Genomic DNA, 72,089 nt, shown 5'->3' on the forward strand with positions numbered 1-72,089 from the left:
AAAACGTGTTTCTTTGTCTGAAGTGTATCTTCTCAGCCTGACTCTACGTTATACTAGTGTTTCAGATTAGCTTCAGCTTAACCTAAGTAATGCTCTTTCCTTAGATGGTGTAGTATTACACATATCTATTACTCATTTTATTTACTCCTTTGGAATGAAATTGCTGTCTGCCCTCCTGGAATAGTAGATAATTAACTCTCTAGAATAAGGTTAGTGTTTCGCTAGACGAAAAGCTTTTCCTGAAAGTGAAGTGAATAAATATGTACAAAGATTATTAGAAAATGTATGCAACCATTTTGACCCTTGAGACAAAGCTGGCAAGCCAGTCCAGAAATAAATTATAACGTATGAACTCTGGCTCAAAAAGGAACTTCTTTGATAGTTCACTAATACATCTCATGCTCAAGGAAAAATAAAAATAAGGAGGAAGAACATGTTCCATCATTACCAAACAAGCACCACCTTTTCAATCTAAAATTTAACACAGATAGCATCACTGTCTAAGTAAGCTTTTATCCACCCCCTCCAACATACATACCAAATGCCAGGTAGTCTTGAATCAAAAAGCAGCTTTATAGCTTCATAAAGACTTTTCTCTGGGTATGCTCATCCAAGACAAGTATTAGACATCTCACATGATCCCATGAGGCTTACAGTGTGGGTCATACACAGTTCATTCAGATAAGCAGCTGATCTCCAAGAGCTTTTCCAGTCCAAACCTAAACATTGAGTATTTTCAGTTTTGCTTCACCAAGGCTTAAAATGTAGTACAGTAGTGTGCTCAACTGAAAAGTAGTAGATATGTTCAGAGTAATACTCAAATCACTGTGCTAACTAAGTACGATGAGAAACTACTGGGGGGAGGGAGGAAGGGAGGGAACATGGTAATGCTAGGTCAGTATCAGATACATGAAGTCTCTAATCTAATTATTAACCTGTGCTTGTAATATAAAACCTGGGAGAATAATTGAATGTTTCCTTCGCTAGGGAGGGCCTCTGGCTGTCAGGATACAGAAGAACTCCCTGTATAAGACGTATGAATGAATGCATATATGCGATCTTTCTTTCTACCTATGAACCAGAGATGAGCTGATTAAGAGAAACAGATATGAAGAGTAGGCAAAGTAGATCTTTGCCTCCTCTACAGAAACACTACAGTAACTGCTGTGGCACTAAGACATTGACAGTAAATATAGACAAAAAAAACCAGGAAGGAAAAGCAAAAGCAGTAAATACATTTAAATAATAACAGATTTGTAACACAACTGTTCGTCATCAAACAGCACTGTGGGTTCAGATGTGTTGTTGTATGTTAACAGAGCATACAAACGGTTGTGGCAAACTTAGGACCAATATAAATTACACCAGCAAAAATACTTCTCAAGCTCTTTGTGCCTAACAGAACAGTGCTACAGCATCAAGGACAACTCTGTGAAGAAGACAGATTCTCTGTCCCTTTTCAGACTGCTACTTCCCTGGCTACAACTTGCATGGAATGGTAGAGTTTCAAAAAGTTTGGGTAAGGTCATGTGAAACATCCAAGGAAGCGGACTCAATGAAAGAGAATTAGCAATGGAGTCAGCTTTCTTGGTGTGAGATCACTGGGCAGATAAGACAATGATAGATCCAGATATCCTTGAGATGAGGGTAAGGACTGAGTATTTAAATGAACTTAAAGACTCATTCTCAGAATTGATCAAATCTAGCACCCAAGAGCAGAGAAGTCTTAATCTTACAGGAAGATCAATGTGGCATAGATTCTTGTTCTACTTCATAACCAGGAATCGTGTACAATGTGAAACCCTGGTACATAAACAGTGCAAGCATATACGCTTTGTATTTGTTGGTCATATTTGGGTAGGGAGCTGTTCTGTCTCTGTGCAATACAATGCAATGTGTTAGATCAACATTGGACCTTATCTGCAAAGAAGTCAGTGCCCTTTCTCTTACTCCACCGTCGGCTGAGCATTTCCTCACATCATCACACCTCCAAAGTGTGATATGAGCTGAGCATTCCTCACGCTTCCAAAAGAACAGCGTCTTTAAGAGATTTACATAAAAATAAATCCCCTTGAGCTTATTGGTGGCTTAGTCCTGCAGGAAACTTTCCCTTTTCCTTTATTGCCTTAGAGTGTACAGCCTGTCCTTGCTGAGCATATTTGAATTCATAGGTGGGTGGGGTATGGCCTTGCTACCTTTTGGATGTATTGTTTTCCAGGGGACACACTGGCAAGCACATACATGCTCTGCAGACTATGGTTATTTCTGGATGTCACAGGAAGTCACAGAATAGCAGAAAAACTCCTTATAACTCCTGAAAAAGGTATCAAGATACTACTCATTCTCTTTCTGGCCAAGAAAAACATGTAGAGGCCACATTCCTAGTGGCCACTCCTCTAAAATCAAATCAAGGCTTACAATGAACGAAGGGTTGCCCAGGCCCAGTGCTGTCTCTCTGCATGAGAGAGATTTCAGCAGCCCAAGAGTAATAGCGGCTGAAGATCTTTCAAATACTAGAAGCAGTTCAGCCTAGGTTTTGTCTTCTGAGACTTAATCTCAGTTTCTTTCTCCAAAGTCTTGTGGCATCACAGTCAACATCCTAAGCCTCTTGCTCAAATACCTCAGAGATACAGCAGAGTATTTTATTTTGCTTAAAATCTAAGGTCTTATGGGTAGAGACTGATATTTTATGATCTGGATGTGAAGATTCTACTATGAAACAGGGCCCTGATCTGGGACCTCTGGGCAATGCTGCAAGACAAGAACTAATTACAGAGGTGTCACCTTGTTATCTGAGCAAATGACTGTAACGCCTTATTTTCCTTCTGGCTCTTCTTCCGACTACCTTTGTTGCCTTGACTTAGCTTTATGTCCTCCTCCTGTAAACACAGATTTTATTTCTCGTTTGCTTATCTAATAACTCTCAGGAATTATATTTGCATGTAGCTAATGGTCATTAAATACTTTCCAGTGAAAAGCCAAGTGGGAAGAGACAGAGGGGAGTGCTTGCTCTTCCTGTACTCTACCTTTACTCAATAATTTTTCTGTTACGAAAAACTGAGTTTCTCAAAGAGATGGACAAGCATTACACATAATAAACAAAGCAGCAAATTAAATATATATATATGCCCTTTTTGGTTCCTCTTTACAGGTAGGCAAACTAAGACAAGGTAGTGAGCCACAAGTTCTGACTCCCCAACTACTGCTCTAAACACAGTCAAGGATTTTAAGCTCGCTTGACTTCCTTTTCAAGATTTTCAAATGAGTTCACAATGATACAATTATAATGAAAAAAGAGATGTTACACAGCTCTTCATACTACAAGACCCTTCTACTAACAGCATAAACAAAGTTTAATTCTCGAAATACAGTATCAAAAGCTAACGTTAAATACATAGAAATTTAAATATTTGACTAGACAATAACGCCTTAAGAATTATGTAGTTTGCTTTGTTCTTGATCCCTCCCCCACGCCCCCCCCCCCCCACCTTTCTGTAGTCACAAGACTTTCGGCCCCTTCTTATTGCCACAATACCTCTCTGCCATTAAATTAAGGCATTAACTTCTTGTTTCGAGGGTGAGGGTGGAGAGAGGGGAGTGGGGAGAGGGAGGGTGAAATGAGAAGTGTTACATGTTCACAGTAATGGTTCCTTTGGTATTTTAATTTTCATTGGCTATTAAAAGCTTTGGATTATGACTTTCTTTTCCTGAGGAATAAAATGTCACGTCAGGAAACACGGTGAGATTGATGCAATTAGAATGAAGATATTCTAAATGTGCAAAAGAGAAACAGTTTCACCACTGAACGGAGTGGAACCATGCTTTGTGAATTAACACAGTTATTCGGGCAATTGACGACAGTAGTAAAACTTCTAATAGTAATAAATTTACAGCTCTATGTGAAAGCAATTTCATGAAAAAGTTCACGTCCACCTTTCCAGACCTTCTGAACATAAAATGGCTACATGAGAAGTACATCAAAGTTTGTCGGTTTCGAGACACTTTAGCAAAATACATTGTTTAATCAGTAACCTACAGCATTAATAAATTCTAAAATAGTATCTTATTTTTCAAACCTTGACTGTTACTGTCTTTCTGATTTACAGTCCATATAATACGCAAAATTAATACTTTCATACAATCCCAACAAATACAATCTCTCCAGAATAACTTTCAGTGTATTGAATGGGAAAACCGAAAGCCAAATCTGGGAAAAAAAAATCAGGACATTTTTACCTGACTTTGTAGGGTCCAATTATATTCCCTCTGAAAAAGATTTTCCCTTGCATATACTTAAATATGCATTAAATTTCAGCGGAGAGCACCAGTCAAAGCGGGGAAGAGACTACAAGTGATTTTTGAGTTTCTCGCTAAGCCAAAATTTCAGTCATCTGTTTCTGCTCGATCTTAGCTAGACGGGCTCAGCCACTCTGAATTCCGTCAGGTCCAAGCAAATTCACTCCACCCCGAGCACATTTACAAGCACATTTACTCTTAAAGAGTCTAGTGCCGTCCTAGCGCTTAAAATGATTACATAACTCTTTTTCTTCTTTTCACAGGCGCTGTGCGTGGCCTGTGGAAGCCCGCACAACGCGAGGGGCAAAGTCCCAATAAAGAAACTTTGCAGAAGCCAACCCAGGGACCACAGCTGTCACCCTGAACGTTTTTCTAGGGGGAAAAAAAATAATAAAGAGAAAAAAAAAAAAAACACCAACACAAAAAGCAGGCACTCATGTTCAGCTCAAACTAAAGGCTAACAAAAAAAAAGCATCCGCCCTCTGCCCACTCTGGAAGATCGATGCTCTCCTGCCTCCCAGACTCAGAGCCAGCGGACGAATTAAGGGAGGGGGCTGATCCGAAGGGGTTGCAGGCTCCCCCTTCCAGGGTAGCGGAGGGCCCGGAGCCCGGCCCGCCGCCGCCCTCCCGTGAGAAACTCGGGGTTCTTTTCGCAGGGCGGGTGAGGGGCTGCAGGTCCCCCCCGTCCGTCGGCACTTGCCGCCGCAGGCCGGACCCGCCCGCCGGGGCCGCCGCCAGCCTTCCCCCCCCAGCCCCGGCCGAGCCTCACCTTGCTACACGGGGGACTTCCAAAGTTCCCCTTGGTTTTAGACGGAGGAGGTTGAAAGTCACGAAGAGCTATCGCCCCTCACTGAGAGTATTGCCCAGGAGTCAAAAGAGCCAGAGGCGACGAGGAGAGAGCCCGGTCCAAAGGGGGGGGGGGTGGTGGAGAGAATCGCCCCTTCCCGCCGCACACGCCGACCCGCTCCCTCCGGCCCGGCTCCGCTCGCAGGTGAGCTCCGAAGTTACGGCTCCCGGGAGCGCCATGGGGCCGGAGCAACACATCCTTCCCCCAGCATCAGAAAAACAAAACCAAAAAAGTATAAAAGAAAGCCATCCCGTATCGCCCTCCCTTTTCCTCCACGTGCCCACGCACTTTACCTGTTTTTATGCCGGGTTTTTTTAACAAATTCCTTCCAAAGGGAGCCATGACCCAGCGGCAGAAGCATAACATCAGCGATGCCCAAACAATTCGAGGGTGTTTCCTTCTCCCCTATTTTTTTCCCTGAGCGGCTTCCAGCTTCTTAATAGTCACTGAGCGTAGCGATGAGCTGGAAGTTGTGCAATTTACTGCTAACTTTGAACTCCGGCTTGCTGCTACTGCTGCTGCTGCTGCTGTTGCACCTTTGGAGTCTTGCCCAGCTGCAAACTTGAAGGAGGCGTTTAGGAGCAGGGAAAAGAAAGGGTGGGGGGCGGGGGGGGGCGGGGGCGGAGTGGGGGGAGAAACACGCACTTGCTCTTGCGATGTGAAGTTATGCGCAGAACTTTGCTAAACTTTCAGCCTCGTCACCCTCAGGGCATCAGCCTGCAAATGGGGCAAGAAGGGGGTTTGCTCCGGTGGGGAGATCTCTGTAAAAAAAAACCCACATAACAAAAGGGCTAAAAACTTTCCCCGGGAGGCTCCAGCCACTTCAGGTCAAGTCGTTCAGCTCTAAACTCCGGCGTTAATGAAGGGCAGGCAACAGTTGCCACACCAGTTTTCAGTACATAACAACCTGCCTTTTCAGTACCTCTCTAGAAGGTGTTGGACTAGTAATGGAAGATGAAGGGGAAAAACTGAGACCGCTGTGGCCCCTCTGTCCTCCCTGGATTTTTAAGTAAACAAGCTATTTGCATGAAAGCTTTCTTTCGCAGACTAAAAGCACCTCCGAAAACCTCTTTGGCGTGGCCTAGCAGAGAACAAGCGAGGCAGCAACAGAAAGGTTCCATTCGTACTGCGACGTTGCAGGACTTTTTTTGTTATTATTCTAAGCTGGCTTTGCCAGAAGGGAAATGAACGCACGCTACAGTTCCTGTTCGCTGGAACCCCCCTGGGAACGAGAGATTCGGGGAAGGGAAAACTTTGTAAAGCTTCATAAGGAAAAAAAGATCTTTTTTTTTTTTTTTTTTTCCCCCCTCTCCCCTCCTCCAATTTGGAGCAGAGCACGGGAAAGCAGACCCATAGTACCCCATCAGCTGATGCTGATGCTGGTGGGTGAAGGTCTTAGGGCTGGCAGGCAGAAGGGAAGTCCTCAGCATAGCCCTAGTCCACCTTAGCCCTCTACTTTCAGCAGTTATTTTTACAGGTACATATTAGATGTAAATAACTTTTTTCTTCTTTTTTTTTCTTTTTTTTTTTTCTTTCTCATGTATTACAGGGCAAATTCTTCATGTGGCCGCCCAAAGGTGCAGCACAATAGGGAATTGTTTTATTAATCAGGGGTGATGATTAAATAGGAGCCTACCAGAGCAAGGGCTTATCTGGAAAAAGGCTTTTTCTTTTTCTAAAACTCCCCTTTCCTCCCTTAGTCAAGATAGTCACAGCAGCCTGAAGAAACAAACCAAAGGGCCATTCCATTGGTTACCTATTACTGGCTGCTCTGGGAATACCCCACATATTTTCGGTTCAGTCCCACGCCTCTAAATTCTCTGAGCTGTAAACTACAAAGAGAGGGACCAGAGCCTCTTAAAAGCTTTGTTTGGGTAATCATCCAAATAACACAAAAATAGGGAAGCTGAAATGGAACAATTTTCAAGATTTCTTATCCTGCTCCCAGGGGAGAATTTAAGTGGTCTGATTTTGGTGTTATGAACATAAGCCCAAACACATTATGTCCATAGAGGTCTTTCCTTCTGCTTTAAATCTGGTTATATATGCCACGAAGAGGGGATTTTCTCATATCTAAAGGTCTGGGAAAATTTTTCAGTCGCTAAGAGATGTTCAAGGCGTACTTGGCATAAAAATCAAATCAATGTAGAATTTCCTAGAGAATAGTTAATATTCAAATCACTATTTTTATTGGTAGAGTTAAAATGAAGTAGCTTTATCTACAGAATAATATTCACTTTTCATTATGAAAATAAATGGGAACTCGACGGTATTTGTAGCTGTTTTTATTATTTTTGAAAAGTCATCTCACAATTTTATTCAAATATTAAAATATCATGTAAATGGTTCCTCTTCTACTAGTAAATGCAAAATAATTTTCAACCAAAGGTATGTAATGTGGGAACTGGGTCCCTCTATGCAAGTAAATCAAATGCTTCTTACATTCATGTAGCTATGCAAAGAATTGTAGGAAAGACTCCAGCATAATATGCAGGCATTTTCCCCACAGCTGAGAGAGAAGAGAAGGCTTTTAGTCTATGCACTTTCACAATTAGGCTAACCAAAACCGGGAAGAAAGTAAGTGGGTGTATGATAAAGTCTTAAAAAGCAATAAAGGAGAGAATCCTAAAAACGAGGAACATTGCTCTTTACTAAAAACAAGACCAAAGGACATTTAGTATACCATAAAGAAGTGACTACACGCTTTTTCACTTGGTATTCAATTAATCTTTAGAACTCAAACAAAAGTATCATAGGGGGCAAAAATACTTACTGAGTTTATACAAATACATACACAAAAACGTAAAAATGCATGGATATTTCTCTTAGTAATCGACAGGACATGAATTTCCATTCCTCAGCACATAAACCAGTCTCTGAAGAGAGCACAAATAGTAGCAAAACATTTCAGAGGGAAAGGTTAATTTTGTAGGCAGTGTTGACACAACAGTTCAGTCAGCTTGCCCTTAAACTTCCAAAGTGCCTTAAACTATCTGTATCTGTATGTACACGTCCTTAGTTTTCTTTAAACTCCAGCTCTGATCTTCCAGGAACATTGGGCCAACATTCCAGACCAGGGCCCTGGTGCTTCCCAGCATGCCAGGTGAACAGAAAAAGCAACCACTGCTCAAGTCTTGAGCATGCTATCTTCATGCAAAAATCTAAAAGTCAAATGGCTGGTAACATCTCATTTTTCACCCTGGAGCTGTTCAGCTCAGCCAAATTGTTCTCCTACACAACTTCTTTCCCTTAGGAGAAGTAATGAATGAATGGCAAATAGTTCAGTTTGCAGGACTCGTTTTTTCAAAACACTCCATAAAACACATATGTACTGAACTCAAGATCATCAGAAAGATGTGTCAACAATTCACTCTGGTATTTAAAAGAGAAGGAAAGGGAATTAGAAACGCTAGACTGTCACCTGCCACCTGGGTAAGCTCACTGAACAATAAATCTGGATGTAGATCTTGGGTGCTTTATCAGAAAGCTTAAGGTTAATAAATAGAAATGTTTTGCCATTATGGCATTTGCCATATTCCAAAGCAGCTCACACTGAGTATTGTATACATCTCCGGCAAAAATACTGCAGGGTAGCAATGCTTTAAACTCTAGCTTTAACCCAGCTTTAAAACTCAGCTTTAACCATATCAGTCTGTGGGTTTAGCTTCAAATTAACTTCTTACATGCAACAAGGAGCGGGTGTGCTTCGGCTCTCTCCTTTCCTTTCTTACCTCTCTTACTCATCACTTGGTTCCAGTGCCTATCTTACACAGTCTCTGGGATGTCATCTGATCTCCTGATAAGCTGACGTAACTCTTTCAAATCCAACCCAGCAACGAAAATTTGTTCCTTCTGTTTTGGGCTGACTGGTGAGGTGAGTTGGCTAACCTCGGAATCAGACAAGATCGGTCAGACAGTGTGATCTCCAGAGCTGATGCAAGCAAAGAACTATAAGCAGGACTAAGACAACAAAAGAGAGGAAGCCAAGTGAAAGGAGGACTTGGAAATACAGGCAGGGAGCAAGACTCCTCCTTTTTCTGTATGGCAGGGCAGCTTGGCAGCTCAGTGAAACTTGTCCTAAGAGTGAGTTTACATGAAATGACATCATCTAGTTTAATGGCTTACTGTCTCTGAAAGTGAGGAGGTCTCATTCCCTTCCCACCAGCCACATACTCCCGACTCTTTCCTTGTGCCAGGTCTGGTTGTCGACAGGCTTTGTGCTCACACCATTCAACTTTTTAAATGGATGAAAACCTGACTTTGACACAGGAAAGTGAATAAACAGCTTTTTGCTGGGCTAACTAGTTAAATCGGCTTAGTGAGGTGTCAGACAATTGGCAGGACTGGCATGTGAGGAGAGAAACAGGATCATGTGGCCAAGAGTGTGGGCAGATAGATATATGTGAGGAAGACGTCCCATCTGAGCAGCCCTGAGCAGCTGGATTGGCTCAGCCACATTATGGAACTTCATCATGGCTGCAGCAGCGAGCAGCTCAATGGAGGCAGCAAAAGCTAACTTAGGAACAGGATAAATTGCCTATTATTTGCTCCAGATTACTGTGCCTAGGCTGCTTCTGGTACCTTGGTTCCCTTATTTTAAACCATCACAAATAGGTATATGATAGGTATACGAACACAAGACACTAGACTAAATTGTCCAATACACTCAGTGCTGGGATTATAACTGGATAAAGGACAGGAAACTGAGTGAGCCCTCTTCAGAGAGGTTGTGGACCTGTGCTGCTCAACTTACTTGATTTGCAAAAGGCACTCAGAAGACTGGTGGCTGATGATAAACTGGAAGGTGAAGGTCATGTTGATGAGTGCAGAGTAATATACTGAGAAGAAAATCTAAATAAACCTTTAAATTAACTGTCACATCTCAGAAATATAATTTATTTGGGGCAGTTCACTTAAAGCCTTAGGTCAATGTTCTATACTGGTAAAATCCGACTCAACCAATCAACCAAAGAGAGTTAACAATTAATGAGAAAAGAATACAGAATGAAGTGGAAAAGCTCATTATGCCACTGTAAACTTTCATTCTGAGCCTATATTTTGAATAGCCCAGGTACTCCATCTGGAAAAGGATATAGTGGGTGTGGAGGAGCGAATGGTAGTAAGAGAGTTTTAATATACAGAATAGCTTAATATATGAGGAGAAATTAAGTAGAGAGATAAAACTATTGAATATGAAGAAAGGTGAATATCTGGTTATTATAAGAGAGGCCTATAATAATCTATATAATGGAAAAAATAAATAGGAAACAGTTATTTCTCACAGTGTAAGTACAAGGGCCCCCTGAAAGAAATAATCAGACAGCAAAGTTAAAATAAACATGCACAAAAAATTTTACTTGTAAATAAATGACAGAACTGCCTTCTGATTGCATATGTCAAGGAGAACAAAAGTATGATTGAGCCAAAAAAGAGATTAGGCAAAATCATAGAGCATATGGTTGACAGAGGTCATGAAAATCACTGGGTTCTTGGGTCTTTATCACCTTGGTCCAGCTGTTTCCCAGACTTCTTTTTTTTTTTTTTTCCCCTTCCTTTCCCTACAGCTCACTAGCTACTGGCATAGCCCTAAGTACAGTAAACCTCACAGGCTACTTTTGACTTGCAGATTGGGTCCAGATGTAGCACCACCTCAGCTGCTGTGACCTCTGTAGAGAAGTTCCATGTAAGGATTTTGCTGTGTTTTAAAACAGCAGTAAATGAAATCAGCAGCTTGTCCCCCTGTAAGCAGATTTTTATTCAGTATTGCAGATACAGACCTATTTTTATATTCTACAAGGCCCAAGTACCCTTAAGCATATATCTCAAGGCAGGGAGCAACTCCCCAGATGTGGAGTCAAGTTCTTTGTCTGTACGTGACTGTCCCAGTCAGCATATTCTTCATCCAGCCCCAAATCACAGAATCATAGAATCGTAGAATCATAGAATGGTTAGGGTTGGAAGGGACCTCAAAGATCATCTAGTTCCAACTCCCCCTGCCATGGGCAGGGAAACCCTCACTACACCAGGTTGCCCAAAGCCTCATCCAACCTGGCCTTGAACACTTCCAGGCATGGGGCATCTACAACTGCTCTAGGCAACCTGTTCCAGTACCTCACCACCCTCTGAGTGAAAAATTTCTTCCTTACATCTAATCTAAATCTGCCTTGTTTCCGTTTAAATCCATTGCCCCTTGTCCTATCACTACATGCCCTTGTAAAAAGTCCCTCTCCAGCTTTCCTGTAGGTCCCCTTTAGGTACTGGAAAGCTTCTATAAGATCACCCCGGAGCCTTCTCTTCTCCAGGCTTAACAGCCCCAACTCTCTCAGCCTGTCTTCATAGGAGAGGTGCTCCAGCCATCGGATCATCTTCGTGTTCCTCCTCTGGACCCGCTCCAGCAGCTCCATGTCCTTCTTGGGCTGAGGAGTCCAGAGCTGAACGCAGTATTCCAGGTGGGGTCTCATGAGAGCAGAGAAAAAATCTCTTTCCTCATTGCTTTCATTAGGCACTGAGATGTCCTGTGACTGAATTTAGCATCTTCTCCATTCCAAACACTCTCCTCCCCTACGTGTTCCTTCTCTTTCTGCAATGCTATAAATGTTTGTCAGTTAAGTACTTGAATAGTCTGCAATAAAGATGCTGAAGCAAATTAAGTGAGCATCAAGGTTTATGAAAGAACATCCTTCTGTCTATTGCAGGGACTATTAACTCTAATAGTCCAAATAAGCTTTCAGCTCTGAAAATCCTTGAATCACTGATTACCTGATGCTGGGAGTAAAAACACTACCTCTTTTTTGCCTTGCTTTTATACTCTTCCCTAAACATCTGCTAGTGCTCACTATCAGAAACAAGATATGATGCCAGCAAGGTATTTGGTGTGATTTAGTAGAGCAGCTCTTCTGTTAATGATTGGATGTAATGTGACAATTGCTCCTCTCCTTGTGTCTTTTCTCCAGCTCCTTAGCAGATTCTTTTTCTTCTCCCTGTAATTTTGATTAAAATGTGTTAAGAGACATGAAATAAACTCTCAGCTCCTACAGATTTGCACAGTTATTATGGAAACAGCAGATAGGGTTAAATGATCTATCTAATACTCTACTTTATTTTTTTAATCCTCTTACGAAACATATCATATAATTACTTTTCATAACACTTTTTGCAGCATGCTGCAATAATATTTTGTGGTTATATTCTTTGGTATAAGAGCCTGAATGAGTAGCAGCTCTGACTATTGTGCCATCTAAGTCAAAGAGAGACTTCATCTGAACTGCTCTGTCCCAAGCTGCCATATTCGGGTCACCAATAATTGGTATAGAGGATTTATCACAAGACATATAACACACATCTCCAGAAGCCCTCACTCAAACTGCACCCATTGTGAAAGGCACATCGGAAAGACATCAGATACACCGAAGAAAATTCCTATTAGTGGAAGGGTTTAGAAGTCAAAGAGAAAAGGCACAAAGAAAATTATTTTTTGTATTTAAAAATATGACAAAATACTTTCTTGATACAAATCAGTCAATCAAGAGAGACTTAGGACCCTGGGAAAGCTGGTAAGAGGATCTGGGCACAGGTAATTTTTTCTTCTATCCTTCCAGTTGAAAGCAGTGGCACTGGAAGAAGCAAATGCATCCAGTTGATTAATATGTGGCTCTGTGGCTGGTGTCATCGCCACAATTTTGGCTTTTTCAATAATGGGAAGGGCCACATGACACCAGGCCTACTGCCACCAGATGGGACTTGCCATTCCCAGAGGGAAACAAGGATCTTAGCGCAACAGCTAGCAGGGCTCATTGACAGGGATTTAAACTAGATTCGAAGGGGGAGGGGGGTAATATCAAGATTGATAAAGATATGCTGGAAGCACCTGAAGAACAGCAGAAAGGAATTCCAGCCGCTCCAGCCAGGAAGTCAGATTCATCTGGGGCCCAACTTAAATGCCTCTACGCTAATGCATGCAGCATGGGGAATAGCAAGAGGAGTTAGAAGTGTGTGTGCGCCCGTTGGAATACGATCTTGTTGGCATGACGGAGACATGGTGGGATGAATCCTATGACTGGAGTGTCAGAATAGAAGGGTACAGGCTCTTTAGAAAGGATAGGCAGGGAGAAGAGGAGGAGGGGTTGCCCTCTATGTCAAGACCAGCTGGAGTGCATGGAGCTGCACCTGGGGACTGATGAGGAGCCAACTGAGAGTTTATGGGTTAGGATTAAAGGGAGAGCAAGGACAGGGGACATAATAGTGGGAGACTGCTACAGACCACCTGACCAGGCGGACCAAATGGATAAGGCCCTCTAGAGACAGATAGGAGCAGCCTCACGTTCACGAGCCCTGGTCCTCATGGGGGACTTCAACCACCCCGATATCTGTTGGAGGAACAACGCAGCAGGGCATAGGCAATCCTGGAGGTCCCTGGAATGCATAGATGATAACTTCCTCTTCCAAGTGGTAGAGGAACCAACGAGGAGAGGTGCTTTGCTGCACCTTGTTCTCACCAATGAAGAAGGGCTGGTGGGGAACGTGACGCTCAAGGACAGCCTTGGCTGCAGTGATCATGAAATGGTGGAATTCAAGATTCTTAGGGAAGCAAGGAGGGTGCACAGTAAGCTCACTACCCTGGATTTCAGGAGAGCAGACTTTGGCCTCTTCAGGGATCTCCTCGGTAGAGTACAATGGGATGAAGCCCTGGAGAGAAGAGGGGCCCAAGAAAGCTCGTTACTATTCAAGGATCACCTCCTCCAAACTCAGGAGCGGTGCCTCCCACCAAAGAGAAAGTCAGGTAGGAACACCAGGAGGCCTGCATGGATGAACAAGGAGCTCCTGGACCAGCTCCGGCACAAAAAGAAGGCCTACAGAGGGTGGAAGCAAGGACAGGTAGCCTGGGAAGAATACAGAGCGATCGTCCGAGCAACCAGAGATCAGGTTAGGAAAGCTAAAGCCCTGATGGAGTTAAATCTGGCCAGGGACATCAAGGGCAACAAGAAAAACTTCTATAGATATGTCAGTGATAAAGAGATCTAGGGAAAACGTAGGCCCTCTCCGGAAGGAAACGGGGGACCTGGATACCTGGGATATGGAGAAGGCTGAGGTTCTTTATGACTTCTTTGCCTCAGTCTTCACTGATAAGAGTTCCAGCTGCACAGCCCAAGTCACAGAAGGCAAAGGCAGGGACTGGGAGAATGAAGAACCTTCCACTGTAGGAGAAGATCTGGTTCGAGACCATCTAAAGAACCTGAAGGTGGACAAATCCATGGGACCTGATGAGGTGCATCCGCGGGTCCTGAGGGAACTGGCGGATGAAGTTGCTAAGCTGCTATCCATCATATTTGAGAAGTCGTGGCAGTCTGGTGAAGTTCCCACTGTCTGGAAAAGGGGAAATATAGTCCCCATCTTTAAAAAGGGGAAAAAAGAAGACCCAGGGAACTACAGGCCAGTCAGTCTCACCTCCATGCCTGTCAAAATCATGGAGCAGATCCTCATGGTGACTTTGCTAAGGCATCTGGAAAATAAGGAGGTGATTGGTGACAACCAGCATGGCTTCACTAGGGGCAAATCCTGCCTGACTAATTTGGTGGCCTTCTATGATGAGGTTACAGCACTGATGGATAAGGGAAGAGCAACTGACATCGTCTACCTGGACTTATCCAAAGCATTTGATACTGTTCCACATGACATCCTTGTCTCTAAACTGGAGAGACATGGATTTGACAGATGGACCACTTGGTGATAAGGAATTGGCTGGATGGTCGCACTCAAAGAGTTGTGGTCAATGGTTCAATGTCCAAGTGGAAGCCAGTGACGAGTGGTGTTCTTCAGGGGGTCAGTACTGGGGCCGTGCTATTTAACATCTTTGTTGGAGACATGGACAGTGGGATCAAGTGCACCCTCAGAACGTTTGCAGATGACACCAAGCTGTGTTGTGTTGTGCACACGCTGGAGGGAAGGGATGCCATCCAGAGGGACCTTGACAGGCTGGAGAGGTGGACTTGTAAGAATCTAATAAAGTTGAATAAGGCCAAGTGCAAGGTCCTGCAGGTGGCTCGTGGCAATCCCAAGCACAAGTACAGGCTGGGCAGAGAATGCATTGAGAGCAGCCCTGAGGAAAAGGACTTGGAAGTACTGGTGGATGAGAAGCTCAACATGAGCTGGCAATGTGCACTGGCAGCCCAGGAAGCCAACCGTATCCTGGGCTGCATCAAAAGAAGCGTGGCCAGCAGGTCGAGGGAGGTGATTCTGCCCCTCTACTCTGCTCTCGTGAGACCCCACCTGGAATACTGCGTTCAGCTCTTGTGCATTCAGCACAAGAAGGACATGGAGCTGCTGGAGCGGGTCCAGAGGAGGAACACGAAGATGATCCAAGGGCTGGAGCACCTCTCCTATGAGGACAGGCAGAGGGAGTTTGGGCTGTTAAGCCTGGAGAAGAGAAGACTCCGGGGTGATCTTATAGCAGCTTTCCAGTACCTAAAGGGGGCCTACAGGAAAGCTGGAGAGGGACTTTTTACAAGGGCATGTAGTGATAGGACAAGGGGCAATGGATTTAAACGGAAACAAGGCAGATTTAGATTAGATGTAAGGAAGAAATTTTTCACTCAGAGGGTGGTGAGGTACTGGAACAGGTTGCCTAGAGCAGTTGTGGATGCCCCATGCCTGGAAGTGTTCAAGGCCAGGTTGGATGAGGCTTTGGGCAACCTGGTGTAGTGAGGGTTTCCCTGCCCATGGCAGGGGGAGTTGGAACTAGATGATCTTTGAGGTCCCTTCCAACCCAAACCATTCTATGATTCTAAGATTCTATGAAATATAATATAGGGTTTTAAATATCTTTAATAACATCTTTTCTATCTAGCAATTTTTTCTTTCAAAAGGCATACACTGAATTTGCTTAATGTACTACAATCTACTCTGGTGTTCTGAAAAAAGCTGCTTATTCTTATGCTGCCTACATTCAAGGATAAGCAATGACAGTCTGCAGGACTAAATAGGAACAGATGAGCACAGGATTTGCAGATAAGTAATTGTCTTATAAGAAATATTATTTTCAATAATTTGAAGACTTTTTATCACATAGAAAGCAAAGGAATACAGGTAGAATCTATGGAAATATTCCTGGAACACTCCCCCTGACTTTAAACCTCCGTTAATGATGATATGCTTTACTCCACTATATGATTAATAAAGGGAATATTAATTGTATGTCTTGTGGTTTGCAATGATAACATTCCATTCATTTCATATTTCATGATTTTCTAAGGTTTACGTTTAGTTAGGACTCTCCCAAGATCTTGGTTCATACAATAGGAGAATAAATGGTTTCAAACCACAAACTGGAGAATAATGTTACTGTCTCTCCTCTTCCTACCTAAATTTTAATCTCCTAAACTTCAAGACAAGGACCGTATATCCAACAGAGAGCCTCCAAGGTAAGGAGTCTTCGTGCTCTATGTATAGAGTTTACCGCTTTTTTTGAATATTGTGTTTAAAGTTGCCTCTTAACAGAGTGATATATTCTCACTGGAATTAAACTGTTGACATGCTCATGGCTGGGTTTGATTCCTCAAATACACACATATACAGAGGTAGTATTTTATTTTTCTTATGCCTATATTTCAGAAACCTCTTGCTCAATTGGGCTGGATCAATTGGGTCATTATTTAACTTTGGGTCATTATTTAATATTTCAAAAGAGATACTCATTTTTAGGTAATTTTAGTAGACCTTACAGTATTTAGAAGAACTGACTTTTGCAACTGAAAATTATTTTCAGAAAGAAACAAGCCTCGGAGTGTGCTTGTCTGCTGAGAGACAAACAGCTGAAACAAATGTCCCCTGGAGGTGTGCACTACTCCAGTCATTACAGAGTGAGTTCTCGTGTTCTTCTTTAATGCCAGTCCCTGAGATCCTGTCAGTACCTGCTCCCATTAAGCCTATCACTTTTCAACTTTACACCAAATTCCTTGATATTTTTTCCTGATGTACCCTTCCAGCATGCCTGTTCTCGCCTTCCTGCACAGGGAGAGAGAGATCTCCTCCAGACGTTGGCTCAAATGTGGGCCAGACACACATTAAGATACAAGAACTCTCTCCTTGATAGATTCTAGCCATGCATGGAAAATACTCAAACCCTACTTACATGGCAGAATAACTCCATCCCTGCAGCCTATTTTCATGAAGGACAGAAACAAATGTTTACACTCCCTCTACTCTCATCTCCTCTCATCTAGGGGAACATGGAAAGTATCAGAGATAATTCCACAGTGGCAGAAAGCTGCTGTTTTGTAATGTTTTACTGGCACACTGCCAGTTCATGAATGACTTTTAAAGGAAATTAGGACATCATGAAGAATAAGAAATCTTCTAATACACAACATGTGAAAATGCTAGGCTGAAGCAGCTTCTAAATCTTTCTCTCACTCCATTTCTTACTAAAAAAAAATAAAAAAAAAACAGCAGGGTAGGAATCTGCATATGATGTAATACCTGGAGACAATTAAATTCACATTTCTGTGTGCTTTTTTGAAGCTTTTGTATTGAAGCCAGTGGGAGTTTTGTCTGATCAAGGCCTTCTTACACAAATGAACAACTGTAAATGTGTTAGGAAAAACTGATCTCTGGGACAGTGAATCACAAGTGTTTTGTGTCCTTTAGAGGAAAAAAAAAAACCAACCCTCTTGAGACTTGTCAGTAATTCATATCCAAAAGAATTTCTTACTTTCATCTTAGCTGGAAAGCAGACTTATTGCACAGAACATTAACTTAAGAATAAACCTGGTGGTAACTTCAGAATAAAGCAATTCAAATAGGACCAATTTAAGACAAAGAAATGAAAAAAAAAAAAAAAGATAAAACTGTATTGAACTTACTCTCCAGATGGGGCAGAATATTTTTCATTGTAGTTTCTAGTGTCTTTGTCTATTTCAAATATAATAATACAATCAACACTATCTGAATCCTTCAGAAATCTAAGCCGTATTTGCTCTTTCACAGATTCATCATTAGTTCCAATAAGGGACGTAGGTCACTAATGAAAGGTTTAGGAGGGTTTTACATGCCTGAATGTTTCTGGAAGAGATGCTAGGGATGGCATTCCAGACCAACTAATATCAGGAAGATTTTCAAAGGGCGGAAGGCCATATGGGATGCATGCTTGCATCGGACAGACGAAAAGAAGCAGCAGGATGAGACAGTTTACATAGCAGAGATACACATGTCAAGACGTACATCTCCTCCAGAAGATGTTATAGTGTATTGAACTGGAGTATAATTCCTCACAATGGAGGACACTTGCCTCCTTGTAAATGATTGCTCCTGTGAAACTCTTTTATGCCTCTTGGTCAAGTACATATTTTTTCTCAGCTAATTTGCTGATTATTATTTCAGCAAGAAAGTTGCCCGAGGCCCAGGCACCTAAGCTCTAGAGGATAAAAGAACGTACTCCACTGGTTTCTTCCCCATCCCTCTGGCTGCTACTATCCTAATTCCTGAATCAGTAAAAAGGAAATCTAGTTATCCAATAAAAAGGCATAGAGGCTTTTGACTTAGCATTGCCTCAGTCTGCATCCACAAAGTTGTTTAGATAATTAATTCCCACTGATTTTAATATGTATGGATATTTTTACCGTTTAAGCCTAGTTCCCCTGTGCTAGAAGATGTAGCATTAGGGGGAAGACGGTCAAGCCCTGACTGTGATTATGACTGACTATGTAAGCCTGTGTGATGGCTTGAAGGCCTTACTCACAAAAAGATCTAGTTGATTAAGTGCATAAATCTATGGCTATACAACCATGTACATAACCACTATGGATATGATCTGTGAAAAACTGCTACCATTAAAGTATATACGCAAAAGCACAGGTTCAGTGCTGCAAATATGAACGACATCTAGCAGCAGTGTCTGGTGGCGGGGAAGAGCTGGAATGGTTGTTACATGTGGCAGAGAAGTGTCCTATTCTCTTCTCTCCTCCATAGCGAAAATTACTGTAAGAAACACGTATGGACTCTGACTCTGGCGCAAAGGCTATAGGCTTATTATGATGGTGCTAGTGTCTGCACACCCTATTCCATGAAATGAAAATGTACAGGATCACCCAGCAGAGGCTATCTGATGAAGTCGGCATTATAGCTGAAACACCTGTTATAAACAAAGGTGTAAATAGCAGCCAACTCCTTACCTCTAATGTTTATGTTTCCAAGAAACTTTGGAGAGTGGTGAAGTTGGTCAGTGTTGTCTTGTGTTCTTGATTAAGGTCAATAAGAGTGGAATATCTGAAAACCCATAAAGGAGGTTAATCAAATACATCTGCCACTTGAACTGAGGCATTAGTCCGTGAGGCATATCTTTCTTCTGAGGCTTTAAACTGTAGGGAGTAGGAGCTACCTATACTTGCTGTACCTATGTAAGCCTGCCATAGATAACATGTCACACCTGCTAAGTTTTTTAACTCCTTCACGTCTTCTAACACCCCTTAGCTCTATGGGGATGCTATTTAACATTATTCTTTCTGCATTAAGACCTCAGGTGGCTGTTTGCACAGCAGAGGGACCTCATCTATGTAAACAAACCTTTTCCCTTGGGTGATATTAATTGAAATCGGGGGAGAGAGGTTCACTTCCAATGCTTCGCCTTGCTCGTAAAGATATGGCCCTATGGAGTGAGACCACTGCAGCTACATCTATGCAAAGCCATCCTTTACTTGCTAGCCCTAACAGTGAATATCACGCTGTCTCACCAGCTACCAGTGGATGCAGTTCATCCAGGAGAGACTGGGCACAATGAGGAGCAAAGGAGGCAGAAACTGAAGTTTGTCACTTTGTCCTTGCTATTTATTCTTGACTTTCAAAAGTCTCATTTTTACCTAAATCAACAACATGAAATGCTACAGGGCACCACCAGGTAAACATCATGCTCTTCAAACTTACTTGTAATCTTTGACTGCTAACATATGTTCAGTTGATGCCCAAAGTACTCCATAAATATTCCATTCTCACTAAAATCAAGAGTCACAATCCAGGCCTCACTGTTTAAATCAACAATTCGTGTTCCTCAGTATGGGTACGTGAAATTTACAGATACAGACAAGCTTAAGTTTTAGCATTTGAGTCATGCTACTCGTCTTCTTAAAATTAGGCATGTATGGAGGTGTTTGCAGGATTGGGGCTACATCATCAAGTGATTAGAAAACAGTCCCCTCTGGGTCTCAATTACACATGGCTCCAGTAGCACAAATCAATGTACCAGGGGGGCGGTTTGAAGCTGAGATCATGTCTACAGCAGAAGGCACGGTTGACATCACCATGTTAATCTGGGGTGTGAGCGCTCTGTGCTCGCCGAATCCCCTAGTTTACCTGCAGTTATAACAGCACAACTGTTCTCTTGCCAGTCTAACATATTTTTGTTGGGAGGAATAGGCGGAGGGGGGAGAGAGAGAGAGGAATGCGTAAATCAAGCCTTGATGCCATTATGATGTGGATGGCGATCACAGATGTGGAACTATGGTCATGACACCTGTCCAGGAGGATGGACTGCTCTGGATGGTTTTGATAAGGGTAGAGGTAAAGATTGCAGCTCTTTAGCATTCCCTGTGATAAGTCTTACCAGTAAAAACAAGGCTGGTATAGAGTGCCACAGATGACAGACATTTCTTCTTTTCCAGAGCAGTGTATATTTATAACCTGTATTCTAGTTTAGACATAGCTATAGTTAATTAATGTTTGTAAAGCACTGAAATTGAAAGATGTTATGCAGATGTAAAATATTCTTCAGATGCAAAGCCTTGTTTTATTTTTCAGAAGAGCTGCTTGCTTTCTTTGTCAGTTATGGTTTTGCTTATGTTGTAAATGATTGGCTGCCTCTGTTTGCTGTTGTAACATGTGTTATTACCACTTTGTCTGTCTTTATTGGGATGTCTGCTTTTCAATCTCCAAGGAATTTCTTAAATGCTATGCATGCAAATTTCAGTTCACAGATGTGCAAATTACACAGATGCTTTCCATCCCTCATAGGTAAAAAGGCTGGAGGTTGCAGAAAGGGTGTATACTTGGAATGTGCATTCTGGCACAGCACTGAAACCACAGCTCTTTGAATTCATATTTTGCTTCTGAGGATTACTCCTAAATCAAAAACAATCAGATTTAACAATTATTTTTAAATGATCTACTCATAAATGGTCAAACCAAGCACCTTGTATATGAACAACAAATTTAGTGCTTCTGCCCTGCTTAATGAAGCATTATCATTCTATTTTGTCTTCCCTGGCACCTTCACAAATTTCTTAAATAATTATGCTGTTTCCTTGTACCCAAGAGGCAATTTCATTTCTTATGTAGAAATCACACAGCCATGAAAAGATAAGGAAGAAGATAAGGAAAAATAACTATAAATTTAATAAGATAAACACTTCTATGAAGTGAGGCAGTGATTCTTAGTCTTTTCCTATGTTACAGTAGAACAACTGTGGAAGACTGTCGATGACTCTTGAGGCTCTCCCTCATAAGAAAAAAAGAAAAAAAGTTACTCGTTAGAAAACCTTTTAAGGACTCCTGGTGAAGAACCCGTATCTAGCCAAAACAAAGGTCTCAGCATAGTATCACTGATTTACAGTAATAATAGCATGTTGCTTTTCTACTGTGCACAGAGGAAATATTCCTCAGTATTTTTAACTCAAAATCTTTTCATGGCTGTGTGATTTCTAAATAACAAGTGAAATTGTCTCTTGGGTACAAGGAAACAGCACAATTATTTAAGAAATTTGTGAAGGTGGCAGGAAAAACAAAATAGAATGACTTCAAGACATTCACAGTGTGGAGTCCAATTCCTACTTATGTGACATAATTAAACCTGTGTAATATAACAGTGTATATTGCACGTCTTCAGCTACCATGTTCCAGGGAATACTGAAGAATAATTGCAGACAAAACCAGAGCATCATAGGAAAAAGAGAGTCACCCCTCTGAATTTGGATCAATTTCATTTTGCTCTCTTAGGAATTGTATATAATCATTGTCAACTGATCAGTCTAACAGTAATACTATTAAGACAATAATTTTTATTCTTGTAACTATTTCATCAGTTTAACACAGAATTTCAAAGCATGATCACTCTGATGAACAGTAGATTACATGAATATGCAATCTTCAACAACCTTATATCAGACTCTTCACCCATGTCCATTGTATATATTATATCCTGGAACTTAAATTAAAATATTCATAGCTCACTGGAGAGAAATGAAAAATTGATTAACTTAGGTGTTTGGGGAAAATATGTAATGAGAGAAATGAGAAAGATGCAGTCTGGCCTGGGAATGCATTGTTGAAAGGTGAAAGTAAGGAGGAGGTGCCCAAAGCATAACTCCCATGACACACTGTGGTGGCACTTCTAACTGCACTGGTTGCTTTCTCAGATAGGAGGATTCTAGTAAAAGCAAAAAAAGGACATGGAAATTATAAGTAGGAGGGAAGATTGTTTTCTTATGGCCTTTTTTATCCAAAATTACTTTTCCTAAACAATTTCCAAACAATGGCATGTATATATGACCAAAAGGTTCACATTTTTAGCAATTATGTGTAGATGCATACATGTTGTATTTGCTTTATAGTAAAGGAAATGCAGAATCTATTTTGTCAGGAGAAGGGTTAGGGAATCTGAAAGTCCCAAAAATGTAATGGCTGTACTTTAATGGAAAAAAAAAAAAAAAAAAAAGAATCCAAAAGAAGAAATAACACTTCAGATCATTCTGTTGAGATGACACTTTAAAATTTTCTATGACTTGAGAATCATGATCCCCTGGGGTACTGAGATGTTGTTGCTGTTTGAAGAGTCAAACACCAAGAAAAAAAGCTCTGCCAGGCATGTAGACCTGATATGTAGAGGCTACGCAGAATGCCAATTTCACAGTTTCAGACTCTGGAACTTTAAAACATAAAAAAATAGCTCATTAGCCATCCAAGAAGTTTCTGCTGATGTGCAGCTCCTTACAAAATGTGACATAGGTTTACTGCATATTAAGAAATATTTCTGATTCAGATAATAATGTGGTTGCTTATGTGTTTGGTTTTTTTTCTGCAGTAGTAAATTCTTGAATATTACACATTTGACTCCTCACGGTTTCCTCAAAGTGCATAACCTCACAAATGTAAAAAATCGAGCCACAGAATGGCTAAAGGAGATTGGATTTGAAGTAGGGAGAATGCTTAATGTTTTACTTACTTAGGAATGATCCAGTGTGTTAAGCATCATCTCCTTTTTACTTTTGATTTTTTTTTCCGATATCCTCTGCAGCACAGGTGGTCTCTGGGATTTCAGCAGGTGAATACACCAAGTTTAGAGCATCACTGTCCTGACCAAACAGAATAAAAATCATAGACATATTTTAAGCTCAGAGAAAGAGATGCTGAGAACTCACAATGACTGGGAAATTCACCTGCAGTGTCTGGCTGTGTTTTATGCTTTAAATGTGCTTTGAATATCCTTCCCTGCCTCTCCTGCTGCTTTGCTTGAGCTTATTGTCCCTTGAGCTGACATGATAGAAATTAGTCACCAGTTTTCTGCCCATCATATCAACCTAGACTGTTGATAACCAAACTATTGTAGCAGCAAAGGAGCTTAATCACCACAACTAATTCAAATTTGAGATTGTGAGTGAGCATCTTGAGCCAGTTTGCTGTGTGAAATTTTGTCTTGCTGACCACCTCCAGGATGATTCCTCTTCTAGTTTCCATACTTCTATAACTATCTCAAAGTCTGGCTAAAAAACATTAAAAAAAAATCCACAAAAATTTCTCAGGCATTAATATATTTAATGACACGATTGAACAGCTTGACTTGCCTTCCATTCATTCTCACAGTGTTTATTTTTGTTCCCAAGGCATAAGACTGCTAACTGGAACATCGGCTGTTCCTTATTATAGTCTCCAGTACCTTCTACTGCAGGATCATTAGCAGAATGGTTTTCTCCGTCTGTTTGGTGATTACAGCTTTTGTGTTTGGTGTCATTCATATGTTATGATGGTCGTTTTATGTTCCAGTAACAAAGCAAATAGAGGTTCATGTATGTGTTCTTTCATGAATCTGCCATTTGCCTGGTAGTTTCATTATCTTCACATGCCTCACAATTGTGAATGGACCAGATTTGTAGGCCTGGACAGGCTGTCTAAATCACATGTTGAGGGCAAATAAAGATAAACCCAGTTTCCCAAGCTGACTGACACTAATGAATGGTTATAAATGTTTTTTCTAGCTGAAGAATATTTAAAAAGAAAGAGGGAGAGAAAGAGAGAGACAGGTCTGCAAAGATGGGGTTTTTTTTCTTACTAAAGCTTCTCTGGAGGATATTTCTTCACAAGATAAATCACAGAATCATAGAATCATAGAATGGCATAGGCTGGAAGGGACCTTAGAGATCATCTAATCCAACCTCCCTGTCATGGGCAGGGATGCCTCTCAACTAGATCAGGCTACTCAAGGCTCCATCCAACCTGGCCTTGAACACCTCCAGGGAGGGGGCATCCACAAATCCTCCTCATTAGGACAAATATGATATGAAGATGACTTGGAGAAGTCAAGGTGATTTAGGAAATTAACTGTTGAAAGGGTTTAAAATTCCTAGTATGCAGTTTTTAAAATTCCTGATGCAGTAGAAGCTACAGATGTAGGAAAGAGGTAGAAAAAGTAAGTAAAGGAGCATCTGAGAAATAGAAGACAGTTCAGTTCTACTGAGAAAAAATATAAATGCCCAAGCTCAGTTGTGTCTGATCCACGGGACTTGAAGATAATATGTCAAGAACATTCAACGTGATAAGAAAGCAAAGATGATTTTTAACACTGAAGTTTCTGCCTTATCATTTTATACAAAAAGAAAAACAACAAACAGATGAAAACAGAGCAATGATGAAAAAGATTGTGGCCCATAACATACCATATACTCATCTTTTTGAAGTCACTAATAATTAGTATCCGAGCATTAAAAAAAAAACAACAAAGGCGACAATTAGGTGATCACAGGTGTTAATGGCAGGAAAAATGGCAATTACTTTCCTTCTGAGGAAAAAATAAAACTTCATTCCTATAAATTCCAGTTACATAAGAATATGAGCAATTACACTATTGAAGAAATCTGTGACAGAGTAGGCACTAGAAAATATCTATGAAATATGATTCTCATTCATAGAGCTTTCTGAACTGCAGAACACCCACAGAGCAAAATCAGCTGCAGATTGGTCTTTCTACATCATGGAAATAATAGAAAATAGGACTAGAGGGGAATGTGAGTGGCTATCTCATCTAACCTCCATGCTAGGGCAGATGAGCAATAGCTGAAACTTTCTGGCAGGCTAGCACAGCCCATACAATGTGATAAACGTGCTTTGGGGGGTTTGTTTGTTTGTTTGTTTGTTTGTTTGTTTGAAATTCTATTAGTAGGACAGAAATAGGTGTTCCCAACTGTATGCAAAAATCCGTGTTCTTAAAACCGCTGATACCACCGGAATGCACTCAACTTTAATTCTGCGTGCTTCTATTTGACTATAAGCCAAAACAACATTCAAACTTAAATTTTGTTGTGCTGCAAAAATTGATTCAGGGAAGAAGGAATTCAGTTAATTAAACTTTTCTCTCCACAGGAGTTCCCTGTGGCAGAATTTTGAAAACTCTGCATGTTTTCTGTTTCTGCGGCATCTATGCAGTCGTATAGACAGGCACAGAGGGTACGGGAGGAAAGCAGCACCCGTGACTGCTCTTTGCATTAAAAGGAAACTTTCTGCCGCGAAGAGAACATCCACGCTAGCAGAGTCTACCACTCACGGAGCGCGTTCCTGCTGCCTGTGGCATGTGGATCTGTCCTGAAATGTATTCACAGAGACCAAAATGTTCCGCATCGTAATTATTTGCGTTCAACAGATGGAGCATTTGTCTGTGTCTGGGAAAAATCACAGTACAAGCAGGAGCGCGATGAAGGCTGCTGCGAGATTTCAGCTTTACATTTATATACTCGCACGTTAAAGATTAGCCGGCCCTACCCTCCCTTTCGGATAATTTCCGTGAGTTTTACGGTTCAGGAGAGCCCGGAACAGACAACCGGCTCCCGTGGGCGTATGGAGGGCAGGGCGTGCGACGGAAAGAGGGGGGACCCCGCGGCCCCCTCCTCCGGCGCCGCCCTCTGCCTCCGCGCCCCCGCCCGGGGCAGTGCGCGCCCCCTCCGCGCCCGCTGCGCCGCCGCGCTGCCTCCCGCCCCGGGTCGCCTGAGTGTTTTAGTGGGTCGTGAGGTCTGGGTGTTGTTCACGGAGAGGTGTCTATGGTAAAATTCAACCAGGAAAGTACATCTTCAGAGAAACGTCTGCTAGGAGCGTCACCCTCTGGAAACCGTAGCTGTTGGCTTATGGCAGGCGCTCTTCAGAAGTAATAGGCAGTCTCCCCGTGTCGGGAATTAGATCTTTTTACGCATCTATGAAGAATCTTTATCAAAGTGACTTTCCCGTTATCTTTCTACATCGCTCTCTCTGACACACAAGACTTTTTTTTTTTTTTTCCTGCTACCTATGCCCGATGTAACACCCCTGCCCATGCCCAGGGTTATACCCCTGCCCGTGCCAGGTGTCACACACCCCCTGCCCATGTCCGGTTTAACACCGCTCTCCCAGCCTGGTGTCGCACCCCTGCCAGTGTGCGGTTCTCCCCGGTTTTTGTCCCTGACTGCAGGAAGAGGTAAAACAGACGACAAGACAAAGCGCATCAGACGGCGACGGCACGAGGCCCGCGGCGCTACGCGCGCTGCTCAGCCGTAGGCGCGGCCGTTTCCCGCCCCTGGCCCAGCGCGCAGCACGCACCAGGGGTCCGAGCAAGCTACGGCGGTAACTTTTTTTTTTTCAATAATAACAATAAAAAAAAAATTATTTCAGGGATTTTCCAGATCAGAGGATAGTTCCCTTTCGGGAAAAGCCCGCTCCGGCCGCGCCCCGCGGCGGTGAGCGCGGGCGTCCGCTCCGCGCCCCGCCGCGCGCCCCGCGGGGCTCCGCGTGCGTCAGGCGGCGAGTGGCGTCAGCGCTGGCGGGCGCGGAGCGACGGGGAGGGGGCGGCTGGGGGCGGCGGGGGAGGAGGGAGGGCGCTTCATCAGGAGGCGATGGCGGCACCGCCGTGACATCACCCCGCGGCTTATATAGTTGGGGAAGGGTCCGGGTGCCCCGTCTGGTGCCTGCAGCCGCGTGCTGAGGGTGCGGAGCGGCGCGGCTCTCTCTCTCTGTCTGTGTCTCTCTCTCTCTCCGTCTCTCCCCAGGATTTATGGACTTTACTTTCTAGAGGGCGGCGCGGCAAGGATGAGAGCCCAGCTGATGTGCGTGGTGCTGCTGGCCTTGGCCTCCTGCAGCCTCGGCTCAGGTAAGCTCCCGCCGGCGCCCCCCGCAGCGCGGGCTCGCCGCCTTCCCCCGAAGTCTCTCCGGACGGTGGGCACTCAGCCGCTCCCGGAGCCTTGGGAGGCACCTAAGGAAAGGAGGTGAAGTCGCTTCGGGCTGCCGCGGCTGTAACCCGTAGGCGCCAAGGAGCTGGCGCTGATAACGGGCGCTGGCCAGCATCATTTTTTGTGTCGCGCCCGTAACTTTCTCCCTTCATAGAAACCGGTCCTCCTCACAGCATCCGTACCGTGGCACTTCGTGTAGGCTAGTTAGTGGAAATATAAATCAGTGTAGACCATCTGCTTGATTGTGCTGCCTCGTTTGTGATTTGTTGAGTACCACATATTTCCAAACTGTCGTAGAAATTGTGATTTCTGCAACTCATATGAATAGCTGCCATAAACCAAATCAGCCTGAATACATATGCACTTCAGTCACTTTTTAGTGACAGAAATGCAATTTTAGTATTCTGGGGAAAAAATCGCTAGCAACTGATCTGGAATTATGACAAAAAAACACTGAATCAGATGCAGATCACACTGTAGGAAGAAGGTTAATGTAAGTGCATTTCTACTATAAGAGCAATTGCTTTAGAAACCTGAAAAAAGAGGACAATATATTAAAATGCTTTGCCTGCTTCTGTGGAAAATGACACAGCTAAGTGCGTGTCATTTATACCCTAAGTTTATGACCAAAAATAGGTATGGTGGTGATTAAACAGGTGTACAAACACAGACATGAGGCAGACTAAATTTCAAAATCCAGTCTTAACTAACTTGCAAATTACTTTAGTTTTTAACTCCACAGAATTTAAAGAGTAAATTTACAAGTAGCTTCATTTTTCAGCTTCAGCATTCAGGAGGACTTAGGATTCCTAATTCTCACAGTAGGTGAAAGTTTCCAATTTGTATTCCCCTGCAGAAGAAAAATGTAACACGCCTAATACCTGCTTTTTATCACAGTTTAAACATAATCAGTCTGTATACTATAGTGCACTGGTGATCTTAGTGACAAGGCTTAATATTTATTATTTTCTCATATATTTGAAGCTTTTTAAACAAATGATGAGTATTTTCAGTGTGACTGACATGATGGTTTATTTGCTGGAAAATTTGAAATTGTGTTTAAGTGAGAAATACCATGGAGAAGCTTTTGTGGAGGGACTAACTCAGTTTTAGCCAATATGGACAGTTATGTCATAGAGAACATGATCAGTCATTTTAATTTTCTTTTGAAAATGTTCGCCCTCAGGAGAAAGCGTGAACCTCTAGAAGGTAACTATTCCTGTAGAATGAATATATGAATAGAAGCTATATTTCTTGTTATTAAGAAGTGAATCAAGACATCAAACTGTGTGAATTTCCCTCTGATTTGAACAATAGTGTGTAACCAGACTTTTTTATACATTGAGAGCCTACTGTTTTTATGTTCTTATTCCTCATCTCTCTCACTCCTGAATTGCCTGGATGTGCTCCCTTCTCCTCCTCCAAGCCTTGCTTTATTCTTCACTTGAGAAATCTTGACCAGCCTTCTAAATAATGTCCTCCAGACTTCTTTTCTCCATCAAAATGTTCCTTAATACCTACCTGTCTTCCATGTCTGCAGCTATCTTCCAGCTTCCATGGCGTGGAAGCTATCTTCCATCCTCTATAGTGGTGCTAACCAGACACAAGTCCTTTCATTGTCCTCAGCTGGTATGACCCAGGACACCACAAATCATGATGCTGTCACACATGCGCCTCTCATCCATTCACAGGAGCTGCTGCGATCAGTAGTAGAAATTTAGCTGAGGTGATCTCGTGCTGCCAGCAGAACTTTGGCTAACGGTAAAGTGGTTAAGAGATCAAGTACTTAACACTGACAACCAGTAGTGCTGAAGGGGCTGAAAGGCATTAGGTTGGAGACTAGTTGCTGATGACTTACTGTGATACTAATCTACAATCATTTAATATTTTCAGTAATAGCTTCAATGCAAAAAGTAAGAATGAATGAATGTAGTGTGCTGGTAATGCAAAGGTGAACAGACACATCTCTACAGAGGAAGACTGGCATAGCACAGAGAAATTTTTGATGACCTGAGTAATAGAAACAAGAAGCGGTGTGACAGTGCGAAATACAACATTTTAGGAAATAATGGACGTTCCCATTAAAAGCTCCTTTTAACAGGAGCACAGCTGTTGGAAATGTCTGAGGAGATAAAAGACTTGGTCATATTATCTGCCCTCTTTTTTCTTTTTATGAGGTACTAAAGTTTTTCAGCCATGAAAGACAAACAAAATGAAAAAACGTAGGAGAGCTACTTCCTGTAGCTAATGGTAAGCATTAAGGTAGTTAAGTACTGAGGCTTCTGATCCAAACTGTACTGTGCTGTGCTATCTTGACATCCCATCAAGCACAGAGAAGGACTGCTCTGATGAGTTGGGGAATACACGGAAATGGTTTATGTTCAAAAGGCACAGTTATCTTGCCTTTGTTAGCTAATCACCGTGTAAGCACACCCTAACAATCTAAGCTAGGAAGAGCTCTCAAAAAATACCAGTTGAGCAAATACTGCAAATACAAAGGTGTCATTTTTAGTGAAGGAAGTCATATACAAACCATTACTAAATTTGTAATTAGAAACAAATTAGACTTGAAATTAGAAGAAGGTGAATAACTATTGACAGTTTCGAAGAATTCCCCAAAGAAGACACACAGTGATGGTGAGATCTTGTTATTAACATGATTGATTTTTAAGAACATTATAATGGTTGGCTTACTGTGCTAGCAGAAATCTATGACAGATTAGCACATATTTGTATAAAAGGTCCTTTACAGTCTCATGTTCTGTGAAAGATAGTGACACAACATGGTGATGATCCCTAAAATGAAGACATGGACAGAATCTATCCACAGATTCTGTGGTAGAGTTTTACATGCCAACAGCATGTGAATTATCATTTTAATGACAGTGAAATATGACTTATATGAATATGGAATAGATTTTGATTTAGTTTTTTTTTAAATATAAGTAAGCATACTGTTTAGCTTTGGACTGCTGGTATTCCAGAAAAGCTGAAAGCCATGTGGAACTCTGTTTTGCCTGGAGACTTAACTGTGTATATCCTGTCTTTGAGCTGTGATTGATGCTACATTTTCAAGGCACCAGATCTTCCTTCTGATTCTGTAGAGCACAAAGCCGAAAAGTTTGTGGCCACTTTTTCTCTTTGCAGAAGTTTTTACCTTCTTCACCAAATTACAGATCTTGCAAGTCTGCTGAGTTGTCAAAGGTCAATTAAATTAGCAAAAAAAAATCCTAAGACTTTCAGTCAGAAGACTTGCTTTTGGTACATGCATTGTCAAGAGCTTGTATCACAAAGGTCAAGCTCGATTCCACCATATCAGTATAAGTATTCTTAATTTAACCAAGAATAATCAAGACAAAATCTTGTCAGGTAATCATAACTGCCATTATGGTAAGCACCTAAATACTTAGCTGCTACTTAAATAAATATTTTTTGAAAATAAATATCCAAAATCTTCTTCCAAAGTAAGCAGAGGTGACAAATCACGATTATGAAAATCATACTGATTTTGGATGAAGAATATCACAGCAGTTTTGTTTACTGAAAGGGCTGCAAATTAGGGAGCCTGTCTACCACTGAACTGAGATTCATGAATCATTTAATTCACTTCAATGAACTTGATCATGCTTTAAGAACGTAGTGAGTATCCATTTTAACATAATGTTACTGTTACCTGAAGAATCCCCACAGTCCCTCTAGGTGACTTCACTGTGCTTTTATCTAAGTTTTTTATTTGGTTGGTTGATTTTTGTTTCTTCATTTTTCAAAATCCATTGATATATCTAAATTCTGAAATGTCCATGATTTATGATGAAATAATAAACATATGTTTCTGGTTTATTCCCAGATTCAGAAGAGGAAATGAAAGCGTTAGAAGCAGATTTATTGACCAATATGTACACATCAAAGGTAATTATTTTTCTTCTTTTAGCCGACGGGTAGGGAGCAAATGAGTTCTCATTACAAACCCAGAAGTCTTTGCACAAAGTAATAACCTACGGTCTAGACTGAAAAGTTCAGTGCTGGACATTACTTTGGTGCAAGGTTTTCTCCAGTTCAAAGGAAATTTAAAGGTGTTGATGTGACACACTAAAAGTGCTTCTCACTCATAACACTGGTACTTTCATTAAACTGTCAAAACTGTGTTATGTGCAGAGATGTAAATTTATATGAGGAAACGTGTTTCCAACAGGATTATGCCTGATGAAAGTTAAATTAACCTTCAGCCAAATCCGTAAGTGTTATTTTTATGTAGAACTTTTCCTATATGCCTATAAAATCAAGACAGTCATAAAGCAGAAACTGTTAATACATATGCTGATTTTGGTTTAGGAGTTTAATCATAGTGTCAGTATAGGAACATGGGGACATGACTATGAAAATATTAATTTGATAAGTGACATTTCCTTGAGAGACTGCCAGACTGTGAGCGATGTACATGTTATTTAATACAAACAGGCAAAAATTCAGTTCCAATCTTATACTGACAAGGTGAAGCCGCAAGTGTTGTACATATGTATTGAACAAGCTGATAGACAAACACTTTCTCGACACTGTTATTTTCCATGAATGATCTAAGAAATACATATGTCTGATATTTCTTTAGCAACATATTAAAGCACAAACCCTGAAACCAGTGCCATAGGCTTAAGGTTGAATGTTTTAATTCTTTGTTCTAATGAAGTTCAAGTCGTGCTAAAATTAAAGGAAAATAAAATGAGAAATGTAAAATTTCCCCCCCAAAAAAGCATTTCATAAACCAATGACTAGTTGAAGGTCAAGAACAAAACCTGCCTGGAAGACTTCTGTGTTTGCTGTATTTGCTTATATGTGAACTTTTTCACAGGATCCTTTGAATAGACTAAAATAAGAAATGAGGCCAGAAAATACATTGTTTTGATCTGGTCTGGTAGTTCTTAGGTTCCCATGTTCTTTGCTGGCATGATAGTTAACCTTAGATGCCAAATAAACCTGTTTGCCACTCACTTCTCTATGGTACAGAAAGATTTAATAGATATTCTTTTCCTGAGACATTTAAATGTAGGTGACTAACAAAAATAGTTCTTTTTCTGTGTGGCAAAGCATGGTATGCCCTGGGAGGAAACCCTGCAGCTATTGGTATTTGTGCTACTGACTTTAGTGGAACTGTGAACCTAAATTCCACTTCCTTCTTTTCCTCCCTCTCAGCACAGAGCACAATCTCAGGTGACTAAAAATGCACAAATATAGTGCATCAGTTGGTAGTGTAATGATGTTTGCTATAATACTCTTGTATGTTGTTTTACATCATGTAGGTTGCTGCTGAATTTTCTTATGGCTTATACCGTAAGTCAAGTGACACATGAAATTGACAGAAGCAGTAGATGCATGTTGGTGACACTGCTTTAATTCTACGTTATACTGCCTGAAATCACCATCTAGAATTCATTAGTTCAATATGTATTGTCTATTGACATCTAAGTAAGGCATGATGGAACTGCTAAAAAGTGTGCATAAATGCTTCTACAAGAGGTATGCCACTATTCCATTCATTAAAGAAGTTACAAATTCTTTTTTTTTTTTTTTCCTGTTGTCTTCTGCTAGCTTTTAACCTTCATTATAACACAAGTATGGTTCTGGTGTGAGAGAGAAATTTAAGGATGATATGTGTAAGAACTGTCTTGTATTGTGCCTGAGATCCAGTTCCAGTTGAGGGCAATTACTGTTAAATTGTATGAACTGCCTTTGACGCTGACTTGGTAATAAGCAGCAAGCGTTATCCAGACAATTTAAATAGCATTAAGATGGAGGAAGAAAAAAAAAGAAAGAAATTATTTATGAAAGCTCAGATCGAAAAATGCAGCGAAGTGGATTATCACTTGTGGTTCTACTAATTGATAAAAAAATATTCCTAAGTAGGAACTTGTGAGGTATAGTATCAAGACTACAGCTAGAGTTTAAGCATACACCTTTTGCAACATTTAGTAGTCTATCCAATATTATGGAAAGAGTTACCATATGCTTTTGACTTTACAGACTGCTGTCAAATGTCCACTGACCCTTTTCAAACTGCTCTTTAAGGTCATCTATAGGCTGAATCACTCTTCATCTTTAAAGAAGTGTGTCCATGCTTATTACTACTTGTCTTCAATATTTAATACCGTTTATCACCCTTCCCTGCCGTTACATCTCAAAGAAGATACAGGGATCAAACAAGTCCCTAAAATATTTTATCTGTCTTTCCTCTAAGATAAAATCCAACGAGCCATTTGGAAGATCTGGTAAGACAACACAACCTGTAGTGTCACAAATATGTGAGCAGTTGTCTGCTGTCTCTCATTTGTATGAAATAGATAGCTCTATTCCCAGCTTCCTAAATGCTTGCCTGAAACCACCACTTGCATGAAGAATGTTCTGAACTCAAACAAGATTGAGACGATGTTAGTTAAAGGAAAAAAAAAAGGAAAAAAAAAAGAGGAAAAAAAAAAGTGTTTCCTTGAAGAATATATAATCACTAGAATATACTCCACCTTTGGCATCCCCACTCACATTAATTTTCTGGAGTCTTGGACCTTCTGAGCTTCTTACTGTTTGAGGGTGCCTGTTGCTGACTGTATGTGCCCATACAGTTTAGCCTCCTTGTCAGCTGCTCGGGAGTTACTGACTTCCTGACTCAGTCACGCATAAAAATTCATTACATTTACAAGCATTAGTAAGAAGAAGAACTTCGACTGTAACAGAACTCAATACCATATCTGCTTGAAGATAGAGAGTAGTAGTATTATTTCTATGGTTACATTCTGGACAAAATTCAACTACTATTCCGAACAGAAAGCCTAGAGATTCTACATTGCCTTGGGTTTTACTGGTTAAGAATTTGTTTTTCATCTGCTTTCACTAGATGAAGATGAGAATATAAAAAGCAGAGAACTTATCTTTCTTTTTCTACAAAAATAGCATTTGAGAGGCATGTATTATAACATAAGAAGTACCCTAAACAAACTATTAGGGGTATCATTCAACCAGAAATGAAAAGAAAAAGATATCATGTAAGTTATAACTTGGGATTCTCTTTAATCTTTTGTATGACAAGTCAGTTGTCAAAGAAGGAAATATTCTCAAGCTTATTTCAGTTTCTTAGATGACTTAAAATTCTCTTTCAAGATACATGAGGTGTGGGAAAACATATCTGAGTCTTATTTCACAAGCATGTTCAACAATGGAAATGCATACATCATGTTCACTTCAGCATTAATCACTTTTCAATTCTGATTCATACTGCAGTCTCTTTCGTTCCTTCAGATCACTTCCAGATTTTTCAGATTTATCTTAAAAAAATTAGTTCCATCTTGGCAGATATGTGTTCCTTGATCTTTTATATAGGTGTTTTCCAAAATGCATCTTGAACAACTGTAGTTGGTATTCCTTAGACCTGTGTGAAAAATATATCACACACTGGAAATGTACCTGAACATTTGGATTATGGTCATCTTAAACTGTATTTTCACATATTTTTTTAGGATAACCACCTCAGAGATTTCCTATAACCTATAAAACAAAGCTGTCTGATTACAATACTTGCTGTAATAGTGAAGTAGAGTAGAGTAGAGTAGAGAAGAGTAGAGTAGAGTAGAGTAGTACTTTGAGGTGATTTATGTGTGATATTGATGGGAATTGGACTCCCTTAACAAACAAAGTATGCTTGCAGACAGCACTGCATTTTTTTTTCCGTAATCTCATAAGTAGCAGCTAAGATCCATTTCACCTGATGAAGTCTGCTATTTTAGTATTTTACTAATATACAGAGAAAGGTTCCTTTAAATATAGACATGCATCAGGCTAACATAAAGTAGTAACTTTAGATCAAAAAGATTCAATAAATTATGCAAGAAAGCATAACAAATTTCCCTATCCTTTTCTCTTCTGTTCCCATCCACTGGAATATTTTGTGGGTTTTTTTTAACTCAGAATTCTCACTTGCTCACTTAGCACTGCTCCTGGATTTCATTCTTCATTGCAATTTAGCTGTTGTAGTGCTAGCTCACATTTCTTTCATATACCCAGTAGAGAGAATTACACTGGAAAACCCTCCTTATTTGTTGTGGAAAGCTCCATGTTTTTATATTTCACAAATATTTTAAAACAGACCAAAGAAGATTTTGAAATTGCAGTGGACACGTACTCTTTTTGCTAGTTTAACTTCTGTTAATTAGACATTCTGCAAGAAGGATAGTTTTTATTTTGAACTTGTCACATCTTTTCAAATAATTCAATAGACTAATTAACGCACCTAGATCGAACATCAGATGAGCTCTAAGTAAACAATGCAGCACCAATTTCAAGCTTTTGAATAAGATTTGAGATTTGTTTTCTTTTTAGCCTCAAAAGAAAATACTCTTTTTTTTTTCCCTTTCTGATCCCTGTCAGGAATCTGAGAACACATAGTGATTTTATAAAAGGGTTAAATTATTCTCATTTTGAAAGGCATGCATATAACAGATGCATATTGCAGTAATGATTATGGCCAAAAGGGAATTTTTTGTAACTAATGCTAATAGTGATGCCAGCTTTCCTGGTTTCTTCCTCGCTCCTCTCCATTTTCTTTCTTTTCCGTCAAAAAAGTAGCAAAGTATCATGAATATGCATAAATCTTGTATACAGTGCCCCTTTGTTAGAAAGGTGCTTTAAAGAAACAGCAGATTATGTGATTGCCTGATGTTTGTCTAAGTAAGCACTGCATCCACACTCTTAATTAATGCTGTCAGTATGTAGGAGGCAACATCTGTGTTAATATAATACCTATACTTAACTTGGTACATCCAGGAAAAGAAGCAACTATATTTCAGTTCATAGGCAACGTGTAATCTTAATGTGCACAGCAAGGAAGCCCTTGCCAGTAATAAATAGGAATTTGCTGTTTGGCTTTTGATTGGAGATTGCTGTGTCACCAGTTCTAGTTTAAGGAAACTAATTTCTATACTCACCACAAAAAGCAATACAATTTGAAAGAAATAACTAGTAGTGGGCGAACCAAGAAACTGACAAAGACATGAAAAGCAGTGAATGAAGTAGGAATTAGTTTTTTGACTTACTTTTTTTCTATTGATAATCAAAACTAAAGAAGACTACTGCCACAACTGCTTGGAAAGAACAGTACCAGTAGAAAAGTAAAAATTATATTTCTCAAAATTTCTTAAAAAGGGCTTAAAAGTTAAATAGCTCCTAAATAATGTGAGATACTGGAGCAAGCAAAAGTGGAGACAAGCCATGGTGAAATTTCTCTATTTCTGTCTTTCTGTAACATCTCTAAACAGGTCCATGATGGACCACCTAAATACAGTTGTCCTGAGTTTTTCAATCCAATTACCAAATCAGGAATATTTTGTTTGCACAGCTCTGTTTCATCTTTGCTCTGTCTTCATCTAAGCCTGTAGACCTTCAGTTCACATCTCCCAAGCTCATGACTCTAGCATCCAAAACTCCTGGGGCTTACAGATTCCGTAACTTCAGACCCAGCCTCATCAGGCAGCTTGCCCTGAAGCAGGGACTCCATTCCTTTTCTCAGGGAATTCTGAAATGACTTATATTTGTTCTGAACTGAGGAGGAGTGTCTAGTTAACCACAGGCATCCACCATGAATTCCAGTACTGGGAATTTATCCAGTGGGTTTGACTCATTTTCCTGATTTACACCTGCGAATTTATATTATATGAATTTCCATCTGTGTTTTTGTTTGTACCTGTGCAGAATGACTATGAAATGCTACCATTCTGGTTTGGTAGCAGTTTAGTTTTTCATTGTGTATATCTACCTGGGGGGTAAGGCTGTGGGGAAGCAGACTTAGCCTGTTTAATAAATGAGTTGTCCTAATTTCAGGACTCTCTAATTATTCTCTAAAAGTTGAGCAGATGAAAAGTACTTCAAACACACAACTTGTTCCTACCAAAATGTTTGAATGTCACACATTATTACTAAAAAGCAAAACAAAAATTGCTATATTAAATAGTATTTGTATTTTCAGATTAACAGAGCAAAACTTCCTTACTGGAAAATGACCTTGCTAAATGTCTGCAATCTTGTCAACAACATAAACAACCAAGTGGGGGAAGCAGTAGAGGTGGATGAAGAGGATCTCGTTTCAGGAAGACAGTTTCCTGCTGATCTGGATGGCTTCAGCTTGGAAGCAATGCTGACAGTATATCAACTCCAAAAAGTTTGCCACAGCAGAGCCTTTCAGCATTGGGAGGTAAAATAAACTGTCAAAAATTCGTATTTCAACTGATGTTAAACTCTCAGGCTCTGTTTGTAGTGATGTTTTAAAATCCATATCCATGTGACTGCCATTACGTTATCCGAGCTTTCCTTTCCTTTTTAATATTCTCTAATACCTCTAAAATGCCTTTTATTGAAAGAGTAATGAATTAATGTAGTTTCTGATGAGCTGTCTTTATTTTTGTAATGACCTATGGATAAATGAGAACTGTTCTTAACTACATACTTTCTCCACTCTTTGTAGCCCTTCCAAGGAACGAGACAAACACATGAAAGTGAGCTCTATGCCAGAACACAAAATTAGTATCTGCTTTACAGACGTGAAGTTACTGCAGATTTATTGGGACATAACTAAATGTAGGCAGTTTCTGAAAATCCTTTTAAGACCCTAAGGCAAACTGGATTCAAAATGCATGGACACATGCCCCTGTGTACGTGTAATTTTACCAGGTGCTCTGGGCTTCTTATCATTGCTAGGAAACCAGTAGCAAGGGAGCTCTTGCTTTTTGCTTCCCCACACCTAAAGAGAGCCCTGAAAGTCGACATCGTGATTGTATGAGGATTGCTACTCTTAAATAATGACTTTTTATAGTCCATTTGTGATATTTATCTTAGTGCAGTGATCACACAGAGGCACACCTGGCCCAATCCACTGGCGTTGTTATATATTACACTAAAAGTTGCTTTGGGTAGTGAAAAAAGGCATCTTGGTGTCACTACCCACTTGCCAGTAAACCCAATTTTTTCAGCTATCACAGGTTCATGGACAATCTGGTTGAATCTTGAGCCTCACAGCTCTGTATTTGCAGACTTATTCGCAATCCTTCATATTAGCTGGGGTGGTCAACATAAAACTGCAACATCTTTGAGAACCAGAGATTTCTAAGGACTCTCTTCACCCCATTTATTGCTGAAAAGGAGCTACTGTGGAACTGACTATGTGCGATAGCCTGTATGACTTAGCCACAGTTCCTTACTTTGCAGTTGCATCACCTCTTGTGGTGGCTGGGAACCATCACTCCTGACACTACTGCATGTGAAATTAAAAAAAAAATATTCCTCTCTCAGCTTAGGAACACACTTATGCAGTGCAGAGGTTTCTAAAACACCATAAAAGAGGACGGAATAGAGCCAGAGGGAGAAGAATTGAAAAAGGCTAGAAATAAACAATTTATGTAATGAAAGAAGTTCTTATGCTCTTATTCAACCAGGGTTGACTCCAAAGTCTGTTGAAACCATGAGAGTCTTTCCATTCATTTCAACAGAATTTAGATGAGCACTCATTTATTAATTGAGTAACAGAGTTTGATTGCTTAGGGAAATACTAAGGTGAGCATAAAAACATTTTCAGTTTAATGCCTTTCAGCTAGACAGTACTTGAGTACTTGAGCATGGAAGAATGTGTTAAGAGAATGGATGAAATCTTAACAGATAAAGCAAGAACAAATCTGAAAAAAATAACTTTAAAAACTCCAAGTAAAACTCAAACCACGGTTATATAAGAAATTTTGACTGACAAAATTTTGGCTTTCTTGCGCTTTATTTCATTTCTCATTTGTTTATTACACATTTTGATTTTTTAGCTGTAGGAAGTTGCAGATAAAAATATTGCTTGAAAGCTGAAACCAGCAAGCAGTGGGTGTTTTAGGAGGTGTTTAGCCTAAATGAATGATTACAGAGTGACAATCACTAGGAAGTTTTCAGTCGAGTTTTGGTCTAAGGAGGACGTTCCAGCTTTTCTCTCTAGGCAAAACCAATTATCTCATCTGTTTCAGTGGAATTTAAGTATCACCTCTGTAGGATTCAGCTCATCTTTAGCCTGATCTTAATTTTGTGTCTTGAGTTTTGAGCTTTCTTTTCCCTTCCTTTTTTTTTTTTTCCTAAACCCACAACTACTATGGTAAATATTTTTATTGCTGGCAGATGTTTTAGAGTTTTATAAAACTTACTAGGAATTGGTAATTCTCATTACCAAAAAAAGCTGATAACACTGTATCTTGTCTTGCATCCTACAGTTACTTCAGCAAGATTCTTTTGATCTAGAGAACTCAAGCCAAGAAAAGGAAATAATGAAAAGAAAAAATCCCTATATTCTGAAACGGCAGCTACATGTCAACAAAGCTAGAAGACCATACATACTCAAGAGAAGTTCATATTACTGATGCAGCAGAAGAAAACAATGTATATTTAGTTTATAGGTAACTGTGCGTTATGGTTATCTTATTTAAATCTAAAATCATACTTGTGTGAAAATATACTATGGAAAATCATCAAGATGATAACATAACTGTGTCTTTTTTTGCAATTGCTGTTTCTTGATTGTGATTTTTTCCTACTTGAGATTAATTGGACTGATACATTTGCAAATAAATATAGTTTCTAAGCATGATGTATTGTACAAAACTGAGATTTCAACATATTTACAACAATATTGTAGTCTTTTGCTATTTTATAAAGCACACCGACATACACCAAGTAAATTGATATTGTCCATAAACCCTACTGAGAATCTTACAATCTCTTAATGCAACCTCTCAAACATATATATGCTTGCAAATTTTTGCATAATAGACTAGTGAGAACTGCCTCAATATGTTATATATTGACCAGTTTAATTTATTAGGGATTAGGTTTCAGAAAGGAAGGAAATACTATCAGCTAACTCTCAAATGGCAATTTCAAAATCCGTATTTTAAATAGCCTGCTTACAACTGAATTTTAAGTTCTTGACTCCTAACTTGCCACTGAAGTCATAATTTAAGAAAACAATACATAAATGAGACTTTAACAAAGTATACTAGTGAGAACAAAGCCAGATGTGCTTCAGAGTCTTGTGTATCACGGACTAAATAAGGAAAACAGTTTATTAAATCAGTAAAAGAAATTACAATGTCTACCTAATTTATGAATGCTCAGGAAAAATAATAAAGACAAAAAATAAAAGCTGATTCATGCTCCTGTGCTGTCACTGTTAAAGCCAAAATACAAATCTGATTATATGAGAAACTTGGGAGAAATATTTGAAAGAGGAATTAAAATCAGGACGTCTTAAACTTACAATTAAAAGGCATTTCCTTTCCTTCCCTCTGCAAATTTGTAATAACAGGCAGTTTCAGGGTTAAAGATAGTCTTAGAAGGTGACGAAAAAGGAAGCTTCCAACATGAAGAAAATGATCTCAAGCCATGAGGAATTAAGTGCCACCTGAAACTTAGACATTTTTCAGCTCTGTATCTGTGATGTGTGCACGAGACGGGATCTCAATGATCCTGGGTTCCAGTCTGGAGGAGAACACTCTGAAAGAACTCAGAGTCACAACAACAGTCAAAATAGAGGGATGGTCCAAGACCCATGAAGCCTGGACACTCAGACCAGAAGTCAAAAACTAGAACAGACATTGCGTTTGAAAACTTACTTGTTTTCTGTTTGAGGTGTTTCCTCAAAGCAATGCTGTTCCAACAAATTTCCAGAAAAGAAAAACACTTAGAGAATTTCCAAATCCTCTCACAGGTCAGATTTTCTGTCAATTATTATTAAACATATACAGGGATACGCATAGAAAAAAACATACCCATACCAATGGTTATACCGACTTTATTACATGAGGAGGGATATTTTTTTACAGTAAAACATATTTTCACTATATTAAAGAGAACTGTATTTCCTTTTCTTACTGAAAATGTTATTAATCAGTTTATTCAATAGCCACTAAATGCATGCACTCATAAGATATAACTGAGCATACACTAATTACTGTAATAATCGTTATGACTTGAATACAGCAAAGCACTTAAGCACGTTTGGTCTCAATGTTTTAAATACTTAATATGCTTAAGGGCTTTGCTTAAATAAGGTTCTAGTAGATTCATACCCTTTATTTTTTTATTAAACTGTTGTAGAATTAGACTGGAGGCACACTAAGCTCTCAAGTGGCTAAGAAACATCTCTCTTTCCAACAAGTGTACAAGATCCGTATTCTTATTATGGACACTTTTAAGTTCTAAATTACATTTCTAAATGTTGGTCTGAAATAACAAAGCAGAACAGAGTTTGTTCCAAATGCACAGCTAGCAATGTATGAGGAAAAAAAGCAAAGACACTTCAGATCACTATTTCACGGGGAATACAGAAGAATAAGACAAACAGTTTGCCATGATATTTTTCTCTTGTGTTCAGTTTAAGAGTATGAGAGTTAAAAAAAAATAAAAAAAGTGTAAGGTAATGTGGTTGTCATCTGATAAAGAATCTTAAAATTTTCAAAACCAAAAACATCCTTCCATGTTTCATTTTGTAGGTGATTTAGATATTAAGAGTGATGGCAAAAGATCTCAAATAACGATATTAACTGTTTGACCCTCATATAGTGCTCCACACTCAAGTGGGACTTGTACTAGTTCCTTCAGTGCAGAGTTAACAGATTAGCCAGACTGACTGGCTGAAAATGGCTTAAAATAACCCATTTCCTTTCAACACACTGTGAATCCACACGTGGTCACTACTGTGTGTCGCTGGAGGAGGTAAAACTTAAAGTATGGCAGGAGGTATCTTGTGCAGTTGTTCCCTAGCCTCTGAGGGAGGTGTTCAGGGATCTGTCAGAGGAATGTCATCCAGAGTCAGAGACAGTCTAACTGGATGAGGAAACAATATCCAGAACTGTAACATGGTCAGTTAGAGATAACAAAAGCCAATGCTGGCATTTCAGCTGTTATTGGTCATTGGTGAAAATCAAGCACAGCAGCATTAAAATGTTATAAAACACACTTAAACTATACAATTAAGTCAGATATGCAGAGCTGTTAAGGGATATTTTGATGTCTGGGAGACCCTTATTTTCTTGAAATCTCTCACTCTTTCACTTCTAGCTGTTGCTACCTCCTGATGACCTCACTGCTGTGGAATTACAGCCTTTCTTTAGCTCTCCTTTTTGGATGATGGCAGCAAAAAAATAGGCAGACTTATGCATATTCATCTCTATTTCACATGTTATTTCAGTGGGATCCTCAGGGTACCTGCCTTGGCTCTAGCTGTGCATTGTCTGCAAAATCAATGCTCTATTTGCAGCAACAATGGGTGCTGAATGAAGTTCATGCCAGAGGAGGCCCTCAAAATATGTAAAGATTTGTAAATTCAGACAGGTTTTTTTTCATATTTTTCTTTTTTTTTTTTTTGCAGCTGATAATTGCCTTAAGTTTAAAAATGTTATTTTGAAGACCATTAACTCAGATTGCTATCTTAGCTTAAATAACCTGCCTCTTGATACGGATGATTTTGTTTTATAAAGGCAATTACTGAGAGATTTGCTGTCTTTCTCTGTCTCCGTGGAGAAGCACATTTTTCCTACATATTCCATTGCTGATTTTTTTATGATGTTCATAGATGAGTAATTATACCAATTATTCAGAAACTTTATACTTAATTATTTCTCATACTCCTAAAATATTGGATATTGTCATACAGAGCAATTGCAGGAACCTCTCAGTTATTTCTAATCTAGAATTAAATGTAACTGAGATTTAATTTGATTTTATGTATTTTTAATAGTTATCATCCATAATGTTATGAATGCCCTAAACAAGAAAAGTAAAACATAGAGAAATGAATAATTTTGTCATCTATGAAGCATATATTTGTTAGTTTTTCTTTAAAAGAAACATTAAAAAGTAATAGTTACTGTTCTCAAGGTTAAATGTAGTGATAAAATAAGTCCTCAGCTTTTCTGATTCTTGCTTGTGGTGTATTACAAAATTTCTGTTTTCTGTCTTTTCTGTTATAAGTCTAAACTTTGTTCTATGCTTTAGATAAGAGTTTAATGGCTGTGGTGAGAACAGAGTGGATGAAATGTAGAGTTTGCAGATTAAAAGAGATTTAATTTTGCAGTGTATGATTGTGATGATGCCTCATAACCTACTCTTAACTAACACACAATGGAGACATGATAATTTGGTCTTGATCTTTACTCTTTTTCTCCAAGTTTAGTTACCAGTTTTCACTATGTGGTATCAAATTAAGTATGCAAGCCACCACTATAATACTTGAGTGTAGGAGAGCAGAAAGAAGAGCAGATTCTTCTGAAATTCCCCAGGGTTCCAGACTCATCATTGATGCTTTCCACATCCAAAATATTGGACTGACTGAAGTCAGTCATAAAACATGAGTTGCATAGAATCTGCAAAATAAAATACAATGACTTCTGTGACGTAACAATAGAGTCAGAACCTGTACTCCGCTGCCCAGGAAAAAAGAAAGTGGAGGGAGGGGTCAATCTTCATAAGGAACCTGAGGAATGAGATTTTCATTTCATTGAATCCAAGCATTCAAAAGTCGTAAGTGAGGCTGCAAAACCTGCAAATAGATAGATAGTTAGGTAGATAAATACATACCCCTGGCATCTAAAAAAAATAATAGACTTAAAACTATTTTTATTCCACTCCATTTACTGGACTGCCAATGAGCATCTGAATCACACTTTTAAGCTTTGTCAACAAGAAGAGCAAACCCATGTTTGTTTGGTTTTATTCATTGCTACCGAGAATTGGCATTCTCATCCAATCTCTTGAATCCAGCAGGTGTCACATTAAGACATACACAAAAGCACAATGTTGATGACCGGATTTCAAAACCTATTGGATCCAGGATACGTGGATACTCTGATACAATAATCAGACAGTGGACTAGAAAGAGCTTTGTGGTACCTCATTAACAGGCAAGATTTGCCTGATGGAATGACGACTCTGAGGTGATGGTATGGAGAAAAGGCATCTGAGCCACCCAGGAACTTCTGGAGGAGTGTCAGCTATTAAGGAGCATAAAGCCTTCAGGAGCTGTTAGTTGCCCAACTAAGACTTGCTTTCTCCAAGTAGATGAGAGCGTACAGCTGTTGTCTCAGGAGACTCCTCACATTCTCTCATATAGAAGGAAAAAATGGGACTATACATGACTGGATTTGAATTACCAAGGAATAGCATTTGTCCGTTTGAGCTCCCAGTCTGTTTTGTCTCAAAAGTGCAGTATTAGCCTGGAACCGTTTTCTGTTTTAGTCTTGAAGTTCAGTTGTAGGAATGTTTTGCAGGATGTGTTTCTCTTATGAGTAATAAGGGACTTCTCGGATAGTCTACACATTGCTTTCATAAATGACTGCCAGCAGGCTGAGGACCTCTGTCCAGATGTCGTGGCTAAGCTGCTTAACAAAGTGTTAACAGTATGTGAATGAAAAACTGCTGGGTTTGTACGTCAGTGAATTTGATCTTGAGGATAGACTGGAAACATCCTAAAAGACAATCTTGACATCATTATTTCAGCTTTTTCTGACTCATTGTTTAAAAATCCAAGCTATGTAACAGATTTTTGTAATCCAATATTTCAGAATTTAAGATTTCCCCCCCCCCCATAAATATTTAACTCAAGGTCTAAAATAAACGTGTACACAAAAAAACCCTCAAGTTCAAAAAAACCACCAAACTTGTATGTGCTATATCATGCATTATTTTCTTAAAGAAAGTTGTCACAGAGCAGTATGACTTGGGAATCAATTTGTCTGGAATCAATGGTGTGGTTCCTCCAAAATTTTTTTCAAAACTATATTGTTTGTGTGTATTTAAAGACAACTGTTCCTAGAATAGAATATTGTAAAGACTTTTATTAGGATGCAAAAAACTATTTAGTTGACTCAATGAATAATCTCTATGGTTAAAAAACAATTCTCTTAAAAAAAATAACTAAGATTTTCTATATTGTAGCAGGTATAGAGAAGGTCTTAGAATTAGTTTACTTAATAGTTCTTGCATGAATTAAGTCTCTTGGTTATTTTTGTGTACTAATAAATCCTTAGGGTAGTTGTATAACCCATACACTGCATTTGTTGTTGTGTTTTGGTATCTTATTTGATGATCTTTTAAATAAAGAGCTGTTTGGAACAGACGATGTGCCTTTTGTTCTGTTCAAAAAGAAGGAATAAAAAAAATAACACCACATGGAGCAAAGGTGTATGTGTATGTATCCACGACTGAAAAGTTTATTCAAATTATTCTGAATTCTACAGTAAATAAAGTATAATTTATGAGGATATGTAACTGCAGAATATTGTGATACCATGGTACTTCTGCCGTTTGCTGCAGAAATAGGCAATAATGACACGAATTTCTAAATGATTTTCTTTAATATGCAGAAGGCACTGAAGTACTAAGATTGCAGCTGCTTTTGAAGCTGAAGTCCTTGGTGAATACTTAACTTCCATTCTCCTCAAAAGTCTGCATTTACTGAAGGCAGTTTTTTCATTATAGTGGAGTTAAGAGTTACTATTCCAAGACCCTGCTTGTGCAGAATGAGGGAGCTATGAACATTGTAATTTGTTTGTTTGTTTGTTTGTTTTTTATAAATATTGCATGTGCCTCCACTTTACCTTTGTGGTTTTACAGATTCCTATGTTAGAGAGTTGAACTGAATGGGGCTGTAAGGCAAGAAGCAAACAGGAAATGAAATACAGACAGATAAGCGACTTCAGAAAATGTGAGAAGGTGTTAACTGGACATTCCGTCTGTCTGACTCCAGCCAGAGAGTGTGAGAGGTGACTGAGGCATGGGTTGTACGTATTTGGAGGGACGGAGGGAGAAAGGGAGGGGAAAGTCAGGGCGAAAGGAGGAAAGAGAATTTAATGAGTTAAGTCTCGCTCAGTTAGTGTTGAGGACTAAAGTGTACATGGGCTGTACGAACCAGAAGATACAGGACGTTCTGAAAAAAAGGGCAGAGGATAGTAAGAGCAATTGTCTGGCCCCCATTCCCAACACTTTCCTTGAATCAAGAAAAGCAGCTTGAAATTGAGAGGTTTCAAATCCAGAGTTTCAAAGCTGAAATTGGAACAAATAAAGAAAGCTGATCAGGTAAAGGAGAGAGTGGGTGGCAAGGGTCAGAAATGACACAAATCAAAGTCAGTTCAATCACTCGCTAAGCTGTGCAGAGCCAGGAATATCAGTACTGAGAAAGGCAGAAATACAGATTGCTGTTAATAGTTTGAGATCATCAACAAAAATCTGCCCAAGTTTGAGAAAACTTCTGGTTTGAATCTGTGTCTCCAGCAGATTAGCATCATTTTCTCACACTGGTCTTGGAGTTAGAAGACGTCATGGTATCCATGCAGGAGGCAAGGAAGACCTTTTAAGGGCTGTAAAAATGAACAGAAGAAAACAGCTCCAAGGAGAAGGCCTTATCAGAAACCAAAATCATTTCATTCTTGAAACGTAATGAGAAACATTTGTAGGTGTGTATACATTGATAGATCATATACTGCTTATCTTTTCTATTTTATATTCTTTCCCACTTTTTTTTTTTTTCACTGTGGTGAGACCATTTATTACAATTTATGAAATTGTTCAAAAAAGACTGAATCTTTAGGAATGTAATTATTAGTGTCCCTTGATGTTTTCCATCTCTGATCTACTCATTCTCATCCACCCTAGCACTAATTCCTTGGCCTACTTCAAATTCCTCTGCTGTTATTCACTCTGCTTCACTTAGCAAGTTCCCTAATAGGACTGAGTCAAATATTAGTGAAATAAAAAGAAATTATATATAGTGCGTTTAGCATGTATTAAAAAAAGTTATCAGAGAAAAATATTGAATCGTATGTGAACTGATTTTTATCCCATTTTACATGTATTCAGTTAATTTTTCATTGAAAGCCTCAAATTCTATTAAAATTACTTTAGTAGTTACACAGATTAGTTTTCTTCCAGATAGCTCTTAAATATAGATTTGTTATTTTCTCTTTGTATCATTCGAATCTGACATGTATATATTGTTAAAGTCAATATCTGCAGCTTCAGAATTCAGATCTATTGCTTTGAATGTTGTCATGGAGTTTGCTCAGAACCCTGATTGAATTCTCTGTTTCACTCATGCTCTGATAATCTTTAGGAAGTGTAGCAAAACATTCCTTTTCAGAAAAAAGACAGTCAGGTAACCGTCTCTTTACGTGCTTTACACCCCCAAAGAAACAAAGACGGATAGAAAGCACGTGAAAGTAATTCCCTATTCCATAAAAGAGCTTTGAACTAAGAAAACAATTAGAAAGTAATTTTGTATAGACTTCATTATTGCTCATGATTGCATGTGGTAACACCTCAGGTTTTACAGTTTTTCCATGGTAATAAGATATTTTGAATGCCAGAAATATCTAAAACTAATATGTAACATTAACATCTAATGCTAACATCTGACACTAACACTAGCATAGAGAAGATTATGCTTTAGGGAAAATTCACCTTTGTTTAGAGGGTTTAAATATGATTTGCTTCCCGCTTTCTTCTTTATGTTTAAGTAAATACTTATTACTAAAGTAAAGTAAGGAAATTACTCTTTGAGCAGTCTAAGGAAAATCTTTGTTAAATACAGCTGTATTATTTAAGACAACAAACTCGTCCAGGGACTGTTCTAATACAATCTACACCTAGATAATAAAAGCTTGACTGAAGTGTTACTGCACATGGACTAAGCTAACTTGAAAATAATAAATTTAGTTTTTCATAATGTTTTTTCTTTGGTAGTTTTGATATTTTTTCCTCTGTTTTTCCATTTTTAGTCTGTTCTATTCTGTTTACTCTACAGGGCCCTGGTTTGTTGCTCAGCTTCAGATAGGATGCTCTTGTAATTGGAGGGAACAGGATGAGTGGTTGCAGAAAACACTAGTCCCTTCACTTTAGCAAAATGTGCAAGTCTTCAGGGTTCAAACCTGGACGATTTCTGCATGGTCAGCACTCTAAATCAGGTTTCCTTTGACTGTTTAATGATACAGAAAAAGAATAGTAAAATATTTATTGAGAACCCACTCACTGTGTCCAGAAACTGAAATGATCAGAGATTTCTGATACTAGATTTCATGCAAAAAAAATCTGTAAGCCTGTATTTCTGAACCCCGTGTTCTCAGATCCTTTGGGAGGAAAAAAATACCTATGAAAAACATCTGGATCTTTGTGAAACTTTTCCCTCAGTGTAAGATGAAGGAGTGGCATTGGGAACTGTAGCTTTTTTCAGACAGGCTTCACAGATAAAAGTTTAGAGAGAAGCTCCAGAAATGTATGTTCTCTTGAAAATAATCTGGAACTAGTCTTTGAAAAAATTAGATTTTCTTCATGTATCTAGCATAATTGTGGCAAATCGGACAGCCTATTTCAATGCATAGTTCTCTGACCTGGTCCTGAAATCCATGTTTCTGTGACCTGGATGGGTATAGATTATAAACAAGATTTCTTCTGAGCATTCAACAAGGCAGAAGGCAAAAGAAGATAACGCTGTGCTAAAACATTTTTCATGCCTTATTAGCAGCTTTCAGTAGTGTGTGAAAAAACATAATGTACTATTTGCACCACTTTCCAAGGCATGTCTTAATGTGAAAGAAGGAGCTGACATTTACTGTGAAAAGTAGAGTCTTTATTTAGATAGAGTGAGTGTTAAAGTATCTGATGCATGGTGCTTGTAAACCTGACTTCTGTTCACTTAAGCACTTCAGTGCTTTTCTGCTAGAAGTGCATTTGCCCCTTTGAGGATACTGAAAGTCTCTCTGACTCATCTTCCTTAGCTAAACTTTTACCGAGAAAACGTGTTTGGCAACAGGTGTGAACGAGAAAGCATAGCTCAGATTCACCATTATACATAGTCATTGAGACTGGTAATGTAGAAAGCTAAAGCTCTCTAAAACAGTTTTGTGCTACCAGTTGAAAGGGTTTTGGGAAAAAAGTCAAATAAATGGACTATATTTCTTCCGCTAATGTATGGGCACGCACACACTCAAGCACACACTTTTATATGAAGACACTGCACATAATGTCCTCTGCCATATCTCTGTTAAGCTGTATCTCATCAAAGAAGATCTTCACAGGAATGTTACTTGATTTTTCTGGCCAAATAGTGGATTTCTATGCTTGTTTCATGTGTAAAAAAAGTCAATACTTTCATAATTCTTGCTGTGTAGTAGCAGAGCTGGCCAAAATGATGACCCCATAGCTGATCTCGTCTAGTGTGAGTGTAAGCTGCACAACTGGGTAGTATGCCTGATGGTCACCTTCCAACATTCACAAAATCAGCTCCATGTCCTGTGCAGTCACACGGGACCTGAACAGAAAACACAATTTGCAGTGGGAGAAGAGGAAAAGTGTGGTTGATAGAGAAGCCTCGGCCTTGTAAGACAGCAGTAGACACACAAGAAACCCCAGATATTGCGAAGCTGGTAGGAGGGCAGCTTTCTGGAAGCTGGAAATTGTGATAAGATAAAACAGAATTGGTGACAAACAAAAAATGGAGCAAATGGTTGCTATTAAAGCTAAATGAAGAAAACAGGGAGAGAGAGAGAGAAGGTGATAGTATGTTGCTCCCCACATAACATAACATAAATTCTTTCAAAAGATATTACCGTCCTTCAAAATTGCTTCCTTTCTGACACTGAGTACAAAAACCTTTTGTCTGTCCTCTTCAAGAACAAGAAAGAGCACGCCCTTACCTGTCCTCCAGGATTGCAGAAATCAAACTTGTGAGAACTAGTATTTAAATTTTCCTATTGAAGTAGCACCGAGTCAGCAGCAGAATGTGGAAGTGCACAAGCCAGAGTCTAATCTTGTTTTTGGAGAAAAGTAACTGATATATGAGTATCCTACTGCTCTTTTTTTTTTTTTTTTTTTTTTTTTTAACTAGTTTCTAGAAACTTGGCCCATTTGAAATTACAGGAGATCAGTACTACTTGGCAAAATGGAGTTTCCTTTGTAGTTCCTTAAAAGCATCCTGATGTTGGATGGATTGTAGAAGTAGAGTTACTACAGAGTTGAAAGAGCATGAAATTTGATATGAAGTAATGCAAAAGACAATAAGAGTAGAAGATACCATCCAAGTCATTGAGTTCAAGCCTTCACAATTTTAGGCTGGCAAATATAGACTTTTCATGTGGAATTCATCTCACGTAGCTGTAACCATCTGAAAGTCAGATATCTAGGTCTAAGCTAGTTATGCAGGTTTCCTCCATGGCTAATGAAGAGAGAGATGCTTTAGGGAAGAAATCCTGCATCGGGAATTATCTATCTGTAAACAAACAGTCTAGCTTGGACTAGATAATTCAGCTTTAAGTGTTACAAATATGGCAGATGAATCTTAGTTTGAGCTGAAAATGAGTCACAGAAGTTTCTACGCAATGATAATCATGAGTTGAAAAATATGAGCTAGCAAAAGAAGTAGTTCCCTGAAACAATAGTGAAAAAGAATAAAGCAAGTTTGAAGTAATAATCACTTTACTGGTCCTGGTATCTGGTGTTACAGAAAATATTTTACAGTGTCACATGGGATGCTCATTGAGCAAATGTTTGAGAGAATGATCAAAGATTAAGAAAATATTTCTGGAAATTAAAAAAAATAACATTTCATGTAACATGGACATAAGGTAAAAGTTTAGCAGTAAATTTATATTATTGAATTAAAAATTAGATTCTCGGATCCAACAGAAAATCTTTGTATGTGCTATGAGTGTGTTATGCATATGTAGCTAAAGAAGCCCCAAAGACAATTTACATAAGGAATTGTTGGAAAAAACATTGCAGAATTTGAAAAACGATTAAAGATTAAATGTTTGTTTCAAAGGATGTGTTCTGTGAAACTGCTACAGCCACAGAGAGATTAAGAGCAAGCTTATTTACATATGTCAGTTCAAAATTTTGTTACTGAAAAAATGACAGAAAAGCTTGAAAACATTATCTAAAAGAGAAGCTGACTGAAAGTGTGTGACAGAATATTGCATATGTTGCCATATTTAGGTCATGATTCAATAACTATTTGTGAATATGCCGAAGTTTATGTCCTTTGAGTTATCTATCTGTGCAAACAAACTACTCACCCTACTTTATCTTTGTTATCAGTGGCATGAGTATTGCGCTTTTTTTTTTTAAATTTTACAGATTATCCATTGTTTCTGAGTAAACGATGATTCTAAAAGAGAGTAGCTTTACGTTTGTAATTCTGTTACTAGCAAAAAATGTATTATTGAAGTTTTGGGCTGGCAACTACAGTTTTCCTTTCAAAAGTGTTTGTGATTGTTGTTGACATTTTTCTCAGGTTTTATAAAACCTGTTTTGCAGCAATTGAGTAAGCGACACAATGTCTTAGACCTTAACGTTGCAACCAGACAGTTTAACCTGTTGGAAAATAATCAGTTTTCCTAAAGTTGCTAATAGCTCTGCATGCCTGATTTGTAATGTGTTAATCAAGATTGCCTTTTAGAAAACAGAACACTTTTCATATTGCTTTTTTCTCTAAAACTTTTTCAGACTGAGCACCTACAAAGTAAGGTAGCATGTAAATCATAAACGGCTACTTTAAAATTATTGGTAGGTTTTTAATAAAATTCCCTGTTCTAATAATGTTTCTGGCCCACTTTCAGGTGTAAATAAAGCTGTGAGTAAATTACAAAGGCTTCCATGACTCTTGTGCTCCATTAGTTTCCCAATCTATGGGGAATACTTTGGATTTTTGCAGATGAAAACATGCATTTTCCCTTCATCTTCTTTTTTGGGTGAGGTAGATTAGTTCCTACTGTGGCCTTTAGGAGATTACTGGTAATAGAAGAAGCTTTTGCAGAGCAGCTGCCAGTTCAGCACGCACCCATGTCACATCAGCCACCTCGTAGCCCAGGATAAGGAGATCAAATGATGAGCTGCTCTTCATGATCAGTGGTCTTAAAAACGATCCGCATTATCGGTGAGCAGGCAGCTGAGGAGGCAGCAGTCAACATGGCAGAAAATAATTCAGCAGAGTACGGATGACAGGGCTGGGAGTTTGGGCTGCTTCATGTTTGGGACCAAAGGGTAAAATATCTATTTTAATTACTTTTAGCTTCTGAGACTTTGACTTTCACATGAACAGTGGATAATTAGAAAACAGTCCTGCTCCAGGCTTGAAGCCTACTTTTCACATCCACACAGCTTAGAGTGGAGTGTCAGGACTTGTGCTAAGCGTCATATTCCCAGAGGCCCCAAGGAACTTAAGGATTAGCAAGTTTGACCCTTTTACTTGTGAATGCATACGAAGGCATTGCCTGGAGAGACACAGTGAATAAAGCATAGACAACAGCTTTATATTTTGCCTTTTAAGATTTTCCTTTGTTAAAATCAGTAACATACAGCTTCCATTCAGTTCAGATGATGAAATAACAATTTCCCAATAGAAGAAAAATAAGTTTATTCTCAATGAGAACACAAAGTTTTTAATGGGGAGCCTGTCGGCATTTTTTTTTTTTCACTTGGAAGCACTTAAACGTCTACATACACAGATTCTAATTTGATATCACAACACTTGGAGATGAAGTGTGAGAGTATTAACTACCTAGAATAAAGCTTGAAATGTCACCCTCTCCCACCAATACCCGTGACTCTTGCAAGAAAAACCCATATCCTGTAAGAGCTTCAAAATTCACTGTTTCTACCAAGTTAGTTCTAGAAGGTGCTGGGAATGCTGATGTGGCTTCATGCACACGCTCACCGCTTAGCTAAAGTAATTCTTTCAGAATCAGTGGGAATCTACGTGTGTTGAGGCCAAGGCCCATCTTTAAGCCATGGTCCATCTTTAAGCCAAAGTTAAATCTTCCTTGAGCTGATGTCAAAGCATTCAGAACATTCAGGAGTTATATCATGATATCTGAATACAGTTTAAGTACTTACTTTGAAGTGCCCAGGGCCTTATGCTTAATTCATCAGAAAAGTGCACTGGTATTACAGGTGAGACAGCAAAATACAACTAGTAAACTCTGCTGAGAAGAGAAATAGATGAAAACTGTGGTCAGGAATCATTACTGAAGCGGGATAGAAATATATCAAAATATTTGATTAAAAATAATAACTATGAATATCTCTCCTGCTCAGTCTGTTAAAAACAAAGCTATCTGACACCTGAAACTATAGCGAACAGAGTGGAAGGAAAGTAATTTTACCGACAAAGAATTTCCCTTGCTTTTTGGGAAAGGAGCAGTAAAACGGCCTTCCCAAGTACGTTTTTGCTTTGCAATATACCACCATCTGGTGGAAGTAAAGAGAAAGACAAAGCTTTTGATAATTGGTAATTGCGCAGCTTTAGTTTCTTAAAACTAATTGACTTCAACGGACCCGTAAGGCTTTAGTGTACCAAATCACTTAAACACATCTGAAACTTCCACACTGCTCTATTCAATTTATTTACTTCAGATAGTTATTTAAGTTCAGAGGATTTAATTTTAAGGGGCTAAAGGATGCTAAATACTCACTTCTGTATTAAGGAGATTCGGTCTGTGAAACAAGACAGAATTTTGCTTGTGGTGATGTAAGATACTTCAAAATATTTTGCTAAACACCAGGCAATATTTATGATATGGATTATAGATCATTGCTCTATATTCTATGTATGGGTAGAATTTGATTTCTTTCTCTTTTAAAAAATTGGTAACAAGATGACTTTCTTTTTGCTATTAGTTTCACCCCCACCCCCACCCCCCCTTTCCCCTCATACTTTAGTTAAAATCTTAGGGGAAAAATTCTGGTCATATCGCCCATGCCCTTTAGGACCTAAACTTCACTTTGCACTGCACTGAAAATGTAGGTGTTACCAGAGTTCATGATATATGCTGATAGTAGCTGTGCTTTCTCTATGGTCAGCATGTACTTTCTGTGTTTTCACCAAAAAATGTTATTAAATATTATGAATAAAACAAGCTTAGAAATAAAATATGCATAGATTAAAAAAACTAAATTTCTAGAAAAATCTAGGGAAAAAAGCCAAATAATTATGTTGATATTTGTGGGGTTTTTTTGTTTGTTTGTGGGTTGGGTTTGTTTTTTTGTTTATTTGTGGTTTTTTTTTTATTTATTGTAGAACTAAATATTCTGCTCTGGAACTATTTTTCCAGGATCCTTAGTGTCTCTTTTTTTTTTTTGCCAGGCTTTCAGTCTAAATGCTCAGGCATCCCAAATGTCCATCAACCAATTATTTGGGGAATTGAGGTCTAGTACCACCAGATGTTGGGGAGCTGGCTGCAAAGAGACTTAAGCAGGCTTATGGCCAGGCGTCTTATGCAGTCTTGGACCCCAGCAAGCCAGCAAAAGCTTTCCAGGGCAATTAAGAGTCTTCCTGAGCCAGGTGACATGGTGGCAGTCAAGCGTTCAGCCTGTCTGCCAGCTTCTGCTGGAGTTTTGGCAAGATCCACCAGGCCACAGGAGCGTGCCAAGGGCAGACGACTAGCATTTTGTGATGGGAAAATGTTTTGTGACAATGTTTTGACCAGGCCTAATAGGATGCTGTGGATAAAACTGTGGCATTGGCTTTGTAACAACTGCCCTTCTCTTACTGGATAGAAGGATTCCCTCTGGTTTCCAGAAAGCCAGAGGGAATGCTTCTGGCAGGAGAGGGCCTTCAGTGGTGTAGAGCTGCTGATCCCCTTCCAGTGTACCAGGGAGGAAGAGATCTCAACAGTGGCGCAGGAACATTTTGAACATGGCATATGTTTCCCAAAGGCTGCCACATTTACAAGGTGGCATAGGATCTGTTTCTCTTGCTTGCTATTTTCAAGTGAGGCTGTGTTCAGGATGACACAAATTTGTAGCTGTCCCCAGGACGTGCAGACACCTGCTTATGAGCCCGACTGCTGCCATTTGCAAGAAGAGGGGTGAGCTGTTAAATTTCGTTCCATATCCAGAGTTTTACCCTCCTCCTACCTACTAAAATGTGAAAGGGCTCAGATTTCACTTTTAAAATTTAGGCCTTCGTTTCTACAAAATTATTATCTCATATAGATTAAAAGTGTTCTTTTGCATTTAATTATTGTAATTTCAGTTAAATTTTGAAGTAAACCCCTAGAATAATTTAATCGTACTATATGAAGTGGGTATCATTTTCATAGTGCACCTAAGCATGTAGTACAGGGGTTCCAATTCTACTGGGAACAGACGATCAGGTTCAAGCTATACTGCTGAAGAGAAAATGGAAAATATACATCCAGTGGAAAGTGCAGCTAAAATGACTCAGAAGGTTGCACCATTTTAATGCCATGGATATTTATGAAAGCAAGGAATCCATCTATCATAATAATATTGAAGAGCTTTGTTATACGTAATATTGCCAGTTTTGTAAGCAACTCTTCATTCCTTTTCAGTCACATGGCAACGAGTTTCACAAGTTAATAGTGTCTTGCAACATGAATCCTTTTTGGATATTTTTTAACAGGGTGGTTTTAATTTTTGTTTCCAACTTATAATTATGTTAATCTTTATAGAATGAAAACCAGCATCATTGCTATCCTCTTTTAAGGTTGGTTGTTTGTTTCTTTGGAAAATAGTCTACTTTTAATGAATCCTTCTGTTTCCTTTTTAAAACTAATGTGACATGGCTACATTACATCGCTCCATTACTGAAAGTTCTGTTGCACCTCTGGGCAGCTGATTGTTTGTTACAAAAATTGCTTTCTTCCTCAAAGAGATTCTTGTATGGCTGACAATACTTTTAAGATTATTGTATGGCTTTTTCAGTTCTCTCCATGTGTTGTGGTTTAATGCTGGTAGGCAGCTAAGCACCGTTCAGCCCCTCACTCAATTTCCCCTGCAGTGGGATGGAGGAAGAGGAAAGGAAGAACAAAGGCAAGAAAACCTAGGGGTCAAAATAATAATTAAAAACAGTTTAATAAATGAAGGAGAAGTGGAAGAAGAGAGAAAGAAAGCAAAACAAGTGACGCAAAGGCAATCACTCACTGTATGCTACAGGTACGTCAACACCCAGCCAGTTCCTAAACAAAAGATGGCTAAACCCCACCTTTTCCCTTCTTATTGCTAAGCATGATGCTATATGGCATGGAACATTTCTTTGGATAATTTGGGTTGTCTGCCTGGTTGTGTCCCCTCTCTATTTATTGTGCACCCCCAATCTATACAGTGCAGTGGCAGAGGGAGAAACATAGAAGTCCTTGATGCTATGCGGACACTGTTTGGCAATAGCTACAACACCAGTGCGTTATCAGCGTTGTTTTGGTCACAAATTTAAACCTTGGCACCATATGAGCTGCTGTGAAGAAAATTAACTCTATCCCCTCCAGGCCCAGTACAATACGTTACTGTTGGACATGACTGAAGCTCTCCAAAGCATCTGGGCTACATATATCACCAAAACCAGTTTCATACACAGCCTTCAGTGTAATAAAAATCTATTGAAGAAAAAATATGAAATCTTCCATTCTGTTCTTTGCCTGAAGGAAGTGCAGGATTAGTCTGCTGTCTCCTTTTTCACTGCAAAGATGGTGATTTTATTTGTCCTATTTTTTTGTCAAAGGTTTGTTTTTTCGCTGCTTAAGGTGACAAAATTAGTAAACACACCTAGCAGTCTACCAATTTTATTGAAAAAAACCCAGACACCACCACAGACACCACCACTCTGGCCGAAATTATGCACTTTCTACTTAGTTGTATGACTTGAGTAAAGGTTACAAAAAACCTTATTTTACTGGTTAACTTCACATCTTTTAACTACTACCTGGTCTGAATAGCCACACTCTTTCTGATCTTCTGAAGTCAATTCCATATGTCCTTTGAGCTTTGTCCTATCTGTCTGCATGTCTGGCAGCCTGAACTGAATCCCATGTTTAGCAAAACAAGCCCTACATGATATATTTCAGTAGCAGTGTACAAAAGTTCATGTTATTTTCCTGGCTACATTATGCATCTGAATATATTATTTGCTTTTTAGAATTGTAGTAGGCAAAGGTCTGAGCTTTTAAGTCCAAATGTATAAACTGGTGCTTAGACATTTTTTTATCAGTGAATAGAGTTCAGAGAATCATAGTTAATAGGTGAAGAATGAAACATTAAATCACTGATTCTGCTTTCCTCTACCAGAGAGACAAGATAATTTAATCAAGACCAAAGCTAATTTTCTAGCCCAAATTTGAAGACTTCAGAAGGATAAATGTCTCACTCCCACCTTTGATTATCTTTTCCAAAGACCTTAACTGCTGAAAACTAGAAATAAACAGTGCAAGTTAGAATTTGTCAAGTGTTAATTTTTAACTATTTGTTCATTACGCTTTTATCCACCAGATTAAATATCACCTTTAGTATCCAGTAGTTTTTTTCTGTAAAATACCTTATCAATGCTATTTTAAAATACTACTTTATTTTTTTTTCCCCTTAAATTCAATGCTCTCCGTATTTACTGTATGAAATATTTCAGGCTCAAATAAGAGCTGATTCCATATTTTCTGCACAGGTGTATTCAATTTTGTAGAGAAATGGCAGAGGTATGGGGGATGAGGGAGGGCATGATGTAGGAAGAATTAGCAGTGGCAGCAGTAAGTTCAGGCAAGTGCAGGAGAATAGCTTCAGTAGGCTAGTGGCAAGGAAGGGAGGCTGAGCCTTCAGATATGAAGGTGATGGCTGCAGAGTCATAGAATCATAGCATCATAGAATGGTTTGGGTTTGAAGGACCTTAAAGATCATCTAGTTCCAACTCCCATGCCATGGGCACAGACATCTTCCAGGTCAGATCAGGTTGCTCAAAGCCTCATCCAACCTGGCCTTAAACATTTTCTGAAATGGGCAGCCACAACTTCTCTGGGCAACCTGTTCCATATTTCACTATCTTCCTTGTAAAAAATTTCTTCTTTAGATCTAATCGAAATCTACCCTCTTTCAGTTTAAAGCCATTGCCCCTTGTCCTATCACTATATACCCTTGTAAAAAGTCCCTCTGTAGCTTTCCTGTAGGCCCCCTTTAAGTACTGGAAGGCTGCTGGAAGGCCTTCCCGGAGCCTTCTGTTCTCCAGGCTGAACAGCCCCAACTCTCTCAGCCTGTCTTCATAGGAGAGTTTCTCCAGCCCTCAGATAATCTTCATGGCCCTCATCTGGACTTGCTCCAACAGGTCCATGTCCTTCTTGTGTTGGGGGCCCCAGAGCTGAACACAGTACTCCAGATGGGATCTCACAAGAGCAGAGCAGAGGAGGAGAATCACCTCCCTCTATGGGGCTTGTTTTTATTTGTAGGAAAGACAAAGGCATGTAAATGGGAACTTTGAGAAATTTGGCCTTAGAAGTGTGACTGGAAAGGCTCAGCAGTATTTCATGTAGCTGACTGTTTAAGGAGCGATTAGTGTGAGTGCGCTGGGGGAGTAAAGAGAAGAGCAATGGCTGAGTTTCTTCTGACACAACCCAGATCATGCCCCTCCTAGTGCTTACAGGACTTTATATATAGTCTCTATGTGGACCCTTGCTACTCCTAAATGAAGCTCTGCCTTTTCCTCCCCTCTTCTCTGCTTCACACACTGATGGGAAATGAAGGCGGAAGAGGAAGAGTTTGGACATGGCCTACTGCTGCTGCAGAGGCAGAAAGTGTGTGGGATGGAGTCAGACACCTGAGCTGAAAATCGTGAGTGGGAAGACTTAGTTGTTCTCTATGTCCTTAAAGGAATGAGAGGTTAAAGCACTCTTTCCCGTTTCTATGTAAGAAAGCATACGATTCCGGAGACCATTCCTGCCTAATACTGGAGAAATCAAGATGCTCATTCATATATGAATGCTTACCTGCGTCAACAAAACTATATGCTAAAGTAAGAACTGTCAGCCTGCTGCATAACATTTGCCTCAACTCTTTGGCCTTTATTGATGCATTTATTTAAAGCAAAAAGAACATTGTTCAAATCCACGTGCCCAGAATGGTACAAAATGATGGGAAATGTATGAAATTAGTTTGTTTTAATCAATAGGAAAGGAATAAGTGGCACTGAGCAGCAGTAAAAGGATATTTTTCAAATAATTTCACAAAAAATCTTATGGCCAGTAGGTGGTACCCTTATTCCAAATAACAAACGAGTGGGGGAAAAGGAAAAAAAGCTGGAAAGCTGAACATTAGCTCAAAATCGTGAATATTTTCCCTCCCTGCTAGCCACTGCAGACCCCAGCACATACTCTGTAAAGAGCGCTGGGCAAGGCTAATGAGGGTTTGGGCAAGGCAGCTGTATGTAAACTATGAAAGGGCAAAGGGTCAGATTCTGTTATTGACAGGTTCTTATTGCTGGAATCAGACACTGTCATTTTCCACGGTAGGAAGCTTTAACCATTTTGGAATCAAGCTTTTATGCATTCAGCAACTTGATATTCACACTAAGTACTTAAACCTCTGACCCACAGATTGTACTACTGATGAATACAAATAACTCAAAAATTTGTTTAAACACTTTATGCTTATTTTGTGAGAACATTGCAACTAATTTTTTTTAACTGAGAAAAGCTCCTTTACTATTTTAGACAATTCTTAAGACATGGAAGGAAGTTATGAAGAAATGTGGGTTTAGTAACATAGCACATTAATTAGTCAATGTACTGTTCCTTGCGGATATACACATTGAAATGATTAGGACAAAACATCAGTGCCTGTGGAATAAAAGCCAGGCACAAAATGTTACAGTACAATAGACAGCCTTTCAAACCGGTCCTCAAGATTTTGCACAATGAATTGAAATCCATAAAATGGCAAACTGGCAGTAAGCGTTGCGCTTTTTTTTTTTTTTTTGAAAAAGTATAGAGACGAGTATTTTCAGTTTAAAACATCAATTTGAGTACACTTTGGGGCGGAGGTCGGGGTAGAAATTGAACTAACAGACGAAACTGTACAATGGATGCGTGTCATGCAATCAGTCCTCTCAACACGGGAAGTCTCGTGTAAGCTAGTCATTCAGAATCCATTACAGCCTTTTGCGAGAGAAGCACCCGGAGAGGTTGCCATCTCTCTTTGGTACTTAACTCAATCTAGCATGCAATGAATAGCTCTCTGGAGACAGCATCTCTCTCTATTGACTATAGACATTCCTATACTGGTTTTCTTAAACCAAATACCTCAGTTTTAGGTTGCTTTAATAATGAGTTTTATTGCTGTTTTTTATCATGAAGGATAATAGTAATAATAGTAATACTTGGCCACCAGCTGACACTTCTCAAGGCTGTTTATTACCTAAGATCCCATACCCTGCTGATCAACCCTGGATTTCAGATATCTCCGATACCAAATAGTATCTAAAATGGCATTGAATATCAATACCCATGAAAATGAATCATGCTCAAACTTTTACAAAGTTTTATATACTTTTGCTATTTATTGACCAGAATCAAATGAAATTAATTTGAAAATGCTAAAAGGTTAGGTTATTTTTCTTTTCCTTTTTAATTTCTTTCTCTTTGATTTTCCTAATTTTTAATTTAAAACAAGCAGAATTGCTACAGTGAGCTATTGCGAGTACAACATCTTCGATATTTTTACACTAATCTGAAGCAGAAATTAAAAAAAAATCTTAATTAAAAAAATGAAACTGTGTAATCAAGTAAACTGAGTAGGCTGATAACAACCACATAGACTTGGTTCATTTGAAAATATCTTCTGAACCAAACTCAGCTTTAGGCCTCTCAGGATGCACATAACTCAGAATCCAGCCTTCACACTGAAAACCTACATATAATACTAGAAGAGATTTGATGTCTCCAAACTGAACTTCATAGGTCCCGTTAGACTTCACTATTTTCTATTCTAGCACTAGAGAAAAAAAATTTAAAAAATATCGAAAAAGTAGGAAATATCATTTTGTCTGAATTATTGTCTGCTTTAAGTGACAGCTCAGAGAAAATTATTCATGTGAGTGTAATTTTTATCAGTTTGCATTCTTCACGTCTGCTTTCTCTATTCTCTCCTGCCTTCCTGAATCCATCTGATATTGATCTGTGCTGTGGCTCTCTGATATCTCTCAGTCTCTACTTGTGTCCCAATGGGCCTGGCTGCACTAGAAGTCTTTTTTACCACCCTTGTAATTTTTTTTTAAATTGCTTTACTAAAGGTCATAACTTTTGTGTCCAGCTCTCTATGAAATGGAAAGGATTGATGTAGTTTTATCCTTTCCAGTCTTACAATGTCTCTGCCATCATATAACAGAGTTTTTCTGATATCATTATTTTTAAAGCTGAAAGCTCCTGTTCATCTTGCAAACAGAAAATTGGAGTTATTTTATAAAACTATGCAACTCCAAATGTCCTTTTCAATCTTAAAAAAATCGACTGAACGTGGAAATTACAGTTGAAAATTGTACAAGACAATTAAATTAGTCTTCTGTTTTCTATCCCTAGCTGTACAACTATGCCAAAAAAGCACTCCTCTTTTTTTCCCCACAACATTCTGTCCAGACTGCCATGACTTTACATCATCTCACTATGAAACTTGTTCACTGGCAATGAAGTCTGCCTCCACAGTTGTCTTCTGCTCACACTCTTGAATCTCTTGGGTGAAGAAGGAATCTTCACACAGTAGTGGGAAGTGTGGGATATGCTGAAGGTAGACAGTGTCTGTGCTTATTCTCTGCAACCTCATGCACTCTGTTGACAATTATCAATGACATGCCATGCACATTTATTTGCATTTATGCCTTTGGTGTGTATTAAAAATCTCCATGTACTCATGAATTTTGGAAAAGAATTCATAGACTTATAAGCTCTAATTAGAATATTTTTTTAAAATGCAAACAGAAGATGATTCTTTGGTTTTCTGGTTTTAATTTTCTTCACTCATTCATAAAGCTCCTGGTTGATACTCAGCTGTCTGCTAGCAACAGTGTTCACCTCTTTGGCTATGGAGACTTGAAATCCATATCTGTTATTCAAATAAGTCCTAATTTATGCATGTCAAGCTGAAATTCTCAAATCAGTATGATTTTACAGTGTGGAAAATGCTTGTCTGTAACAATAGTTAGCAAAGATGTAGCAGGAGGCATGAATGAAATTAAAGAGAATTTATTTACAGGAATTGCTTTTTAAGATAGCTAACCGGATAGGTAATGACTATTTTTAAAGGGATTTTCTTATGGCCATGAGATTACATTTTATGTAAAATTATAAAAGGCCAAAAAAGAAGAAAAATCAAAACAAAGTGTTTACAGCTGTACAATGAGAAATCATGAAGACCTGGGCCCAGCTCGTGGCTGTGATATAATTTTACTTTATGGCCTTGGTAGTGTTTAGTATTTAGCTTTATTTCATCTGCTTGGATTAACACTTTTTTCTTTCTCTCTCTTGAGTTATCATTTTTATATCTTTAGATCTGAGACAATAAGATTATTATATATGCTAATACAGACACTAAAGGAAATGGATTATAAATACCTCAGGGGCTACAGACAAATGCTTAGTCATTAACTACACAGTGTCTTCTTTCCATCTAACTGAATTACATTAGCTCCAGTTCCTCAGCTATGCCCGCACAAGGACAGATAAGATGAACTAACACCAAAATTTTTATTTCTTGCTTGGTTATAATCCATTTTCTATTCCTCTCTTTGATTCATTGTCTGACTCACTGGGTACTTGTACCAGCACAGTGCAGGGATGTGATGGAAAGACAAGAACAGAAGCAAGGCAGGACCACAAACCCCTATTTTCAGCTTAGGGGAAAGAGTGGCAACTGATTTTAATTAAATTTTCCATAACTCTGAATAAGATTTCTTAAAAAAACTTCAGTACCAACAGTGTCCTATTTTCATAGCTATTGTCTCAAAGTGCCATCACTAAGACTAGTTTAATGTGTAGAGATAATTTCTGATTTAGGATACAATCAAAGAACTGTTGAAATGAAGGCATTCACCCCTTTTCATTTCTTTGGATTAAGTTTGAAACACTTTAAATTATAGAATACTTTGGGAGCACTAGAAACATCTGCATCATCCTTTGCTTTGTTAATGACTGTCCCCTTCTCACATCTTATTCCTCTTCAGCGACTGTGGAATTGCTACTTTCAGGCTTGAGGAACCGTTTAAACTAAAGTAATTTCTCTGCTTTGCCTGTTTATATGTAATCCAATGTGCCACTCTACATGCTCAAAGCATTGCAGGGCATTCCAAAGGAAAAATGCCCTTCAGTAACAGTGTTCTGCCACTTCTTTCTGTATCCTCTCTTTTGTAGTATTAAAAAGGAAAATACAAGCTCAATTTACCAGATGAACTGCTTCTTACAAATAGCTCCCATTCTGATAAAAAAAAAGAAAAAAAAACAACCTCCACAGAGAAGCTGTTAACAAGTCTTCATCTGGATTCCAGTACAGCCAAAAAAGAAAAAAAAAATCCCACCACCACAAAAAAACCACCTTGGGTTCATAACAGAAAGTGATTGCTTAGCCACAACAGAAAACTATAAGAAAAAACAGCTGAGGGGGAAAAAAAAAAAGGTGCATTAGCACTTAGGAATATGTTGCAAATAGCAGTTTGAGTGCCAAAACTGTTCTGAGGTGCCATATGGGAGAAAAGATCTGTTTTCCAACAAAAGGGATAAAAAATGAGCAATTCTCCTGAAGGCTATAAACATTTTCCTAATTGTTTCTTTGCGTCTCTTACATTTTTGTCTGGAAACTTCAGCGAACTGAAGTAAACAGGGAGAACAGAAATAATTCCTGATTGCAAAATTTTATGTCATTAAAAAACAAAACCTGAAAATGGGGCCTATTAACACAAGTGCAGTGAAGGCAGTTAAGCTACTAAGTGCAGTATTTTAGAAATGTGAGACAAGCAGAAAAAGATCTCATGAGTCCCAGTAGATACACACCCTATTTATAAAATTATCAATTTATCCTTTGGACTAAAGACTGTTTTAGAAGAAAGGTGCTTTTCCATAACTTATACTGAGATGAGGAAGAGGAAGGAGGCTCTGTGGCAGGTTCCTAGGATTCAAAGGTTCAAATTCTTGGGAAATCTTCTTCAGCACTTGCTTTTGTGAGAGAGAAAGGAATTTAAGTCTCTGGTTTCTTCCTCTGAGTTAAACTAAAGATCATGTTCTCCTCAAAAAGCTTTTCAGGCTATTCTATTCATCTCAGTCTATTTAATTATAGCATTAAATTGAAGAAAATAAAATAAAGAAGGACAAAAATTAGGTATAGCTTTTGTTTTTCAACTAGTATTGGAAGTAGTTATTTGCACCAGGGTAATTCAGATAAGCATCTGGCCTACAAACTATCCTGGCACAGACAAAGGTTTGTTTGTTTTTTTTTAAGAACTAGGAATTTTTCCAAGAAGTCCTGACTACTGGGAGTAGAGCGTCTGACCAATGTATGCTCACCAGATGGTAGATGTTTCCATGTGGGTAAATATTAAAAAGTTCTAAATCTATGCAAACGGGGAAGTAAGGGTGGGAAAGGTTTGCTGTTGTTTTTCAGTTTTAATTGCCTCTGCAACTAGTAAATGTAGGGGGAAAAAAATGAAAGAAAACTAAATTTAGTAGGAAAAAAAAAGTCTCATAATTTGTTACTAGATCTGATCTATTGTTAATGAGTAATTTGGGAAACTTTGGAGTTAAAAGCTTTTTTTTTCTTTTTCCTTTTTTCTTTTCATTCATTAATAACTTTATTACTTTGTTATTCAAAAACTTACTGTGCTAAAATGTAATAGATCTACAAATAATGGCAAGAAGGATTGTTCTGTGTAGGTAAGGAAGTGTAAAAAAAACCCCACAAAAGCCTGTCTGAAGGACCAGCTGAAGGCTTTGTACAACCAACTCCCCACCATTCACTATTGCTGGTGGGGCAGGAGCAGAAGGCATCGTGGGTCAATGCTGCTGGTGCACCAGGTCCACCAACCTATCACTGTATTTAAAATACTGATGAAAGTAGGTTTGCACAAAGATGCTGCACAGAGCAGCGACTTTGCTGAGCTCTTCTCTTCCACGGGCTCTGCTGTTGGGGCTGTAACTTCAAGCGAAGTGAGGAGAGAGGAATACAACAAAAGCTGGCAAGTGGTAAGGTTTTAAACCGCTATAGCTGTCGGCTGGCAGGATGTGAGTTGGAGGCCTATAGTGCTAAAATGCATGCCCAAGGAGTCTTCTAGGTGATGTAGTGTGCTGCGTTTGGCTCCAGTACCCAGCCTCAGCAGGGGTAAACACCTCTCTAACTTTAACATCTGCATAAATGTTTGCTGGGTTAGTAATTTATCCCAGATTTAAAACCACGTAGGCAGCTAGAGGGTACATCTACACAGCAAGGTGTAGTTCGACCAGAAAGCAAGCTGACTTACATGACAGAAGATTTATAGCTGAAGTGGCATAGCAAAGTAGTGTGAAGTTAACAGAAAAGTTCCTACTAAGTGTGGTGAGCTTTAGATCACGTATCCACAGAGACACTTGAAATGGAAGAAATGTCACAGTGAAAAGGCAGGACAGCAGGAGAAAATGTTCTTTAGCTTTCTTTGTACTGAACTTGAAATATATAAGACAGCTTCTCTCTCTCTCATGCTTCCCTGTCTACCAGAAACCTATTGCTTACAAAGCCTTTCTATTTATTTGGTTTTTTTCACTGCGTAATTGCGTGCCTGCAGTGAAGGAGGGAGTAGCAAAATCTGGATATGAAGAAAGTGATGACAGAAATAGGTGATGTAGAAACAACCAATTTTTTTTCCCTCCACTCCTCAGGAAATCTATCTTTATGAAAATAAATAAACAAAACCAACTACTAGTCACTGATTATCAAAACAATGAGATATATTGACCAGAACTTTACAATATTTTCTTCCTTAGGACAGCGGAAAATATCTGTTCAATCTTTAATAAATATAAAAAGATAAGAGTTTGCTAAACTAAATGCATCCAAACCTGATGGGGATCTGACTTAATTTTGTGGAGGTGATGGAATTACATGATGCAAAGAAACAGTTTCATGAACCAGAACTGGAGAGCCATGATGCCTCGCTGTTAGTAGAGGAAATAAAAGTTTAGGAATGGGAATCTTTTCAGTAATATGGTATTGTGATTTTTTTTCTCACAAGGTTCTGAAAAAAAAAAGATGCTCTAGTGTCTTTTTTGAACAGATAAATACTTAAATATACTTTTATGGTTTAAATACCTTTTCTCAAATATGCTGTAAGTACAATGGTAGAATCCAGTTTCATACTAGAATACACACGTGGCTCCTAATTCCTTGTTCTAGAGTGTTTATGCTAAAGATACTGAAAAGAACAAATGCATTTCCTTAACTTAAAAGAGAAAAATGTTTTCAAATAAAAGAAGACAAATATCTTTTATCAATAGTTTATGGTCAAGGTAAATATATTAATTATAATCAAAATTCAGGAAAAGTAACATCTGTTTACAAAATACATGCAACAGTTTGGCAAGAGATATTACCCAAGAGATTATATTCTATGGAATTGGCTTAGTATCAGAAGAAAGAGTCATTAACTGTAGAAAAGTTAACATCCAAATTATTTCTGACAGACTGCCTTGATCAAAACATATTTTCTCTCCTTAGCCAGAGACCTTAAAGTCTTTGGTGAAGAAGGCAGCTACAGATGTGGTTTTTTTCTACTGTTTTATTCACATTCACATTCATATGCAGACACTTACTTACTTACAAAGCCTTACCTGACTTTTTATTTGCTTGGTTTTGTGTGAGGAGCAAACATTTTATCTTCTTTGAGGGAATATATTGCATATCTCATTTGGAATGCTTAAAAATAAATAGACCCTCGAAAAAATTTTCTGGCCGTGTTGTGTCATTTATTCCCCAAATATAAGAGTTTCTGCATAAACTAAAACTACCCATTTCCAAAAGGAAAATACAAGTGTGCAGAGAGGAATGAGTTGAGGTATCAGGAGGAAGGGGGACCACATGTTGATTTTAATATACAATTTTGAGGGAGAGAAGGGAAGCAACAGACAAAAGAAATTGCATCTTTGAAAGGTAGCAGACAAGCATTAGAGAGAAGACCTGTTTGGGGTTATTTTTTTCTTCCTTGAAAGACACTATTCAGCTCTGTGGAAGACAGAAACCTGGCTCTGTTTGCAAATGCAAAAACCGACTGCTGCCAGGAACCATTTGCAGGAGTGATTAACAAAACCAGTTTGCTTTACAAGATTTTTCAAGATGCTAAAAAGATATGCATATAATTTTGATACAATAAAATAGTGCACCCTTAGAGTCATACAGCAAAAAAGAAATAGCACTTCTCCCTTAAAAGGATGTATCATTACAGCATGCTTATTGTCTTCTCAGCATATATGACATTTAAATATAGTGAGCAATGACCAAATCAAGGAAGTAATTCAGAGAAATAAATGACAGTAACAGTCTCTGTTTCCTGAATGCAGGTGAAAGTAATTTGGCAATATTTACCCAAGATGATGTTAATATATTCAGTACCGAAATTAAAGAGAGAGGAATGGAATGCCTGTGTGTGCTGGTGAAAGCATAACGTGACATAATTAGAACAGACTTTAAAGTTGCAGATGAACTGAAATCCCCCAAGCGTCATGAGCTCAAAGTGAGGGACTTCCAGTAGCAGCAAATAGTGTAAAGGTTTAACTTATGCTTTAAGACCTCTGCTGTTAGTGATGCAAGGTATATTAAGGAAAAAAAGCCAGAACATTTTGAATTGCAGCTCTGGACTTCAATTTGAGCAGGAACTCTAAATCCAGGTTAGCAGAACAAGGTGAACATACATTTGAGAAAGCAAAGTATACAATAATGCGTTGCCAAATTTATTTTGAAGTATGCTTTTTTCCTTTGGGTTATATGCACTTTTGGCTCAAGTTAAACAAATGAAAATGTAATATCTACAGTTAAAAGAAAACAGAATAGTACCATGGTTCAAGAGAAGGGCATTAAGCCAAAGGGTCTTTCCATATCTTACATTTATTTCCAAAAATATTACAGGTACTGTAGCAAGGATTGTAACTGCTCCTTATTACATTTCCATCTCCACTCTGGTAGACGTAAGTATTCCAGTGCTGCAGTACAGCAGGCTGGACAGAGGGCCAATATTGTTCTTTGTGTACCACAGAAGTGTACATGCCCAAGGCAATGCTTTTGAAAGCTAAATCTATTACTTTCATTGATACAGCAAAAAAGAGACGTTTTAGGGGCCACCACTGGCTCCTTTTTGCTGTAAAAGGGTTGGTACAATGATAATACTCTGACAAAAAAACACTTTTAAATAATAAATTAGTTTAAGTGCAATCATACAGGAGGAAGTATACACACATAATATTTATTTAACCTTTTCTTGCCATCATAGTGCTTTCATCTCTTCTACTCAAATTGCTCAGGATAGATGAAACCTGACCACAAAAATACCCTTGAATCTCATTTTAGCAATTGAAAGTAGGTCTTTTGCATAGCAGATATTTTTTTCTTGGTAATATCTTTTTTAATGTCTGTCTTCCATGCAGTTATCTAGAGAGAAAATCCGCTCTAATAACACCAAGAGAGAGTGCAAGAAACTGGACACTGCTTGTGCTGGTTTTCAGAAAATGGTATGGGTCTGCTGAGAAACAGGAACATTTCATGAAGTACAAACACAGTGTCTTTGAGACTGAGAATTCACAGCCTGAGATTTCCATGGCTGCCAGTCAGGTTTTCCTGAACTGGCAAAAGCAAAACTGATGTTAATGAGTAAATAGCAAGAAAGAGGGAAGGTAGCTATTTAACCAGCTGAACAGAGGAAATAAGCATCGGCTTTTGATGTTCAGCTTCACTCATTAAATGTGAAACTCTTACATAAGCCCAGCAAAGAGCTGGCAAAGGGTTTAATTAGCAATATAACCCTACTCAAAGTATTTTCACGGAATTTTAAGAGCCTTTTTACAACTCTGAGGACAAAGTAGAATTTTATTTGAGAATTTGTAGTCGGTAGTATGACAGTTGAAAAACATACAGAAATGTTGCTGAAATATAGCTTTGTATCTGCCCAGATGCCAATCCAATGTTATGCCAACCTAGCAACAAACTACTATTATGGAAATTTTATCGTACTTAATCTTTCTCTGTACTTAATTTCATCATTAAACTAATGCGTAATAAATAATGCTTTAGATTCAAGGTGACGATTCATATTCCTTATTTTAAAGCTCAGCAAACTATTTTCATTGAAATTGCAAGACAGTTATTTACGAGGAAGACAGTGAACATCCCTGCTGTGAAGACTGGTGCTGCTGATAGGAAATTATCTGTAAAAATTTATATGTATCATATGTTTTTATGTAGATTTATACATATTATATGTAATCATGCAAAAGAAACACATCTCCTGTATCTCTAGTTATCTGGGAAGTGAATGTTCAGGCTAAACCACTTGCATAGCCTCCCACCACAGTCAGTAGAGAGAAGCACATCTTAGACAACCATTGTACACTGAGATGACTCTAGACTTGCTCATCATTCTCTCAAGTTACAGCAGAAGCAGCAATCTAACCTTCGTCTACGTGCCTGACTGTGCTGCTAAAGGGCACGAAAGTCTAGGTGACACAGAAGTATTTGCTGTTACAAAACCAGTAACAGAAGCAAGAACCTGGAAAATGCCATCTGGAGATACCAAAACACATCTGTTTGGAGACTATTTTCATTTCAGCCTTCCAGGATGGCTAAAACTAAAATGGAAAAGATAAGACAAATATTCGTTTATAATAAAAAAATAATTATTTTACAAAATCAATACTTTCAGGCTTTTATGTTTTATAGATCAATCCTGCTTCCACTAAAGGGAGTAGAAATTTTGTAGTTTTCATCTCCAAGGGCTAAGGAGAGAAGGACAAGGATTAAGCCTCTTGTTTTACTTTATCTGAAAAGCTGATGGAGTGGTGGAGACACTTCAATTCATTTGTCTTTGTATATAGAATACGACATCAAAACCACTTAATTTGTTTTCATTATGATGCATCTGTATTTTCCACCTGTTTTTTTCAAAACATTATGCTGTACCATTTGAGAATACAATACTGCTTGAGCTCATGATACATGATCTGCATTACTACTCATAATCTCATACTTATTGAAATGTAGCCTAATAGAACTGCAAATTTAATATGAAAGCATTAAGAACTATTATTTCCATCAGAATCTCTGAAATGCTTCACAATGAAAGCTGGTTGCATCTGCATTTTTTAAAGTTGTTAAGCATGATTTTTTTCCTTTAATAGTTTTCCAAGATGAAATATTTTCCAAGGTGTTACAGTTTGGTGTTTATTTCACTTTTAATAATTCAGTAATGAACAGGTTCCTGATTTCCCTTTATAAAATCAAAAACATTAGTGTCTAACAGAATACTGAACAGAGAGTAAAACAGAGCATCATGTTAGAACATTGATTGAAATATAACGCATTCATATAGCACCTTAGTGAATTATCTTTATCACAGTAAACATAGCAAATATGCTAAAACTATTTTGTCTGAAAATTATTGTCTTCTGGGTTTGTTTATTCTGCACTAAACTAAGGGCTCAGTTCTTCTTTTAATTCACAGTGAGCAGTATTTTACTTCCCAAGAATCCCTATGTCAGAGGGATCACACTATGTGAAGAAAGATAGAAGACAAACTGGCTTTTAGTTAAGAAAAGTAAAAGAAATACCAAGGGATATCATATAGTGAGGAATCCCAGAGAGTGCCAATGGGAACAACATTTGTATGTTAGTGAAGAATAGACCCATTGATGTACAGACCACAGTATAATATTTTCAGTATTGGCATTTCAGTATGAAAATATTGATGTTCAGTTCACAAATGAACACAACAAATACATACCAACAGAACCAAACGTACACACCAATGAACAGAGTTTTGTGACACCACTAATCTTTTGCTTTATCAGTGAAAAAAAGAAAATCCAAACTTTGGGAAGTATTAGTGAACATACACACACATCTGATTAAATATTTCCCTTTCTGAAGGCAATCACTTTTCTTTGCACATAAATTAAAAATGTATCTTCAAATACGTCTTTCTGAAATCTGTCTGAAAAACAGTTACTGTTAATTTTATGGCTTTTTTTTCGGTTTTTCTTCAAAATTTGACAACCATTTTCATGTGAATGAGTTATATAAATTATGCATTCTGTAAAGGAGGAGCTGGGAATCATGCACAAAGGTGAGTGCTCGAGCAAAACACTAGTTTATAGAACAGCATTCTTGCCTCTCCTGGAATAAATGTATCTTTAATTATTTTTTCCAAATCAACTCAAATTCAACAGGAAGAGTAGCGAATGCCTCTCATTCACAGCACATACCACTGTCCACACCCAAGGAAAGCTTTCTTTAAGGGCATTCACTTGGCATTTATGGGTTTGACCCTCTCAGACTGGTAACAGTCAGATGAGTGTTCTCACTGCCAAGCCATGATATTGAAGATGAGACTCACTACTACTGTTGTTTTAAAAAGGAAAGCAGTTTTGTTCATATCTTTATTCAAAAATACAATTTAAATTACTTCAGGCTGGTGTTGAGAGCAT

The 72,089-nt window shown here is 38.7% G+C and overlaps 1 protein-coding gene across 1 annotated transcript; it reads left to right on the plus strand.

Annotated features, from left to right (window-relative positions):
• The first annotated feature begins 27,445 nt into the window (after nucleotides 1-27,445).
• Nucleotides 27,446-39,998, plus strand: NTS (neurotensin). The gene is made up of 4 exons (XM_009985670.2): nucleotides 27,446-27,506; nucleotides 31,433-31,494; nucleotides 37,586-37,810; nucleotides 39,852-39,998. The coding sequence occupies exons 1-4, from the start codon at nucleotides 27,446-27,448 to the stop codon at nucleotides 39,996-39,998; spliced, it is 495 nt and encodes a 164-aa protein (XP_009983972.1).
• Nucleotides 39,999-72,089: the final 32,091 nt, after the last annotated feature.

The sequence above is a fragment of the Tauraco erythrolophus genome, chromosome 4 (genome assembly GCF_009769465.1).
Source record: "Tauraco erythrolophus isolate bTauEry1 chromosome 4, bTauEry1.pri, whole genome shotgun sequence".
Lineage (NCBI taxonomy): Eukaryota > Metazoa > Chordata > Aves > Musophagiformes > Musophagidae > Tauraco > Tauraco erythrolophus.

Coding starts and splice junctions, on each gene's coding strand:
- NTS (XM_009985670.2), top strand. CDS start 27,446: ATGAGAGCCCAGCTGATGTGCGTGGTGCTGCTGGCCTTGGCCTCCTGC. Junction 27,507..31,432: donor CTCCTGCAGCCTCGGCTCAG/GTAAGCTCCCGC, acceptor GTTTATTCCCAG/ATTCAGAAGAGGAAATGAAA. Junction 31,495..37,585: donor CCAATATGTACACATCAAAG/GTAATTATTTTT, acceptor TTGTATTTTCAG/ATTAACAGAGCAAAACTTCC.